Source organism: Falco biarmicus, chromosome 2 (genome assembly GCF_023638135.1).
Source record: "Falco biarmicus isolate bFalBia1 chromosome 2, bFalBia1.pri, whole genome shotgun sequence".
NCBI lineage: Eukaryota > Metazoa > Chordata > Aves > Falconiformes > Falconidae > Falco > Falco biarmicus.
In genome coordinates this window covers 121,632,401-121,690,501 of record NC_079289.1, presented here as the reverse complement: position 1 = coordinate 121,690,501, position 58,101 = coordinate 121,632,401, and the positions used below count along the sequence as shown (strand labels likewise).

General features: G+C 47.1%; 2 protein-coding genes across 4 annotated transcripts; both read left to right on the top strand.

The window, feature by feature from the left end:
* Positions 1–11,099: 11,099 nt before the first annotated feature.
* On the top strand, positions 11,100–34,282 carry TMEM45A (transmembrane protein 45A). 3 transcript variants are annotated; one of them, XM_056329618.1, is made up of 6 exons: positions 11,100–11,247; positions 23,244–23,453; positions 25,620–25,832; positions 26,547–26,731; positions 28,803–28,948; positions 33,993–34,282. In XM_056329618.1, coding segments are annotated over exons 2-6 (735 nt in total). In that variant the 5' UTR covers positions 11,100–11,247; positions 23,244–23,263; the 3' UTR covers positions 33,994–34,282. The 3 variants fall into 3 exon arrangements, with proteins under 3 accessions (XP_056185593.1, XP_056185591.1, XP_056185592.1); XM_056329616.1 differs by having other exon boundaries at positions 30,328–34,282; XM_056329617.1 differs by lacking the exon at positions 11,100–11,247 and having other exon boundaries at positions 23,242–23,453; positions 30,328–34,282.
* Positions 34,283–48,050: 13,768 nt separating this feature from the next.
* On the top strand, positions 48,051–55,417 carry ADGRG7 (adhesion G protein-coupled receptor G7). Its single transcript, XM_056329107.1, is given in 6 exon segments — positions 48,051–48,309; positions 49,781–49,912; positions 50,685–50,812; positions 54,211–54,359; positions 54,873–54,961; positions 55,245–55,417. Coding segments are annotated over 6 exon segments (876 nt in total). The 3' UTR covers positions 55,364–55,417.
* The last annotated feature ends 2,684 nt before the right edge of the window (positions 55,418–58,101 follow it).

Here is a 58,101-nt window from a genome sequence, read left to right as displayed (position 1 = left end):
CAAAATATTTATGCTCGTGTGCTTCTGAGGTGTTGTTTATTTGCAACATGGTTTTGAAGGTGCATTAAATTGTGGGTACTTGTTAACATGTCATGTATTAGTATATAAAATGCCAGACCCCACAAAGGCAAAACGAGGCAATAGTTATGTTTATGTGCATGCTTGCAACAAACCTTTCTGGGAAAAAAAGGGAAATAATTAAATGCCTAAGTAAACCAAAACAACTATGATGTATAACTGAACAAGAACATAATAGCCATTAAAAAAGAAACATAATATTAAATATGAAAAAATGAAAATGTTCATATGTGCTTTTTGTCCTTTAGCACAAAAAAAGGTATTTGGGTAAGCACAGCCCTGGCTGTGAATGCATTCAGTGTACATATGAATAGTATAAAATCACATAGTGATCTAATCAAACTTGATAACTAAAATTGTTCACAGAGATGAATCATAATCATGGGATGTTGAGTTTACACAGCCATCTGCCGAAACCATTAAAAACAACAGGTCTTGAAATACATCCAGAAAGATATTGCAGCCAAAATCTGGTCATTCAATGAATGAGTGAATACTGAAATCCAGCACACTTCCGAGATGATGCCCTGCCTGTGGCTGTTGTATGAACAAATGCTAAAATAAACCCACCCATCACAGAAATGATTTTCATATACTCTGTTGTTTTAGATGGGATTGACAGATGCTATTCCTCCTGTTAGGAGGATCCCTCTCTACTGTATTTTGGAAAACAGGTAACTCTCAGCTGTGTCTGAGGTCAGACAGAATAGGAGGAAGAAGTGATACAAGGAGCATCAAAGACTCATATTCTGCCATATTTGATGCATTCTTGTCCTTCTTATATGTTTGTGAAAATGCTCCAGTTCATGCAGTTTCTAAACTGATGGACAGGGTTCTGCTGTACAGAGAAGACCCACCAAAACTTGTGACAGTTGTATATGATTTTTCATCCAAAAGCTTATGGAGTCCTTACAGAGAGTCCTCAGCCTGGTGAGTTAGTCCTGTTCCTGACAGTGAACTATCAAAAAAGAGCCCTCTTTCTGCCTCAAAGTTTGAGCAGAAGGATTCATGGTCACTGTTCCCCTGGGCTTTGCTGCAGCCATTCCCCACTGTATGAGGCAGATGCCGCCGGCTTGGCCCTTTGGAAAGCTGCCCTTCCTGGACCTCTGTGCAGTGGACTTCGGCTGATATCTGCTCTTCCTATAAGCACAAAATACATCTTCAGTGTCTCTCTTCAGCATTTTAAATCTAGTGGGTCTACTCCCTGAGGACTCCTATACAGAGAATTCTGGCTGTCAGAAAGCAGCTAGAGTGATTTTAGGTTGGCCTTCCCAAAGCTGGCACAAAGTTATGCCCAGGAGAGAGGAACGGTCAGGGCATTCCTTTGTGCTGATGGTCCGAGCAGCAATAAAAGGTCCTCAGGAAGAACAGAGTAACTTTGGGCTGCTCTTAACCCTGCAGGAGCGGCAATCACAGGTTAGCCCAGAACTTGGTCTGCAAACAAAAAATTTCATTAACTTCTCCATTATGCCAGGTTCCACCCACCCACAGCTGGAGGTGAGGATACAACAGATTTTCCATTCCTTTAATGCCTTTTGCATGGAACAAATGTGGTTGCACAGTAGTATAATCCACATCTCAACTTTACAGTCAACAGACATCAACCGTAATGGTTGTCACTCATCCAGGGTACTCATTACAATTTTATTATCTATTCAGAAGTGATCCATTGTTGAGGTTGGGGTCATTTACTACTGATAAAACTTCCCTTTCACTTGAAGGAGGAAGATTTGGGTCCATATGTTATTTGTCACGATGACTTGGGGACTGGCAGCAGCATGGAACTTCATTGCACACAGTTTTCACAAAGACGTATGGTGACAACTCCCAGGGGCTTATTTTCTGTTACATTTTCTGTTAGAGAGTAGCGGAAAGGGTTTATATACCAAATTCTCCAGACCTTGACTAAACCTTGAATGCTGGTGACTGAAAGAGATACATTTGCATGTTGAAGCTGCTGCAGCAATCCGGCATTACCAGATGCTACCTGGGAGGTGGTGAATCCTCAGTGTCATCTTTAAGGGCTTTTAGCAAAGTTTTGCACTAATGGAAAGACCAAAAGCGAAGATGATGGGCAACACTGGAGCTGCTGCAGCTGGGATGTGTCAGTCTTTAATTAACAGTATTAGTGGGAAAGGGGAACGCCAGTGCTCTGAGGAGCTGGAAGCAGCCGGACGTTCCAATGGCTGCAGGTCAGAGCCGGCGCTGCAGAGAGGAGCAGCGTTCCCTAATTCCTGGCTAATCGATGCTGAAGGGTTGGGTCAGCCTGGCTCCTGTCACCCCACAAAGATGAGTGCTGGGGGGAGCTGGTGGCAAATGCTGGGGGGAGCTGGTGACAGATGCTGGGGGCAGCTGGTGGCGAATGCTGGGGGGAGCTGGTGACAGATGCTGGGGGGAGCTGGTGGTGAATGCTGGGGGGAGCTGGTGGTGAATGCTGGGGGGAGCTGGTGGCAAATGCTGGGGGGAGCTGGTGACAGATGCTGGGGGGAGCTGGTGGCGAATGCTGGGGGGAGCTGGTGGCGAATGCTGGGGGGAGCTGGTGGCGAATGCTGGGGGGAGCTGGTGACAGATGCTGGGGGGAGCTGGTGGTGAATGCTGGGGGGAGCTGGTGGTGAATGCTGGGGGGAGCTGGTGGCAAATGCTGGGGGGAGCTGGTGACAGATGCTGGGGGGAGCTGGTGGCGAATGCTGGGGGGAGCTGGTGGCGAATGCTGGGGGGAGCTGGTGGCGAATGCTGGGGGGAGCTGGTGACAGATGCTGGGGGGAGCTGGTGACAGATGCTGGGGGGAGCTGGTGGCGAATGCTGGGGGGAGCTGGTGGCGAATGCTGGGGGGAGCTGGTGACAGATGCTGGGGGGAGCTGGTGGCGAATGCTGGGGGGAGCTGGTGACAGATGCTGGGGGGAGCTGGTGGCGAATGCTGGGGGGAGCTGGTGGTGAATGCTGGGGGGAGCTGGTGGTGAATGCTGGGGCGAGCTGGTGACGAATGCTGGGGGGAGCTGGTGGCGAATGCTGGGGGGAGCTGGTGCCACAGGCAGAATCTCCGGCGGGGGACTGGGGACCCGCCACTGCTGCCTTGGGGTGGGTTTCTGTCGGTGGCATGTGGGACCCGGTGGGGGAGCGGCGGGAAAGGCAGGCACAGCTGCTGCACTGGCTGGGCATCCAGACACCAAACCCTGTCTCAGGACCATTTTTTCTGGTATCAAATGAGCAGAAACAAAAAGTGCTGGTTGCCACATTGTCCTGCAAAAAAAAAAAAAAAATAAAGCTATGCCTGCTTTGGGTCCTGCTGGAGTTATTCTGAGGATAACAACAGTATCTTCATTTCCTTACTATCATGGATTTGGTAAATGTTTTGGACCAAGGTCACCCCTCTCAACATTCCTGGGAAATGACAGGAATCCCTGTGTGGCAATCCTGTTTGCCAGCACTCCTTTCCCTTTGCTCTGACCAGCACACCGGGGCGGCAGCTGTGGGAGCTGAGTGGTGCCCCCCGTGCTAGGGGGCTTCTGCCCCGTGGTGGGGACTCGGGGCATGGGGGGGGGGACACAGCCCGTGTGGTCCCATCATGGAAGGAGGAAGCCGGGCTTTCCACAGCGGCTGAGGCATGCAGGGTCACGGCAGGCTGGCAGCCCTCCATGCCGCACAAACCCTGCCGTGCCCCAGAATTTCAGAGGAAACTGGGAGACAAAGCCATACTGAACCTCCTTCTTCAGATGCATACAATGTGTTCGTTGCAGGGGATCACTCACGGCTGTGAAATGAAGCACAAAGGGACAAACCGGCAGCACCAGTTCCTATGTTCCATCAAATAAAGAAATACAGAAACAAAAGGGGGGTAAGCCACCTGAATGTCTTAAAACAATCAAAGTCACAGGAATGTCAAAACAAAGCTGATAGTAGATTTTTTCTTTATTTCTTTTTCTTTTTCTTTTTCATTGGAAAGAGGGTGTTCTGGCTGGGAACTTCAGCAGGAGACCCAAGATGAGAAATCCTCCTCTTTCACTTTTATACCATTCACTGGCTTACTAAATTACGTGGCCATTTCCTTTTTATTGTGCCTGCTCACCAAAGTACCAAATAATATTTTATATATACATATATATATATACACAAAATACATATATATATTGACATGTGCTGACAATTAGACGTTTGTACCTCTGCATCTCCCGGGAGAAGTGCGCCGTCCTGTGGGTTTCTGTCCCACCGCTCCCCCTGCCTGGCCACAAACTACTACTTTTCAAGCTGCCTCTGGGGTTTTCTGCTTTCCCTCAAGTTTCTTGCTCAGAAACCACCTCCTCCCCGTCACTGCCCAGCTTCCCTACAATGGTCTTTTCCCACAAAGCTGCTTTGGGGGCTGCCTGTGCCCCCATCACATCCAACATCGCCCCGCCAGTGCACACCCGCGTCCAAGCGTGCCCCTGTTCACACAGCGCGTGCACCAACAGACACTGACTCGCTGGCTGATGGTGACAGTGGTGCTGTGGGGAACCTGGTGGAGGTTGGCCTGGGTGGGAGCACCCTGCCCGCCCTGGCAGCCCCGTGGGCTCTGGGGCTGGTGCACAGGGGGACAGCCAAAAGGGCGAATGCTGACACTCTGCTGAGCGGGGCTGGGGGTGAGGAGCTCAGGCCAGGCTGTTTCATGGGCGGAGTGTGATGGAGGGAGTGGGTCCCCCAGAGGAGTGTGATGGAGGGAGCTGGCTTGTGAGAGGTGTTTTGGGTTTGTGCCCAGGACCCAGGGTGGGGGTGCTGCAAATTCAGGTGCTTTGGGAGGGCAGAGGTTTGCTAAGTTGACAGCCAGGTCGGAGACTGAAGGATCCAGCTCCTGCTCCGAGGGGATGTGTGGTGCAAGGAGCTGGCTGGGAGGACAGTGGCTGAGCAAAAAGTGTTTGTCTCCAGGGGAATATTGCACCTTGACATGGAGACTTGTGTGGGGCTTGGCTGGGCTGCTCCCTTATTGCTGCTCTTTCTCTTTCATGTGTGTGATAGATGTGTGTATGGGGGGAACTGTTTTGTGTCAGGGATTTTCTGTCCCTGGTGCACCATGGGATAAAGAGCAGCACCACAACAGTGTGCCTCTGCTCTGTAGGGCAAGCAGGAGGGCATCACCCACCGTGCTGTGGGAGAGCTGAGGGGAGAGGGACCCAGGGGGCAATGCCCATGCAGTGACACCAGCTTTGCGACCTACCCATCCCTCCGTGCTCACCTCCGACAGCTGCGCTTCTGCTCTCGCTTTCCCTCTTCCCCAGAAAAGCAGTTTTCCCTTGTTCTCCCTAGGCTGGGCTGCAGCTGGTGCTTTTCATAGAACTGCTCAGCTGGCGGCTTTTCTCATCCTGCTCTTTCTGCCTTGCACCTCTGCCAATGGGGGTGTTCACCCCGATGTCCCCCTGCGGCTAGTGGCTAGCCCTCTGTCCTGACTCACCCGAGGTACTGCCGAGCACAGCGAGTGAGTCAGAGACAGAGAGAATAAAAAGTAACAAAACAAGGAGGAGGACAAAACTGCATCCTAAAAAAAGTTGAAAGCACACCATTAGGTTTACAAGAGTTAAACTCTCAAAAGCTGGACAAATCCAGACCGAGCGCTGCCCCTGGAAGCATAGCTCAGCTCCCTCTTCCCTTCCCCCATGCAACGTGCATTATGTGACATGATTTAATCATTTGCCTGCATACTATTTTTCCCACAGGCCTAGCGCCTCATTTAGTGCAAACATCAGGCAGCGCCTGGGAATGAAGCTGTCTCTGTGATTTCCGTGCAGGCTGTGTGACCAGGAGCCCCATTGGCCACCACACCACCCGGTGCACCAGATCACAGCTGCCAGCTTCCTCACGAGGTTTCTGGGGGTGGCTTTCCTGCAACCTTTGGATGTTTAGCAAATTAAAAAAAAATAAAAAATAAAGGTGAGGAGATACTATTTCCAGGGAACTGGGAACTTTTCATTATGGTTCACTGCACCTTTTTGAATATTCCATTGGCCCTGGTATCTGATAATTGTTCAGAATGCTTTATGATTTTACTAACTGCTCCAACAGACTCCGTCTGCTGTTCTGAGTGCTCAGTGATCCTATAAAACTATAACCTAGACGTCTTCCCCAAAGTAAGAAGCCATCAGCCAGAGACATGCAAGAAACACATCTAGAAATGGCCAAGGAACCTGATGGAGGCAGGGAGAGTTCCCAGTTCTTGCAGCTGCTGTTTCTTTCCTCAGCCAATGGATTATCCCATTTCCCCACAGCCCTCTGCCTTAGATTTCCATGTCCTGATTTCTGCAGCAGCTGATAAACTAGGACATGGCGTGGTACTTGACCCCAGGTGAGTGCACCAGCCCAGCTCTGCTGCCTGGCACTGCTGAGAAGTTAGGCGGCTGTAGGCTTGTCCCACTAATCTATTGCTGACCAGCCTCTACCAAAAAATGTCAAGGTAGTGCACATCCTTGTCTCCAGCATGAATTATCTCCTACTGTCTAATGCTAAACTTGCTTCACAAGATGAAGCGTAGTAAAAAGAAATGTAATTCCACATTCTCAGAGCTGATTTTCAGACTTCTGTGCGGGCATTTGCAGTATAAAGTCATTTTTGCTCTCATCCAGCTGGCAGATGACAAGACAAGAAAAAGCAAAAATCCTTACTCTCAGCGTGGGGACAGGGATCATCTTTTTTTATACGTGCTTGCACCAAAGATGACCCCACCTGCTCTTGGTGTCAAGGCATATATTCATTTCAAGTACTGATACTCCGAGAAAAAAAATATTCGGGATCTGCAAACCACTTTCTCCCAGTGCTTCTGCCTGCCCTAGGTTTCTCTGTTTTAAATCATCATTATATGGAAATGGAGAAGTCTGGAGACAATATTCTTGCCATTAATACGCTGAGCATTTCTGGCTTTATTACACTACTAGATTCCCCATGCCAAATTGCTAGATGATTTCAAGGGACTCTAACCAACTTGAAGTGCTGTCAGTTCCCGGTGAGTTACAGATTGTTTCAGGTACACACCTGCACTCGTCACAGTTCCTCTCCTAATGCAGAGTGGAGTGAGATGAGCTCTTCTGACTTTTTTTCTCCATAACTGTTTTTCTACATTCTTCTGGATGAAAGGCTTTCCCAAGAGGGCATACATTTTTATATGCTAGGAATCAGCTTATTATTAATTGCTGATGAATGCACAGAGGGGATAGAAACTTGAAAAGGACACTCTTCCTGAAAGTTTCTTGCAGAAGTCTTGCAGGCTACTTGTAAAAAAAAAAAAAAAAAAAAAAGTACTTCAAACAAAGCAACATACTTCATAATTTTTAAAATTACATGTTTCATGTAACCACATTGTTTTACTGATGGCAGGATCAGGCCTAGAAGGTTTTTTAAACTTTACGGATTTAAACCTGTATCTTCTAGATCCATGCAAGAGCCAATATCCCCAGTAGTGCTCCAAAACTGGGGCTATCATAAGATGGGTCTTTGTACTGAAATTAACTTTTTATTTATTTTGCTTGTTACAAGTTGTATTGAAAACAGAACATCAATGTTTGCTTTCCCTCAAGTCACAGACAGCGCACGCTTTTGCTCTTTATTCAACTCTTGTATAAGCTTTGCAAGGCCGGAATTATTTAGCTTTCTGGGTGCTCTGTCTGGAGATCACTTACTTTATCGGTGTCAGGTACACTTCTGTGCTACGTCTACTCAGCTATAAATTAGACGTGGTGCTACGAAGACACCTACAAACAGCAAATCTTGATGTTCCAGGGGAATGGATCAGCATTTCCCTGCAGGTTTCCCCCTGAAGCATGCCGTGCCTGTGTCCTGCAGGCCAGGCCAGGCCAGCAGCCCACTGCTTCCCTGCACCGGCGCCGGCTCCCGGGACGTGCCGGAGGCCGGGGTCTGGGCAGGCTGCTGGCGGTGGGCAGCAAGGGCCAAAGGCACAGAGCGTGGCTGCGAGCGCCCTGCGGAGACACTTGGAGAGCCAGGTTATGGGGTGTCTGCTCCTGCCGTTTGCTACGGTGCCGTCACCCCAGTGGCTGGGCTGAAACTGGCTCTCCTGCCTCCCGGCGCTGCCGCTCGTCTCTGGGGCCACACTGCGGGTCTCACAGTAACCCCAGAACACACACAACTCTGATTTGTCTCTAACACTCCTGAGTATTTGGCCCAAGGCACAGGTGTGTGGCTGCGGGCAAACAATGGAGTACGGAGACACGAGGGATGTGAGTGCCAGGTACTACAACAGCCCTGGTGAAGCAGAGCTGGGCGCTGCAGCCATGCGGTGGGATAGACCCTGGGGCTCGGCACCGCAGGCACCTGGCCTTGTGACGTTTCCTTCAGGAACTCCTGTGAAAAGCCAATCAAGCACTACTTGCAAAGTCACCTCGCAGAGTTTGAGCTTAGCCACGAAGAAATGTTTTTATGACTTGCTTCAGCTCCATGTCAGCGAACAGCCAAGTGCCTATAAAAAGCCTCCTTTGCAAGTGTCTTCGGGACTCAAGCCCAGTGGAGATTCATTTAAAGTGTGCGCTGTAATGATTTTTGTGGATGCTATTTACTTTGACCCCTTCAAGAATGGAGGGATTCCCAGTTATGAAGGAACTTCCCAGGTAAAACCAGGAGGACACAAGGGCACATGGAAATAAGTTTGTTTGTCGGATGAGCAGACATAAATGATGCATCTGGGCTGCATTGTTCAGAAAATCTTGCTTTTCTATTTCAGACACCACAGTGTTTAGCTGCAGTTACTTGATAGCTTGTTCTTACTGAGTTGGAGAGGATACACAAGTGTGATTACGTGGTCATTTTAACATAAAGCAAAAGCAATGTTAACCGTATCAAACCTTTCAAGTATGGAATGGTTGCCCAAAACCATTCATAGCACAGACCTAACGCTCACTACAGCATTAAGCACCTAAAGACAACTATTCTTTTGCTGAGGGACATGTTGAGCAGGAAGAAAAGTGGGATAGATCCAATATGTTACTATTTACAAACTGGTAAACTGGGCCTATTAGTAATTTTAATTGCCTTTTACAATTGCATTGTAAGGAGCAATCCTGAACAGGCAGGAAAACTGTTGTGATATAAGCAAGTCTTTTTCACTTATTTTTACGTATTTAGATTTTCTTTAAGGTATTTGCCCTTGTTTGTATGAATTCTCAGAATACGTTGTCCCAGGAAGCAAAACAAGTGTTTCATAAATTCTTCTCTTTTGTGACCAACCCGAGTTTGGGAAGCACGCGAAGCCCTTCCAGGGGGAGGTGGATGCTCTGTTCCTCCAGCTGGAGAAAGGGCTGGTTGCCTGCCTGTGTCTCAGGCACGCACCCTAAGCTGGGAACAGGCATGGTGATTTAATATCCTAACTTTGGAATAAGGTAAAAAGAATACAATGAAAATGAAGGAAGGTCCAGGCTTGACTGGATGTAGCAGCACTTTTGGCCTCTTGCTGACCACCGGTACAAAAGGTGCTTTGTTGTTTCTCTAGTCTCTGGCTGTTTTATAGAATATTCTGTGCATGCACTTCTCTGCGGTTACTTTAATGCACACTGCAGTGGTCCTCATAGAAGTGCAGAACCCTTTCAGGGCTTCCGGGATGCTAATTGGAATTTTTGACATTGGAGACACTAATCATTACTTAGAATCACTTTTAAGTCATCTTAAGTATGGACGGAAGTGAGGAATCCCAGGAAGTGATTTTTGCTCCACGGCCAAAACAAACTCATCAAAGCAGTGGTAAATATATGAGGTGATTACAATTATCAGTTTCATTGCTGATTTAGCTTAGTCTAACTGAAAACCCTTCTGCAACAGAATGATACCCATTAGGTAGGAATTAATGCCATTACATGAGATGCATTCTGCCATCCAAAAAAAAAATTGCAAAAGAAGTCACAGCCTGGGAAAGGGGAGCAGCTGCCATAGAGGCTGGATTTCTGGAACACTGCTTACAAAGAGGTGGTCCTTCTGGAAAATAGTGATTGCCTTTTTCTCTGTACTTATTACATCACCCAACCTGCAAAGACATCTGCTTGCCAGATGCGTAAGGGTATTGCTGGAGCACTATCTATCTGATAGTGAAAGTGTTGCTTTGTACGAGAAAGGAGGGATGGATGGAGCTGCCTGAGAAGATAACTGAGGGGGGGAAAGTGCCAAAGAGAAATGTACTGTGTACCTAAGTTTTGATCTTTACATGGAGTTAATTTCATCCAAAAAAGTTCCCAAAGCTTTTGCTTTGGGATCATGAAAAGCAGAAATCTTAAATTAGGGGCCCGGGGTGGGCTGGGTTTCTCTCAGAATGTAGCTCAGGTCCCAGCCAGCCGGTGGGGACAGTGGCACCTCGGCCCAGCAGCCGGGCTGGCAGCGCAAGAGCTTGGTGCTGGCTGGGGGAAGGGTCAGGGGGCTTCTGGTGCAGCTGAAACAGCTTCAGGTCCTGATTATCGCCACTTCCCGGCAAACGCCTCGAAGGAGGGTTCCTCCATGTGTCGGACTGGAGGATGTCACCGGTGCTCTCTGCGGTGCAGAATGCGGTGCCTTTCATTGCGCGGGGAATGGTGCAGTGATGTCCCTCACGCTGCCTGCTACAGCACGGCATTTGCAGACAAAACCGCGGCTTCACCCTTTCCGTTTTATTTTTAGCCTTCTCCTTTGGGATGCAGAGCTCTGCCGTGCACTCCCGCGACATTACAGCACCTACAGCCACGGGCGCCTGTCTGCGCGGGGGGCACCGGGTGGGAACAACGGGAAATGCCCCGGCGCTGCGGCGTGCCGCGCTCCCGGGAGGACTGTGTGTCAGGTCCGCCCGGGACAGCGGAGTCGCGGCCCCGCCGCCGAGCGACGCCCCGGGCCGAGCGAGCCCCGCCGCCGAGCGAGCCCCGCCGAGCCCCCAGGGCCGACCCCGGCCGCCGGCCCGGCTGCCTTCCCGGGGCAGCGAGGCGGGGGGCGGGCAGCGCCGGCCCGCCGGACCCCGCTTTCCCCAGCCCCTTTCATTGGGCTCTGCCCCGGGTCCTCCCCGGCCGGGCGGGGCCGAGACCGCCCGCCCCCCGCGGGGCCGCCCGGGGAACATCTGGGCGGCCGCGGCGCAAACATCTGGGCGGCCGCGGCGCATCCCCGGCGGGCGCGGCTGGAGGGTCCCGCGGGCGGGGGTCGCCCGGGCCAGCAGCGGAGCCCCGCGGCGGGGCGAGGGACGGCGGCGGCGCGGTAAGGGCAACGCGGCTCGGCAGCCCCGGCCGGAGGGGCGGGGGGGGGGTGGGGTGGTATCCCCGGGCGAAAGATCCGCAGCGGCCCCCGTGAGCCTTCCGCGGGTCCGGCCCCGCGCAGGGAGCGCGGCCGCGGCTCCCCCCGCGCAGCCCGGCTGTGGCACCGCGCAGCCTGCGCGCCCGCGCAGCGCCGACCCCGCCAACGGGGCTTTGGCGGCGGTTCTGTACCGTGGAGCGGAGCGGGATGAAGCGTCAGGGTGTGAGCGAAACGTTCGGTCTAGGTTTAAGTTTCTGGCGTGATTTCTCTTTCCCTCCCTCCTCCTCGGGTGTCCAGAAGGGGGGCGCACGTCGAGCTGGCATTTCCAGCAAAACCAAGGGAATTCAATGTGGCCATGGCCACCTACTGTATTGGGGGGAGCCCTGAGGGTGGGCTATCTCAGCCTCTCTGTTCTACTGCAAAACAGAATAACCCTTGGAAAAACACTTTCAAGCGCTGGCATATGTTACATTTTGTTTCAACTTCTCAGTTGTGAATTGTATTCTGCTCCCCTAAGAACACTAATACTGAACGTGGTATCCAACATTTCATTGTCTTTCTGACACGTGGCTTTCTGAAGTTTCAGAGCTTAGGAACCAAAGTACTTCAAACAAAGTATGCTTAATTTTTAAGCTGGATATTTGATGATTACATTACATACCTAGGAATTGCGATTTCTCCAGTCTGTGTAACTTTGCACCACCTTACATTACCGTTTCTGTAGACCTCTTTAAGTTACGGCATGTGTTCTACTGCAAGTCACCTTTTAATTGGTAAAAGGGAGCGATTCCAATAGCCATTTTAGATGCAAATTCACCACTGACTCTGGAGTTGCCTTTCTGAGGTTCGCTCAGATGCCTTTTGCCACTTTCCACGGTTGCTTATGTGGGCTTTCCCTGTATTCTTCGCTCTACAGATGGAGCTGGGTAAACCAAACAGATTTTTCTCAGTTGTGGAAAGTGTGGGTAGAAATAACTGCTGGGGAGGAAAAGTCAAACGAACCATGAGGAGTGGCTTGAATAATTATGCCTGTGTTTAGGCAGACTGCTCTCTGTTTACTCTTTCTTACATATCGAATCTGTCTGGAAATACCATTTTGGTCTGTACTGCTAACAGCCAGTGCAGCAGGACAAAAATGGGCCCCTTGTTTCCAGCCTGAAGACTATGCGAATCCAGGCTTCTCCCTGCGAGAACTCTTGTCAACTGGCTCCTACTGTATTTCTTAGATGTGACCAAACATACTCATGCTCACTTGCCGTTGGCAGCAGCAGTCATTTTGATCGTCTCTCCCTAGCTATGAGCAAGGCAAATTCCTAAACCTAAGGATTATAAATAATTAAACTTTTGTTTTTAAAATACCTTCTTTTTTAGTACAGTGCCAGTCTACTGCAGTACTCCTGTCTTACCACATAGCATGAGCCAGACCTTGAGTTCTGGCACTGCTTTTTGCTCCAGAAGATAAAAAAGAGACCCTTCTAATCATTTTACGTCTAAATCAGGGCCTGCTATAACATTTTAATGCTATCTGAGCAACATTCCTAATATTCTTGCTAAAGACCTTGCACTTGAGATATTTCTGAGGTACAGAGTGTAGCATCTGTAATGGCAGTGGGTTTGGAAGAGTATACAGCCCCTTGTTACAGCTGCTGCTCTGATTGAATTACAAAACTCCTACTCTGTTGCGTTACTCTTGCTCCCTACATTAGTTCTGTTGTCTGAGGGGCAGCAGGAACCAAAGCCGCTGCTACTGTAGCCCTGCGTTATGGAGGACTCTTCATTTTCTGCTAATCTTGCCTTAGCACTAGCCGATGCCCATTTAGTGAGTATGAGGTGGTACCGTGAGGAGGAACTGTACCTGTTTCTCTGATGCATTTTGATTTTTCTGGCTGGGTTAGCTCTCAGCCAGCCATTTCTCCCGGCTGTTATCAATGTTACAGACTGCTTTGCCAGGGCTTCCATTTGTTCATTAGTGTTTCTCTTTCATTTCCCCTCCACACAGCCTTCTGCTGTTGAGAATGTTTCCCCCAAGCGATAGTTGGTAGTGGCAGTGCATTTGGTCACCCTTGTGACAAGCACACCAAGCACCCTGGTCTTGACAGGCAAGACGGTAAAGAAAACTCCCAGGTACAAAGGCAAGTCAGCCAAGGCAAAGCTCTAGGTGCAAATCCCAGCTGTTATGTTGCATGGCTTTGTGGAAATCACAAAGCTTTTAATCTTTCTTTTTCTTCTTATCACAACACAATGTTGCAAGCCCCAAGCATTCATATCATTGGTTATGGCATCCAAATCCATGAGACTTAGACATTTATTCTGAATCACTTTGCCATCTAAGAGCCCGGAGGGCTCACACTACCTGACTGCACTCCTCCATAGACAGGCACAATGGCTGTCTTAATGCATCACTTAATTTCAGAAAGCCGAGGTTCCAGAACAAGTGCCTGGATCTCAGCAGGAACAGACAGCAGAATGCAGCACCATGTCCCAGTAGAACCCGATATTCTGGACACGTGCCCCTGGTTTCCAGTCTCCTCCCTAGCAGGGGACAGGAGAAGTTCAGCTCTTGCAAGTGTCGCCTGCTTGTTGCCCAGGTGTGAGCTGTTATGAGCATCGCATTGGGTAACTGAGCCTGTTGGCAATTTTTTGGTAAGAAAACTCAGTCCTTCCTATGAATGCCATCAAGGACTTATTGATGCTCTTGCATTTGTTGAGATGTGCTCCCTTCCTGTTTTTGTCATCTTGAGACTATGCTTAGGATGAAAGCTTAGTGGTATGCACAGCATAGCATGACACTTCTGCTTACCGTATTTTATTAGTGTTTGGTGGTTCTCTAAAGTAGTGTCTTCTTTGTAATATTCCAGGTTCTCATTCACAGGCTTTGGTCACCGCGATATCTGGTACTGCACATAACGATGAGAAATCTTAATGCCTTTTCTGCACAGTCACTGGTAGTTAGGGTAAGGGAGCAACCCTTGAGACCAAAGAATTATAAATCATGCTCAGGTCAGCAAGCCCTGTCCTTCATACCTGAAGATCTGTCCTCCAAGAACAGAATTCCTCACTTTTGTCTTTCAGACCTGGCTTCCTTGCAGGTGGAAAATACTATTTTAGACCACATAGCGTTTTCTCAGTAGACCCATCCCCTTTTTTTTTGATTGTGCCTTCTTGCCTTCAAGAAGCATTTGGAAATGTAAATAACGATGGCAGCAACTTCTAAGAGCCTGTAAGGAACTCTCTAAGTGTCAAATGCAGGTTCTGTCACAGCCCAGGTGGTCATCAGCATTTATTACAAATGTCTGTCGTAGTCTAGTGGTCCTGTGAACTTTGCTTCCCTATGACAGCCTTCCACTGAAGCCCTGACACTACTGTTGAGACACCATAGGAGGAGGTCCATAGAGGGGGTACCAACAGAAACTGAACCGTATTTCATTTTGTTTCCTCTCCAGAGCAGGGCTCTGATCTCAAAACCATCTGTAGGTATATCAGACTTTGGCTCCCTTGGCATTTTCCTGGCCTGTCGCTCAGGAAGCAGGGAATGTATAGGTAAGCACACCTGGGACTAGAAGGAGGAGCTAGGGATTATACCCCACAAAACCGGTTTTTGTAGGTTATCCAGGGAACAATCTTCTTACTGGCAGCGTGACCTCTGCTTGACCACGGACCTTCAGGAGCACCTTGTGTCCCTCGGGGGTTGTTCATTGAAGTGACTCCAACAGTGTTAAAGATGATAAAAGGAACTGACTTTATAAAGAGAGAGCGTATAGGAATTTCACCAGCTCGCCCAATTCAGGTTAAAATCAGGAAGCTGAGCCCAGCACCGGGTGGGCTGGAGTGGGGAGCTGGTGTGGGGTGAGAGCGAGGAGCTCCCGCAGCGCATCCTCCCACTGCCACGAATCCTCCCACCGCTGTGCATCCTCCCACTGTGCCGCGTCCTGCAGCGCTCAGCTGCTGCCGCACACAGCCAAACACCTGCCACAGCGTGCCAAACTGCCAGGAGCCCAGCATCGGCAGCACCGCACTGGGAAGGAAGTCCTGGGCTGTGGCCCTGTGCGGGGACAGGGCTGTGACCCTTTGGGGACAGAGGGCTGTGGCCCTCTGTGGGGATGGGCATGCTGGGCTGCGGGGGGACGGCAGGAGGCCACCCCACAGCAGGCTGTGGCTACTGCCGGCTGCAGTGGGCAGGGGCAGCTGCGGGGCCTGAAGCCAGGCGTGCTGGCGTGGCAGGCAGCGCTCGTACTGGCACTGGTTTACTCACGTTCCCGTGCTGTTTCACCCTTTAGTTCCGGCAGTGGTAGGAAATACCAGGGTTTATGACCAATAAAGAAACCATGAATCTTTTGCAGGAAAAAATGACTTTTATGTAGCCCATGCAGCTACAAGATTTAATTTTGTATGTGTATGTTCTTGAACTTGCAGTGATCTGATAAAAGGCTCCAAACTGGCAGTCCTGAAGACCAAAACTTCCATCTCCACACAGTGGCAGCTGCTCTGGTACTGGGAGCCAATGGTGCAGTTGTTGTGGAGTGTTTGTTGTCCCTGGACAATCCCTGGAGATACCCTGCTCGGCTCTGGGAGCAGAAACAGAGTCAGCAGATGCACGGAGAAAGGGGGAAGCAAGCCAGAAACTGAGGGTCATGAGAGATGAAAAAACACAGCAAGGAGCACTGTCATGGTTTAACCCGGCCAGCAACCAACCACGCAGCCACTTGCTCACTCCCCCTTAGTGATGGGGAGGAGAATTGGGAAGGAATGTAAAAGTCAAGGGTTGAGATAAGAACGATTTAATAATTTAAACAGAATAAAGGGGTAAGAACAACAATAATAACAATAATAATAATAACAACATGGGAAGGTGGGGATAAAAGAGTAAAGCAAAAGGTGTGCATGCAAGCAAAGCAAAGCAGAGCAAAGCAGAGCAAAGCAAAGCAAAGCAAAGCAAAGCAAAGCGAAGCAAAGCAAAGCAGGGAATTCATTCCCCACTCCCCACGGGCAGGCAGGTGTCCAGCCACCCCCGGGGCAGCAGAGCTCCATCACCTGTAACGGTTACTTGGGAAGACAAATGCCATAACGCCAAATGTCCCCCCACTTCCTTCTTCTTCCCCTAGTTTATATACTCGGCATGATGTCATCTGGTATGGAATAGCCCTTTGGCCAGCTTGGGGCAGCTGTCCTGGCTGTGTCCCCTCCCAGTGTCCTGTGTCCCCCCAGCCCTCTGGCTGGCAGGGTCCAAGGAACTGAAAAGTCCTTGATTTAGTATAAACATCACCCAGCAACAACTAAAACCATCAGTGTGCTGTCAACATTGTTCTCACATCAGAGCCAAAACACAGCACTGTACTAACTACTAAGAAGAAAAGTAACTCCATCCCAGCTGAAACTAGGACAAGCACTGGTTGTCAGAGGGCTGGGAAGGACAAGTACCTGGAAAGGAGGAGCTGCTGACAGATGCAAGGCACTGACAAACCAGAGCAGTTCAGGTTGTGGGCCCAGACTCAGCACTGGGAGGCTGTGCCTTTGAGTCCCTCCTTTTAACGCCACTATATAGATTTCTGGTCATTACCTCTTGGGGAGTTTTGGTTTTCATTCCTGTGTTGTAGGCCTGAAGATTTTATCAGGGGTTGAATTCTTCACTTACAGGCTTCAGAGCTGCCTGTTCATGACATTACCTGAAAATCCTTCTCTCTCACACCCTTAAGCCAAGAATATCGAGGCTGTACTCTCATTTTTTAGCATTTCAAGGAGTCTTGACTCCTGCTTTCATTAGTACACACAGCACTTCATTCCAGTTTCATTGTGGGGGAGCTATAGGTGCCGGCTGAGTATTTCCTTAACACCAGAGCAGTGATCTCATCTGGAAACATGGGGCTGTAGTTGCTGAAACACTTTCAGTCATGACATGAAATCGGTGCTGTATTTAGTGAACAAAGTAGTTACAGCAGACGTGGCTTTCCAGAGCAGCATGGCTCTCCGTGATGGGTACCATTTAATGGCTGCAGGATAAAGGGCATTTGCCTTGTGGATGCATCTTTAAGTGCAAGTAGGAAACTTTGGTTACTGAAGTGAACTTGTTGGTGATTTTCTTTGTCTTAGATGCATTCCAGTTTGCTGGATTCCAGTTTTTGGTAAAAGCTGTATGATCACAGCTTGTGCACTGATTAGAAAGCGTATACAAATGTGGTGTTTCCTCCTCTTATCTGGGTGCATTATTCTCACTGACATCATGATAGATTCTTGCAAAATAAACATTTTGTATCAAATATTAAACTCCACATCACTGTTGCCTAATCTAGCCTATGAGAGGAAAATAACACTTCGGTTTCACCATTGCAGTAAATTTGCTAATGTTTAATCTTTGGGTTAAACTTTTGTTACCATATGGTTCTGCAGCAGAAATGAAGGCACTCCAGCACGGTGAGTTTGTGGCCTTGTAACGTGTCATTTCTGGAAAACCCCCACATTTCTGGTTGACAGTTCTCTCAAGTGCAGGGCTTGATAAACACAGGAAATTGCAAGGCAGGCTGCTGGGAGAGGAGCGGGGAAGGGAGCTGTGCCGCAGGGCTGGCTGACTCGGTGGCTGCTGGCCCCACCGGTGCAGGGTGCGCTGCCTAGACCCTGCCATTTCTTAGAGGGAAAAGGGGAAAAGGGGAGACCGATCTGGTCCTGCAAGCAGCGATTGAGAACCTGTCTGAATAAGCAGCTGGTACAGCTAGTCTCTCCATACCACTCACCATCCTGCCTTAGTCCCCACATGGGTGGCCTTGAGAGATCAGGAGTCAAACTGGAAATGCTATGAAACATCCCTCCCAAAAAAGTCAGAGGATGTTTAAATCAACCATGTAAGTCTGTCTGTTGCCTGCCTTTCATGCTTCTGCTGGTGTAAGTAAGATAATTTTCAGGCTAAAAAGACAGCTTTCAGTCCTCACAAAAACACAGACCTTTTCTCGAATGCTCACTTAGAAACTGCCTTTCTCCACCGCCTCCTTTGCCAGCAGGTCCCTCTATTCCCTTCTGACCCTAAGAAGTAAGGTGCAGCCTGAACCGAGGGATGAACATCCCAGGCACACAAAGCATTACTGCTGCAGAGGGAACTTGCAGGCAACCATCAACAACCTATATTTGGTCAGCAAAGTTTGAGTGTAAAACACTTTTGCAATACTGTGCAGCTTTCTAATTGCTGGAAAAGCCCAAATCATGCAGGCAGAGCTTTCTGTGACTATCGCAAGGCAAACCGTGCCGGGAGTTTTCACGTGTGGAAAGAAAAAAGCATCTCCCATTCACAAGTAGCTGTAAATTATTCTCATTCCTTATTCCAATTGGCTGCAGAAACATTACGTGGTACTTAAAATTTATAAACTACTTCAATTATAGAGTTTATTGCCATAATTGTGCCCAATTACCTTTTTCTACAGTTCCCCTGTGACCATGGGCCCCTGGGCAGGGTTGCCAGGATGGGGGTCCAGGGTGAGGCTGGTTGGGGCAGTTAAAGCCTATGGGTGCCCTTGAACCCTGACAGAGCCTCCCCTCCTGGCATGCCCCACACCTCCCAAAAGTGGGGTTTCAAGGAGTACTTGCTGGGGAAAGCCCACGTCTGGGCTGGAGCATGCACCTCGTCTGGCTCCTGGGCACGCTCCTTGCGGGGGTGGTGGTGGGGAACTTCCCCTCAGCCAGAGTCCAAAATTCTCTTTGCCAGAGTCCAAAATTTGCTGGTGCCCTGCCTGCCGTGGCGCCATGGCTGGTGGTGGTGGGAGAGTCCTGGGTGGTGAGATGTGGAAAGCTGAGTGAGCCTGCCGGGGGTGCTGGGGCACGCACTGCTGGGAGCGGGGGCGACTCCGTCAGCAATGGGCAGGGGTCTGTGTGCACTTGCTGGAAAGCCAAACCCTGCAGGCACCAGCACCTTGGCTTTGCCTGGCAGCGTCAGGAGCAGGGTCTGGGCAGGGCTGAGGTTCGCAAGCAGGTCAGCGGCTGCAGGGACGCATGCGGCACCTGGTGTGGTGGCTTTGGGGGGCAGCGGAGGGAGCGTGGGCAGCCCTGGCATGGCTGAACCCAAACCTCATGGCACCAGCTGTGGGGCAGCCTCCAGGTTTTCTCTGCTTGCGTCTCTGGCAGATGATGTACTCTAGGGAAGGTGGTGGGCAGCAAGGAAGGTTTGCTGCTAAGAACATGGCTGCAGCTCTGCCAGCACCCCTGGCCCTGAAATCACTGAATAAAAGAGGGTCTGGGATTTGCAGGTCTTGCAACATCAGCCCTCTAGTGATTTGCTTACTAGCTTATGAAATAAAGCTTTGTAAAAAAACCCAAACTGTCAAATTTATTAAGTATTGTCGTAACATGCTGATGCCATCCTTTATCCAATAAATAGCACCTCGGCTACCGAAACTGGCTGGCTCCCAATCCGTGCAGGAGAGCTGGCAGGAGCCACACAGGGGGATGCCAAAGCACAGCACAGAAAGGCAGCAGCCTGCAGTCCTGCCCCCCTCTGCTCTCACCTCCTGTCGCACCCCTGCCTCACACCTCCTACAGCCACCCCCGATCCCGCAGGGCAGGCTCCGCTTACCCTCACACATCCTTATGTGGTACCAAGCCCCACCATGCGATGCCCCCTGCTTCGCTTGCAGGCAAAACTGTCACATCAAAACCGTAGGTGGTGGCAGTTGGCTTCTAGCCTGGTCGAAATAAACTCTTAAGCCTGATAAGAGAAAATTCATGAATTGGGAAGTTTAATCAGTTTAAGGTGAGCTCTGTCGTGACGTTTTCAAGTTTACTAAGGAGTTAAAGTATAATTCATACAACTCCTTTCTGAAGCCAACTGTATTGGGAGTGAGTGTTCTGAAGGTCTGCCACGACAGCTGGCTGGCGGACTGCACTGCCTCTTTCCAGAGAAATTCTGCAGATAACCCCCAACATCTTTGAATGAACTCAAACTGAAGTTTACACTCTGTAAAACTAATAATATGTGATTGTATTGTTTATAGCAAACCCCCCCCCAATTTTCCTGGTTGTGTTTGGTTTATATTTGACATGCAGCACTAGCTGCTGTGTCAGTCCTTTGCTTTTCTTCTTTTCCCTTGTGTTGAAAGGTAAAAAATAGTTTTAAGCAGAGTATCTCAATGGATTACTCCGATGTAGGGCAGAAAAGTCCTGCAGTGATTAGAGCTCTAGGTAACCCAGGTGTGATTTTACAGTAATTTGAGAATTGCCTTTGAAGTTTTGTGTACTGTGCACTACAAATGACATTAACACGCTGTTCTTCACCTGGCTCTTACTGCGGCTGTACTCTCACAGAGGGAGGCGTTTCATAGGGTTAATTCACCTTTTCAATCCAGTATCTTGCTTTGATATGGGGTGCAGGGTAAACCGTTCCATTTGGAGTGCTCTGTACCCACCATGAATGACGAGATATGTCATGAATATGTTTTTTCTAATGAATGGTGTTCAATGAGATCAGACACAGGGTGAGGAAAGGCTGCCCCCCACTCCTCCCCTCTTCCTTTCATTCAGAGGAGGGAAAAACCCAACGTGTCTGAAAAGACAGCAGTGCCTTTCAGGCCAGCAGGTTTTAGAAGAACCAGAAATCAAGGCTTTTAAAGCAAAAGAAGTGTTTCAAAGTTTAAAGCAAAGTTTAGGCGACTGCCTAAAACTTCAGTCTCTGTTAGTGCTGCCCTTTTCTGATGCAAACAAGGGTGCAGTGAGTACTGGCAGTGAGGCACGAGACTCTTTGAATTAAAGGTGTCCCAAAATGAGGTACCTCTTCTGTGAGATCGGGGGCTGGATCCGACCTGTGGGGCTGAGCTCTGCAACACACCACTGAAAGCCCAACTGCGCTGGAGGCTGCTGGAGAGCGAGCAGGGCTTTCCCCAGCTGCAGATAAAGCGCACAGGCATCGGCCCAGCAGGGTGTCATGGGTGGCGGGGGAGGCAGGGGAAGGGTCTCCCAGGCCTTGGACCCCTGGCTGCCACCTCCTCCTCCTGTGGTGCCTAGCCGGCCCCGGGCTGGGGGATGCTCAGCCCAGGAGCAGGATGATGGCACCACTAACTGTGCTGCACCCCAGGGGGGTCAGAGCTCAGTTCAGGTTGCTGGGGGGAGAGGTGGAGGTGCTCAGCACCATGCTGGTGGTGGGGTGCCTGTGCTGCCTGGCGGGCCTGCTGCTGCTCCCTGCTCTCGTGGCTTTTGCTGCTGTGACCCTGGCGGCCACCAGCCCCCAGGCAAGGCAAAGGCCCCCACGGCAGCGGGGCACGGCACCCCAGCTTTTCTTCCCAATGGGAGACAAGTGGCGTGCAGGAGCCCTTCTCCAGAGAGAAGATGCCCCAGATGGAGCCCTTCACGTGCCATGAGAGTGCACAAAGGCATCCCTGGCTGGCCCTGTGGCTGCCCCATGGCTGGTGGGTGCTGCTGCCCCACGGCACCCTCACACCCTCACGCTTGCCGCCAGGCCAGGTCTCCATGGGCAGGTGCAAGCCCCAGTGGCACCTGCAGGGATGCGCCAGGAGCCGGCTGGCTTGAGCAGCCAGCATCTCTGGTACTTCGGTAATCCTGCCCTAGAAACTAGCCAAGGGGAGCTTTATCCAGGCAAAGCTTTCAGAGCCCACTGCTGTCCTCCTGCAGCCCTTACACAGTGGGAAAGATCACCTCTGGGAGCAGAGGGGTGGTCAGCAGGGGCAGGATCCTCTTCAGCATCCCTGTTTCAATCACAGCCTGCCTCGTGCTACACATGAACTGTCTTTTTTTTTTTTTTTTTTTTCTCTCTCTCTTTTCTGGCTATGTAGGTCATCTCTCCTCATGCAGTTGGGTAATAGTCTTATGGCAGCTTCAGGACCTGTGCATGTGGAAAAGTTTCTCTTCCAAAAAAACAAATAAATTAATGCTTTCAGTGGAGTTTAGCCTCCAGAAATAGGAGAGGGTTCATGCTACATGACTAGACAGCATTACGTGAACTATCTGCAAGTACTCCATGGCCCACAAGCCACAGTTTAAAACTTCTTATGCAGAGCTGACCATAGGAAATACTTACTGACAAGAAAAATATACCAAAGCCTCCATGTTCTATTCATAACTGGATGGCTCCAGTGTAGTGCGGTGATAGGATTTTTAAGCCAGAAATGCCAGTAACAGAAAGTACAGGTTGCCAGCGCTTCTGAAGTGGTTCTTCTTGATTATTGCCTGTGCAAAGTTTTAGTGTGCCTTTGGGTCACGACGCAAAACAACTCAGTTTACAATAACCTAAAGAAAAATGGCAGTTTAACGTTAGAACTGTCATTTTAATGAAGAAGCTATCGGAGCTAAGTTAACTCTTCTAAAATCTGGGACAATGACCCAGAATTACTAGGCTTTATTAGTGGCACTGCTTCTAAATGACTGTATAACACTGTCCAACTAATTGCCTTATCACGCAGTGCACTTGATAATATGGGTCTAGTTGCGGGTACATAATTCACCTCAAGTATTGAGAATGACTTGATGTTTGTAAATCATAATGAGACATCTGGATTGAAATACAAAATACAATTTATTAGTGAATAGTCAGCCATGGGAACTGCATGCAATTAATTTTTCCTTCAGCTGGGTATTGACTTGATTTCTGTTTGTGGAGTAAAGAAACAAAAACCTGTCTAAAGGTGAATTGTGAATATTCATGTTCTCTCTTTTGCTAGTACCACTTCAGCAGCATGACGTAGTGCACTATGGCTTTTTTTCTCTCTACGTGCTGACAGCCAGCTCTGTGTTTCAGGCCAGCTGCTTTGCAGTTGGGTCTCTCACTCTTGTTCTGCAAAGCTGTGAAACTGGGGAAACTGGCTGGGTCTTTGGAACAACCAGGGGAGGTAAGCACCCAAATTTATTTTTAAATAAGGTGTGAGTACTTAATTCAGGGACGCCCTTTTGACCTGTGCAAGGAGATACTTTGAAATCATAACCCACAGAATTCCCCGACTATTTCCATAATCAATCTGCATTTGTTTCACCCTCAGGTATTGCCTAGCAGAAGACCATGGGCAATTTCAAAGGGCATGCCCTCCCTGGAAGCTTTTTCCTTCTTTTTGGCTTGTGGTGGTCAGTGAAGTATCCACTGAAGTATGCCTGTCGAAAAAACAAGAACATTTGCTACCTTGGTTCCAGGGCAGGATTTCAGCGCCTGGAGTTTGTTGAAGGGATCATCAAAGCTGTCTTTGCCCTCATTGGTAAGTAAGGTGGACTTGGGGCAGGCAGCAAAAAGTCTGTGCCTTTTAACACTTCTTTTTTAAAAAAAATATTTGTTCTCTGATGAAATATATCTCACAAAATATTGCATTTTGTTATTTTGTCCTTTAAACATGATGAATCTAAGAACTAGTGGTTTCCATCCATAGCGCTCTTCTGGAGCTTCTTTGATGCCTCCTGACTACTGCACAGCTGGTCCATCGGAGTGTCCATGTGATGTGCACTCCTTCAGGGAGAGAGATGAGGGGTTTGGGCAAGGGGCTCTCACCTGAAGCCTGGGAGCACCAGACTGCGGGGACACTGATCTGCTGTTTCAAATCCAGCTATCTCAGATATTGGCAGCCTCCACTGAGCTGCTGATAAAATATGTAAATGCAGATGCTTCTTCATTGCTGTCACTCAAAAGTGAAAATATGCACAAAGAAAGACTGAACTCCATCTTATTGCTGCAGGACTGTTGCAATGGGGTTGGGGATGTTGCTTCTCTGCTGCTGTAGACTGGCCTGAGCACAAGCCCACGGGGGTGGTTTAGGGAGCTGTGCAGCTGGCTGCAAGCGCCTAGTTCTTGTTCTCATTCCAGCATGCTGTATGTTAGCCCTTTACCTTTACAGGGTAAGTGAGCTAAATAACAGGGGACCCGGGGAGCTCAGCAGATGTGGCTCTCAAGTTGAAAAGGATCTTATTTTTAAGTATTTTTAGATTCTTAGATTCTATCTATCCACTCTTCCTCAGTTGCTCAGAGTTGCCTGGTTTCTAACCAAGGTGCAGGCTGTGCTGAAGTCTTGTTCTTGCTTTTCTTTCCTCTCCAGGATGTATCAGTTAGGATACATCAACGCTGAAGTGATGCTGTGCATACAGCTTACTCTTTGATGTGCCTTGAAGAATTATCAAACCCTGAATAAAGGTGTTCATTTTGAGGTGTGAGTGGGGACATCTTTCCTACAAATCTGTCGGTGTCTAGAAGTAGTTGGGCAGCTAAAACAGTCATCTGGTGTTTTTATTTTCACCTTGAAACAAAAAGCTATTATTTTAATGTATGGTCATTTCTTCCAGTCAAAAACATGGACCAGAAAGCCTGGCTAGGACAAACAATAAAAGCAGCAGCAGGAGTAAACTGTTCTGTTTCTGTGTTAGGAAAACTTGAAATTAAGATGGGAAAACACTGCATTTGCTCTGCAGCATGTCTACTTAGCAGGACACTGACCCACGTTTTATAAACAATATAATTAACTTTAATGTTTTGAAAGCATAATGTATTTTAAATCCTTCCCAAACTTCATTGATCATATAAAGTATCTAAAAGCAGCTTTCCCCTTGCTGGAGTACTGCAGCTAGCTAGCAAGACACCGAGGGGCCAAGGTAAGGGAGGTGGTGGAGCAGCAATCCAAATACTAACTTGATATACGCTCTCATGGGACCTTTAATAGATTGGCACAGGGGACGGATTGCTTTTTATGGCTTTGCAGGAAACGTCCCCTTTGAATTCAGAGTCTGAACTCTGCCATCTTGCACATCACAAGGGACTGAAATAGTAAATCTCTCTTTTGGGGACTTCAGCATGTGTTATACTCATGTTTGAACCACTGGGAAAGGCAGCTGAAAAATTCAGTCAGACAACTACAATAGCAATTGTTTTTTGGTTGGTTTTTTTTTTTTTAAAAAAAAACAAACCAGCATAGAATAGCTGTCTCCATTTTCATGGCTGGAAACTGCAAGATGCAAACAGTCCCACCAGGAGTGGAGCTGCAGCCTGGTTTCCTCTGGCTTTCTCCTCTCTGGACTGTATGAAGCTTAATACATGCTTGAGTTCACTCTGTGGTCTTTCCTTCAGCAAAGCAGCTTATTTCATCTCTCCACTGCCTATTTTCTTGGAAAAAAAATGTATTAAATTAATATCTTTGAGGCCTCCATGCATTTTCACTTGAGTTTGGACAAGATGTTAAAAACTTAGTTGGGAATGACTGAAATGGACAGGAGGGAGCAAAACATAGTGACCACCCAGAGCAATCCTCAGGCAGCCAGACTAAACCCCAAATTGCCTGGTGCTATGCTGCGTGGGGATATACCGTTGCCTTATGTAAAGACTTAACATCAGTCTGTACCTAAGGGACCAGGACAAATGGTTGCACTTCTCGTTTCATGCACAGGAATGGTGGCTGAGCAGTTTGCTCCTGATGGACCACATCTGAAGTTGTATAATTATGAGGAAAAACACTGGGATCACTTAATGAACTGGCAGCATGCCACCATGTACCTCTTCTACGGCATTTCGGGGTTGGTTGACATCGTGGCTCACGGGACCAGTGCACTGCCAGTGGCCATGGACAGGATGATGCTGTCCTTAGCAGTGTTTATTGAAGGTCAGTTTACCTCTCCCTGCAGAGGTGCGTGTGAAGCTTGCAGAGGGGTATCGGTCTTTGGTCTGGGAAGGTCAAATCAGCATTAGAGAATGAGCCTGTGGGAGCTGGTGTTTAGTGCCCTGAAATGTGTGGAAAAGGTCCGTCTTGGCCCTGCTTACACTGCTGAGGGCTCATCTGCACTGCAGCCCAGAGCACCATCACACATTGTAGAGGTGCACGTGTGCTCTCCTAGCTGGCTCAGACAGCAGCAGAGATGTTGTGTAAATAGCAGCACAGGCCGGTTTTGGGTAAGTGCTCAGTAGCTTCAACATACGCACTGACACGGGACATAGCTTGTTAGCTGAAGTGCCTTTACCTGCACAGCAGTGGCACCTTGGCACTGCACGGGGACATGCTCAGTTTATGGTTTCTGTACGCACAGTATATCTCATAGTATCCCTCTTGTTACATTGCAGAGACAGATGAATTAGACTTTTTGTTAACGTGTTTTAATCGAAAGGTGACAGAGCTGTGGCTTCCCGTGCAGTTTCCTGGTCTGAGCTCGAGAGTGGGAGTACAAAGTATGTAGGCATTGGTCTTACAGAACTACTCTCAGTTCAACTGAGAGGGTGATGTTGGCAGAGAAATGTCAAAGGCTCACTGTTTTCTAAAAGCAGATGCAGGGACATTACAAGGGAAGAAAATATCTTAAACCGATCACTTAATTTATTCCAGGTTTTCTCTTTTGCTACCATCTTCATGGGAGAGCCATGCTGGATGTTCATGTTCATCAGTTACTGCTGTTCGCTGTCTTTGGAGCTGCCGTCTGCGTATTTCTGGAAGTTTTCTTCCGTGGCAGTATCGTGCTAGAGATGCTCCGTACAAGCCTCTGCATATTACAAGGCAGCTGGTTCTGGCAGGTAGGTCACTCTTCTGCCTTAGGAATTTCTTCTTTCACCAAAAGTAAGTCATTTACCCCTCTGCAGAGGTTTCACAGGTGATAAAATACATCCTTTCAGCACAGACCTCAAAGGACTCATAGAAGACAATACACTCTTAATGTCCCTTTAAAGAGAGCGAAGTATTTCTCACATACATTTTACACAAGAAGCAGCAGCCATTTTACTTTTAATGCCTTTTATTTGAATCAGTACAAAAGCTAAGGTGGTTTTCTTGAGCTGCCCCTCGCTACAGTCACTGGCCATTCTCCAACCCCAGCCCGCTGGCAGGGGCTGGAGGCAGCCGTGTGTGCTGCCCTTTGCGGAGTCTCCCGAGTGCTGCCCGTGGGGTCCCTGGCAGGCGCGGCCGAGCCCTCATTGCCATTGCCGGGCTCAGAAGGTATTTAAGCTCCTGATCCGCGTTAAGAGGTTGAGGGATGTAAAGCCTCCTGCTTTTCCAGTGCTCTGGAAACTGAGCAGAGGTAGCAGCCAAAACTTTACTGTTTCAGGGATGTGGGTCCCCTCAGAACTTTTCAAAATGCAGCTTCCACACCCCCACTCACCTGTGATTCCATCCAGTTAATAGATGTTTGGCAGCGACACTTGCTCTGCTGTCAGACCAAGAGAGAACGTCTGAACCGCTGCGATCCTGTAACAAAGAAGCAGGAGTGCTAGTGCTGGTGTGTGTTTCATCTTATAGAGGAGAACTGAGGTCACTCAGTGATTTGTCTTTCCGGCATGTCTAGACTGGTTTCCCTTTTTTATATGCTGGCCAGACAGGATGAATAAAAACGTTTGCTGTTCCTTAGGAGAACTGGACACTCAGCACCAAATCAAATATTTAAATACTTGCTCTGGCAAGGTGACAGACCTCTGAAACGGCAGTGTTTTTCTATAAGTGAACCTGAGAACCTGGTGCTGCAACATTTGCTGTTTTATTTTCTTGTTTGTAAACTTTTCTTTGGTGATTCAAGAAGCTTTACATAAGAGGAATTAGATGCAACCATTTATTCTTTGTTGTCTGCCTAGTCTAATTTTAGAACAAGTTATTTCTTTAGCTCTGGAGACAATGTAGTTTCTGTTTCAAAGTAAGAAACTGAAGAACTAAAAATACAAGAGATTTAAGTGTGGCTTTTTTCACACCCACATCAGACTTCAACCGTATGTGGGACTGAAAACCACGTACTGGCTGCAGCATGACAGGCTTGTAAAAGGCAAAGGGACTTTCTTTCTGCATCATCAACACCCTCATTCATTGAATTCTCTGCATGGAAATGCAAAATGCACCCCTCCCCTCCTCCTTCCTCTCCTCTTCTTCCCAGCACCTAAATCCTCAGCTAAGCTGCTGAGTGACAGCTTTGGGCAGCACTGGGCAGCCAGAGGGACTGGTGCTTGTCACGCAGACCTTGGTGTAGCCACAGGGCTGCCAGTTTCCCAGCTTATGCATTAATACAAATTTGATCTTTCCCAGCTCTGAATAAACGAATCAGCTATGTATTTCACATGAGCCTATAGCCTGGGGAGAGAGAGCTCCATTTGTATGTGATTTCAAACCCTGACCTTTCTCTGGATGGCCCAGAAGAGACAGACTTATGGTTTGCCTTTATTTATTAATTTATTATTCATCTTCCGAACAGTGTAAGGCACTCCCAGGCGCCGTTGGGAAGAAGTGAGTCAGTGCAGATGGCCAGGCAGGTGTTCTGGTTGGCGACGCGGTCGTGGTGCAGATGGTGCAGGGCTGAGCACCAGCCCCTGCCCTTACAGGATGCAGCTGTGGCTGTGGCACTCCGGGCAGGGTCCTTAGTTCTCTGGGCATGAGCAGGGGGCTCTGGGACCGTCTCTGCATCTTCAAAGGCATTTCTGCAGAGAACCGTGTAAAATGATCCATCGCATCTGAGTGTGGCTGTAAAATTTGGTTTTAATAGTAACCACAGAAATAATCAGCACTAGAAGAAAATGAAACATCTGCCGTGTGATGGCGTAGCAGAACACACGCTACAGCATAGGATACGCATCAAATGGCATGCGCTAAATATCTTTTATTTTATTGTAGATCGGCTTTGTGCTTTATCCTCCAAATGGGAGCCCAGAGTGGAATCAGACGGATCATACTAATATGATGTTCCTGACCATGTGCTATTGCTGGCATTATGCCTTTGCTTTTCTTATACTTGCAGTGAATTACACAATCGTCAGCTGGTAAGTGACTTGAAACACTAAAATGTTGGAGATACTGTCTAACAGGAGCTTTATTTTAGAAGACTTTCACTGCCAAATCAAAGGGTTTGTAGAAAGTGATTGTCTTGCAAGGTAAAATTGAAATAGATGTGATCAATGAAGACAACATGACTCATTGCTTCAGTAGAATGGTGAAAAGCATTCATAATGTACAGTTCTGAGAGCATAATGCTTCTGACATAAAATGAGCTTTTTTTGATAGTCTTCCCCATTTGTAAGTGCCTATAAAGTTAGAAGCATGAGAGGCTTTTTTTTCCCTACAGCCTCTTCTCAGTGCTCATCTCTACTAATTCCAATGGCTTAGTCAGCAGGCTTCATGACTTATCTTTGGGGATTATGGGACAGGTTCTATTGCTAGCAATTTCCTGTGATCAGACAAAATTTCTTTTTCACTAGCCAGTTTCATCACCTAATTTCTAAAGTTAGCCCTTTTCCTTGCAGCCCCATGCTAATTCTGACAAAATTCCAACTGCGGTGTCAACTTGGCTGTAAAAATGGGCCTGATCCTGCCATGTGTGATCACCTTCTGCCTGCAGGACCCTACCAAGCCTTGGCCTGCACTGTCCTAAACATGCTTCTCACCCCTTGACTTTACCCCTACCATTCTAATTAGCCCTATCTAATCATGCTTCAGTCCTACGTGGTCCTTGCAGCCTTGCTTTGCACCAAGGTGCCAGTTCTGCGTGGCTCTCAGTCCGAAAGGCACCAACGCTCAGGGCTGGGTAGCTCTGCTGTGTAACGGATGGCAGCTGTAGGGAAGGTGACAGCAACCCTTACATCCCCTCTGATCTGGGGGCAGTGGCTGCAGCATCAGGCAAGGCTCCCAGGGTGAGCAGGGCACACTGCGCAGGTCCTCCGTGGGGAGGCTGGCCAGGCTCGCTCTTCTTCACAGCTTGACAGTACTCTTCTGAGCGAATGCAGCTGTTGGCCTTGTGCCTGCATAACACTGAACTTTCTAGATGGCACGCTGAGGTTTGCTTAGGGTGTACGCTCTTAGCTGTGTTCACAGGAGCAAGCTCCTACAAGCAGTATGTTCAGGCGGCATCGCCAAAGGCAGCACCTACGGGTGCCATGGCACAGGCTTGCCCTGCACAGCAGCCGCTCGAGCTAACACACAGGTATCTACCACCAAGGCCCATAGTTAAATTCTGCCCAGATTCTGCTTGAAGTCACTATGCCCTCTTTACGATGTCTTCCACAGTGGCCCACCACGAGCTTTCACAGATCAGTCATCCTAAGTCCCTGGTGAAACACAGGAGTTGAGCAGGTTTCTACCATGTGAAAATGGCCAGATGAGCTGTTGAGTTACTGTTGTCAACTCTCTTTTTTGTTGTTTCCAGGGCGGTTCGCTCAAAGGTTAAGCAGTCCCAGTCCATGGAAATGGGATTACTGAAAACATCTGAACGAGATCAGGAGTCAGAAGATGAAATTTAGTATGAATGTGGCTTGAGTAGTTTACCCACTCTACCATTAGGCTAACTGATACCTCATTTCTAGGTTTCTTTGCCATCTTACTCATTCTTTACTACAACTCGTTACGCAAATATCATCCCCTGTATACTGTCTACATCTACACAGTTACATCTTTATTTTGTGGAGGGCAAGCTTGGTACCAATTTGTGATGGCTGCACTAGTACCTTGCTTATCACAGGCTTCAAAGAAAACCAGGCTAATATTAGACAGATGTGGCTGGATGAGGTGGCATGCTGAAGGCTGTGTGTTTGCTGCATTAAAAGCTAAGCAAAACATTTTCCAGCTGCCGCTGAATGGACGACTTTCCATAATTAGGGTGTCCAAATAAGAGTGTTTGTTGCCCTGCAAGTAACTGTGCATAAGTAACTGTGCAGACCTGGAAAACAGTAGAATAAGATAAAAATTCAGAGTCTTATGGCTGTCGCGTAAAAACTTCAAGCCTTTGCTTGTGGCTTTATGTTAAATGGAAAGAACTACTCGGTGCAAACCTGTTCAGTGTTTCCCTGAAGAGCGTGTAGTGTGTTCACTCCCACAGAGCTATGAGCTTGGTGGGAGAGGCAAAGAGGTGAATGATGATGAAAAGCCACTGGAGTTACTCATGTCATGCCTAGACGGTCCTGCTCCTTGGACTGAAGGGCAGTGGCAGTGACTCTGCTTTCCCTCAGCACCTGGAGCAGCTTCTTTTCCAGAAAGGCTGAATGTTGTCCAGTGGGGCAGCACCCAGCCACAAAGCCAGCTTCTTTCCCAAAGTTATTTCCCTTCCTTTGTTGGAATTTGGTGGATTTCTGCAGGTTTTATAGCAGAGACGTGACTGGACCCTGCACCTGGGCCAGGAGTGGGCAGTGCTGGTCTGTGGGCAGGAAGGGATGGATTTGCATCCTTTTCCCTGTGCCACCCCTCAAGCGCCAGGAAGCCTGCACAGCACTGCACAGTGAGCTGTTGGAGGGCAGATGTTGCCTTCATGGTAGCTCCGTGCCCAGCTACCCACCAGTCAGTGAATTAAAAAATAATATTGTTTTTAATTGCATTTATTTTCTGCACCAAAGCTGGCGTCTTGATCTCATGAAAAGCAGGGTGCTCTCCCCAGTGCTTAGCATCACTTGGGATGCGTGCCAGCCTCAGCAAAAGGGAAATAACTGACACGTGACAAAAGACATCGGAAAACAATGCTGTTTATGAGGACACTGCCCCCAAAGGGCAGACTTTTGAAACATCACTCTGGGCATCACTGGCTCTAAAGGAGTCTTTCGAAAGACTGTTCCCGGCAGCTCGTGGCACAGCAGCACCTACGCTGTTTTCCAGAGGCCTGAGCATGGGCTGGTGCTGGGAGCATGGGCCGTGCTGCGTATCCACCACTGGTACGGTGGCATTTCTGGGCAAGAGCCCCTTCCCTTCAAGACTCCTCCTAAAAATGTTATTTTCTAAATATTTTCAGAAACAGGCTAGTGCAAGGCAACAAATTCTGTTTAAATAGTGCCAGATCATGAGGTTTGGTTCTGCAGAAGTGTGTTTCTTCTATTATTCAAATATTTCCAGATGCTCCCAAGGGAATGCAGAGCTGGACTCTGGTAGATGAATGAGAGTTGTAGAATCTGGTCCCTCCACTTTTGAGTTTCCTTTATATTTTTTCCGTGTGAACCAGAAAAATGAGTGGCATGAAATTGCTAACTGCAGTAAGAGGATTGCTTAAAAAGTTAGATAATAAAACTATAGCTCAAAGGGATCCCAGGACTCCAGGAAAAAAGAAAAAAAGGCTTTTTCTAAAGCTGTTTTATCTTTGATGAAATATAAACATTCCTTTCATTTTTAAGATCTACTTTTTATCTCCCTTTTGTCAAGGAGCACCTTCCTTAGCTGCATATGCTGTTAATGCTGAATTTTAGCCTGCCAGGTTTGGCAATGCCTTTCCAAAATCAGTGATGTCATTTATTCTGAAGGAGATCTTCAGAAAGTACTTTGCTTCTCATAGGCAGGAACAATGCATGTTTCTTCACTACTTTTCTTGACAAGTATATTTAATACTGTACAAATACTAAGGTGCTGTATGTCTAAAGTGACAACCTAAGCAGGAAGAAAAGCATGATGAACTGGCTTAGCTTTCATATGTCTTCTCAGAAGACTTCAGTTTGTCATTTCTTAAATTATTTTAGATCTTTGTCAACTATTGTGAAATGACACTTGTAATCGGGTGCCAGATTATCCAGATGAATTTACTTTGGAAAGCAGGAATAGTTGGCTCACATACATTTCTGTGTTTACAAACGTAAAATGGGAAACTGCAGATTGCTAGCCAAAGATCAGCACTTTTCTTAATAATTGTTTGCCCTTCTTCCATGCCTTTCTCTGAAGCATCTTGGAAATTTTGCAAACATTACTGAAGCCTGTCTCAGGACATTCTGTAAGCTAAGTATTGGTATGGCATTTTGGTAGCTTCGCATCTCAGCTTTACAGTTCTCTCACTGTAAATTCTGAATTAATTGATATTTACTCTGCTCTGCAAATCTAAGACTTGAGTTTCATTACTGTAGTTCCATTAAGATCATATTTTCTGCTGGCGTAAGCCAGAAAGAAGATCCACAGCTTTGCTGAGGAGCTTGCCCTGTTAACTGCAACAGGGACGCAGCGGCCAAATGCAGTATGTCACTACACCCGGCAACAATCCTGACTTCATTGCACCACATTACTCCTGTCTCTAAATGGCTGGGATTTTTTAAAGGGCATAGGTTTTTTCCTGTTAGAATGGCTGGGGTACAAAGCTTCTGCAGTGCTGGGCAGTGAAGATGGTGGTGAAGAAGGAGAACTTGGGGATTATATAAAAGTCTGCCGCAATAAGCCAAAATCAGTTAACGAAGTGAGCCTCAAGGGATTCGATAACCGGAGTGAGCTGTGAACATGGAGGGTGCTTAGCAAACTCTCCTTTTGAAGAAACTGCTTTTTCAGAAACCAGAAGTGCCAGTCCTCCAGTGCCATGGGCAGGAGAGTGGCTGCCTGCTGCGGTCCCTCCTGTGGCCACCCCAGCCTGGTGGCCCTGGCTCTGTCCTTACCTCCATCCAGCTGGGGACGCAGGTCTGCGCCTTTCCTTGGGAGAACACCTGGGCAGGACTGGCCTGCAGAGTGGTATCACCTGGATCTCCCTCTGCCTCCCTGCTGTGAATCTCCTGTACACCAGCAGAGAACTGGACAAGTAAGCCCATCAGGTGCACCTGCTGGTTTTTGGACAGCCACGTTTAGCACAGATACAGTGAAAGAAGCCTGGCCTGGGGGCTAACGCAGTTTGTGACCCAGAACTGTAGGGCAGGCTTCTTGCAAAAACTCTGTCTTTGCATAAGAGAAGGTGGCATTGCATTATTAAGCTCGAAGAAATGCAAGGAAAAAGAGGTCTTGAAGCCTCAAGGCAACAGCAGTCTCTTGGATTTAATGTTTAATACTTACAGTACACAAAGAGTGAGTGTCATAGTTTTGTGCCTGATGTGGTTTTGGTGCCACAAAGGAAAGAAACACCCTGTTTCAGAGTGGGGTTTTGCCTTGCAGAACACCTGACCCATTCTTCTCGAGCACTGTTCAAAAGAGACACCTGGGAACAGCAGCAGAAGGCACCTGTGATGATGACAAAGGTACAACCTTCAGCATTTAACTGGCAACAGATTTTTCTTGAGTTGAATGGGTCTGACAAGTTTACAAATGCCACTCAGAAAAAGGTAGCTGCTCTCAAGAAAATTTAACTTATTGTTAAATATCAGTGCCTTTGAACAACCATATGGTAGTTTATAATAGACAAGATATGCTTGTAATTTTATTTAAATAAAATGGATTTATTCATATGTCTGTCGTGTTTTCATGGGAAAAAATGTAGCAGTTTATGGGGCAGGATGGGTGGGACAGGTAGGTTACTCTCACAGCCCACCCAGCCATCTGAATGAGTGGGACTTGAATTCAGGAAAGGTCAGTGCTGCCTGTTGAATTCCCTTGATTCTACTGTTTAATTGTCATTTACAAAACAGGTGAAAACAAGTCTTTTTGAGGTCTGGGCAGTAGTTTCACAGATCCACGACAGCCAAATGTTATGGAAAAAGGAGGTCCCAGATTTGGATCTGGTCTCCTGTGTCATACGTGATGGACCAGCCAGCAAGCCAAGTAAACAGAACTGCATGAACAGAATCTGTTTGGCAAGCTTAATAATAAAAATATTTAGGATTTTGTTTGACTTTACTCCTTTTCTCCTTTAAAGAAAAGGAAACCCTTTTTCTGCTGTAAGATGAAAATGCGTTCTGAAAGAAAAACTGAGAGATCTGAAGAAATGCTAGCCAGTATAGATTTTGTCCTCTTCATATTTTTCACCAGTTTCTAACATTAAAACTAGGGGCTGTACCTGACAAAAAGGAGCTAATAATTTTGGCTACTCTCAGACTGCATTTTGGAGATAAATCGATTGTTCATTAAAGATTACAGTCCCATGGCTTGCTCTCATCATTCCATTTTGATACCATGTTGCTACATGTTTGACAGAGGTGGGGTGGGGGGGTTGTCAGCTATGGAGAACTGTGAGTGGGATGCACTCACTGGCATGTAAGAAAACTTCTGTATTTCTCCAGGTAAGGGAGAGAAAGTCAGTGCTTCCTAAATTCCCATTTCATCTGGTTGCTCACAAATCTGAAAGAGTTGCATAAGACTTCTGAAAATGACCAGTCCTAAACTTAAAAGAACCTAGAAGCAGCTTTACATAAACCAGTTGGGGAATCAACCAATTTGCATTAGAAAATCAAATGTACCAATGTCACTGTATCCCCTGGGGTTGTGGCAATCTCCAACCGCATTGCCAGCGTGAGTGCTTACTCCAGGGCTGACGCCAAGGGAAAGCTGGTGACAGGCTACCTGCCCTGTCTCAGTCAGTCAGTCACGTAAAATGCACGTTTTGGCGTTGGATCCATGTAAGACAGAGCAGCTCCCACATGTGGCAGAAGCCTGGCTCACCTGGGAAGGTGGGGGTGACTTGGGACTTCATGCTGCCTTGCTGTTGGAGTGAGGCACGGGGGGAGTCACTCATATGCACTATGGGCAGCCCAGTCTTGGGACAGTGTTGCCTGAAACCATGAGAGCTCACCCAGTGTGGTCAGTGGGCTATGGAGGAGTTGGTAGCACAGAGGAAAGGTAACAAGGGATCAAGATGTCCTGGGAAAAAGAGCATCTCTGAGCTGGGAGCTTAAAGGCAAGGCTGCTCCTGCAGTTCCTGGGTCCCTGACCACGCTGCCAGGAGTGTCCACACTAAATAGCACTTTAGTCTGGACCAAGAGGGAGTTTTGGACCTCACCTGCTTGTCCTAACTGAAGTGCCAAGGTTTGCATCATGGACAGGAGTCAGAGCACGGGAGCTGGAGCCCTGTTACATGAAATGAATTTTGGTGGTGCTCTCCAGCACTGCACCTCATGTGCTGCAAGCACTAACGGGCATCTGCATCCCTGAGACAAAACTAGAGCCCCGAGATGCCTGTGGCGTGGAACAGTTGTGCTGTGAGGTCTGCTCCTTCGGCAGAGGCACACACGGGCAGGGTAAGAACTGTCTGACAGGAGGGAAGGAGCCCATGGCAGTTTTATCATGAGGATAAATGGGTTAAATGTGGCTTTCTCTCATTTATGTTATCCGCATCTCTGTAAAGTTTATTAACTGTGGTATTTATTCTAAATTTTGGAAATAAATACTTTTTTCCCTTGTATCTAAATCTAGCTTGAACTAAGAGTAAATTTGGCAGCACAGCATTGTCACAGCACTAGCAAACTAGTAGGCTGCAACAAAGCTTTTACCATCCCATTGCAGGTTAACTTCAATAAATAGTTCCCATGCCTTGCTCTGGCATAGCCATCAATCCCCCACAAGGTTTCCTAAGGTTCATCTACTGTCCATACTGGTGCCTCATCCTCTTCAGGCCAGTCCCTCTGCTTCCTGCCTCTGCTACATCCTTCTCCTTGTCTCTCCTACCTCCAGGGCACTTGCTCTCCTACCTCTGCTTCTTCCAGGTCTCTCAGCATTAGCTATACCTCTTCCATATGGTCCTTAGAGCTATTTAACTATTTAGCAGGAACCAGCCACAGCTGCACCTTATCCACATCAGCCAACCCACCGCCCCTGAAGCCAGCCCACAGCTGTATATTGTTAATTAACCCAGCTTCATTCGTCTGCACAGCATTTCAATCCTACAGGTTTGTTCATCCTTAAGACCGTGGCACTAAAAAACTTTGGTGTATCCTGTACCTTAATGCCCTCCTCCCACACGGGTCAGTTCCTCTGAACTACAGCATCTGGGGTAGGAGTTACTGGTACAGAAGTTGGCGGAAGAAAACAGAATAGATTTTTATCCAAAAAGCCCTTCAGCATGTGCAGTAGTGGAAGCAAGCCTGACTCCTGAGGACTGCACAGCAGCACATATGTTCAAAGGGAGAAAGACAACTGGAAAACCGCAGGGCTCTTGCCTTTAAAATCTATTCTAGGTAAAATATGTGCTTGCTCAAAATATGTGGGAGTAACAGACATAATATTTGTCAAATAAGGCATAGCTTGTCCTCTGATGACTTTTTCAGAACAGTAGTTTAACCCTTTGCTATGTAATTGCTGTATTTCATGGATTTCTAGATTTGATGCACTTCTTAGAATGAAAATACATTTTAAAAGTTGCTGAAAAACATAATTATAAATACTACAGCATACTTTGTGATTTGATCCAGAAGGAATGCTCTCACATACAGACTGCTGCCATTTAATGACAAAATATTCTGCAGGGAATGATACCTAAGAGGGCAATGCCACAGCAAGGGCATGAAATCGGAGCAGGAATGGTTACGTCTGCTTGCTGTGGTTACCAGCAATTGCCTCCCTGAGGCGGAGGAAGAAGAAATGCAAAATAGAATGCAGATCTATACAGCTGAATAGCAAATAAGCAACTAGAAATCAGTCCCAGCACTGTAAGACTACGGGAGAGGAAGCTGCATTCACGGTATGTGGCATTCCAGTCTCCTCCAGCGTTATTTACCAGGGACAAGGATCTCAGACACACTCCGGGATTTTTATGGCTCCTGTGTGGCAGCCCCAGGAGCAGTGATGCCAATTTCCCACTCCCAATGGGAATGACAGCAGGAGTGAAAAGCTTGCACTGATTTGCTGGAATTTTACTGGTTTGTGACTCTGACAGCCAGATGCAGTTGACACATAAAAAAAAGTCAAAGATGGTGTTTACTGCTGGCACCATAAGTTTTTCAGGCTTGAAAACAAAAAAGAAAGGAAATAAGAAACATCTGGTTCTAATTAAGGCTTGAAAGAAATGGAAGAAAGCAGAAGAAACATATCTAGTCACTCAAGAATGGTTTTTTCCCCCTGCAGCTGCATCACATATACAAATTTGCAATAAGGTTTTATTTCAGTTTGATTATTCTATTATATAAACATGGTTTAACATTTTCATAAATAAAAGTATACTATCCTTTAGGCTGTACTTATTGATTTGTTTTTGTTTTGCCATCTGTTTCCTTATGCCATTTGTTTTTTCTTTAAGGTTTGTATGAAGTATTCATGTGAAGTTAGAAGTTCACAATCTTTTTTGCTCACAATCCTACTTCCATTTCCTAGCTGACAAACCGTCTTCCATGTGCAAAGCTGGGCTTGCAACCCAAGGTTTTGGACTCGGGGTGTTTTCTGTATCTAAACAACATGCTGCTCAAAGATGTCCATGATGTTGTTAGCTATGTAAAGGAATGAAGCAAGGATGTTTCCATTGAACAGAAAGGGCAACGTCAGCAACCACAAGAACGAATTCTTATTGCACTCCTACTTTGTTTTTTAAAAACCTCTGCAAGTATGTGAAGCCCCTGCTGTCATCTAGCAGCGTTTCCACTAGCAAAGGTCCCAGATCTGCGATTCAGAATCTGGGTATGCTTTTAATATGCTGTAAACCTCCGACTTGGTGCTATATTGGATATAGCTTAGCTTAAAGTTGCTAAACTATCCTGCAACTCAGTCGCCCCACCTGCAAGGTGCGGGCTGCCCAACGCGCGCCGGGCTCTGCTGTGCTCTGGGCAAGCCCCGCGCAGGGACGGGCACCTTCCCTGTGCCTCGGACCCAGCTTTGAACGCTTGGCCCTTCCAGCCCAGAAGAGCAAACGTTTCACTGCTTACGGCAAGGGTGCCAGGCATTCCCTGTGAGCAGCACCAGGAGATGTCTGGCTCCAGCCGAGCGCTGAGCTGGCTCACAGCCCCACAGCAGTGGGACAGCCGGCCACGCAGCCGCCAGGGCTAGTGGGCAACCCTGCCACTGCTTCCTCGCCCGCGGGGCGGCCGGCGGTGGGGCGATGGGGACAGCCCTGCAGCTGTGCCACCCGGCCCCCACACGGCTGCTCTGGCCAGGCGAGGGGGCACCTCTGCCGCTCGGCCCACACAGCCCCATTTCTGCTCCCCAGGTGCAGAAAGCCTACCAGCGCCCCTGCAGCGCCCATTTGGGGGGGGGGGGGCGGTGTTGCAGTTTGGCATTGTACTGAGTTAGGGGACTCGGACATCCCCTCTGTGCCAGGGAGACGGCTGTTTCCTCTCACCCTCGGACCCCCTCCTAGCCACGGGCTACGGGCTACGTGCCACAGCCCCCTGCGCCCCCATCATGTCCCAGCACTGCTCCCGGCGCTGAGCATCTCTTCCCTTCTCTGCTTTCTGTGCTAGTGACGGTAACCTAGAGAGGAAGGAGCTAGTACAAGAGACACGCCGGCGGGCAGGCTGACCTCTGGCCAGACAGAGCTGTGCCCAGGGGACAGCAAAAACCCCTTCTGTCCCAGCGCCAGCCCTGCTGGGTGGCACAGCCTGGCTGGGATGGAAACCCCCGTGAGCAGGCTGGTAAGACCTCTGGCTGTCTGAAGAAGCATATTAACAATTTTGGAATTCCCACTTGTAAACGTAATCTTAATTATTTCAGCATTTCCTCAGTCTTTCCTGTGTCCTTAGGCGCTTTCCTCAATAGTGTCTTGATCACTGAAAATCAGGTGTTTGATATTTTCCATATCAATTTTTTGACTATTTTTATGAATATTTTGCAGATTGCCACCAATGAGATTAAACATATACCTTATCCTACACATCTTTTTCCTTGACAAGAAGAAAAAGCATCTTAATGATCTATAAGGCATTAAAGAAAGAGCAGTATCTAGCAGTATCAGAGGCGTCTAGTGGCTAGACCATTGGGCCACATCCCAAGAGCCCTTTTTTTGACCGGATTTCTGTACACCCTTGGCATATCACATCAGGTTTTTGAACCCTGTTTCTACAACTGAGATGGAAGTGCTTTGATAATTAAAAAAGCCAAACAAACCTCCTTTCCCCACTAATGAAGAACACCATGTAAAAGCCAGGTACTGTTCCTACTGACATGCAGGGGATTCCTCCACTGATCACTAGTGATAAAAAAAGACAGTATTTATTCCTATTAGTTCTTTAAATAGCTCTATTTGTCTCTTCACTTTGACTGTAATATTAATTTCTTAGCTTTTAATTTGTCAGTGGGAGACATGCTAGCACACGGAAGAAGATGCTGGTTTTGGCAGTTCTGGTGGTGCAACTTTTCTTTCCGCTTCACTTTTTGCTTGTGCCTTTTACCTGTTCTCTTTTTCTTCCTGACTCCTTTCTGGATGAATCAGATGTCCTGGGAAACCCAGATTTTATTCCCAGCTGTGCCAGTACCTGCTGAGTGACTACATTTATTGGTGGGGGCGCATAGAGGGGATGCAACAAGGCTCTGCACTGCCTGTCCAAATCATGCGGTATGGAAATGCCATTTACTTTCCTGAAAACGCGTGCCGAGTGCTGATGTAGGCCAGCCCTAATACAGTCAGCATTTCTATCTCCTTTCAGCACAAGGGGAATGTTGCTGCAGAGGACAGACCTCCTCCTCATCTTGCATGGCTCTGGCCCATGCCAGCCAGCATCCCCCAAACCACCTGCAGGTCTAGCTTGAGGATCGGAATCAGTTCCCAGGACGCTATATATACATACACATATATAGATATATGGGGATGCCTTGCCTGGAGGGAAGAAAGGTTTGCTGGCATGGCTCTGAGCTGTGCAGAGCACTCAAATCACCGGCTCTAGCCCTTATCAGGTAAATGTATCTGGGTGTCTGAGCTGGGCCATTGCCCTAGAGCAAGTAGAAGACTTGTCATTTAACACCTTGATAACTGAAATGTTTTACTGGGTGGAAAATGATAGAAGTAATGGCGTGCTACTCCACCAAAACTTTTTTTTTTCCAAGTGGAACAGAAAATGTTGAAGTTCTAGCAGTAGACAAGTAGTTAATGATTTATTCATCACAAAGTTATGAATGTGTAATACCATTTTATAGCAGAGCAGACAGTCTGCACCACAACATGCCTTCACTCCACTGGGACAGAGTGTTGGTTGGAGTTGCCTGTTGTGTGGTAACCGTGACCCTTTGGGTGCTGTGTATTTGGCAGCTTGTTCTCAGGTTTAGAGCAGGTAAGAAATATAATTCTACTCCATTTGAGCCCTATTTGAGCTCTTTGGGTTCTTTTTCCTTTCCTTAAGTATTTAAACACAAATGCTGATAAACATTAATACATCCATGCTGTGCGCTTCTTAGGTGTAAACATTTTTCTTCTTACACTGATGTTTAAAGAAGCACCCCAAACTTTGTGTTCTGCTATAAAACAGAATAGGATGAGAAAGAGTGTCTGGAGTATTTCCTTAAAACGTGTTTACACTGTACATGATTCCTTTCAAAGCTTTGAGAAATGTCTTGAAATTTTCTTACTCTTCCAGTAGAAATCTGATTTCTTTTTCAAAAGACAACTCTAGCTAGTCTAGTAAATTATGTTTTAAAAAGGAAACATTCAGCTTTATATACATTTGTAAGTTTGCATGCATATAAGCAAAACATGCTGTACAGCACCTGTTCACGTTTTCGTTACAACCTGCATTATAGAAAAATTTATTGAAAGAATATTGCTTTGCATACTGGTAAAGAGATACTGGTTTACGTATTCTACACCTGCAAATCAGGTCAATGCACCCTTGTAAGACACTTCTGTGCACAAACTTGGAGCAGAAAACTGGTCAGTGTTTCCTCTGAGCAAAATACTCACTATATTGACATGATACAAAATCGTGCATGGACCTATATTCAAAATTTATAGAAAGAATCAGACCTTCCTGGCTGCTTGTCCAGCAGGAAGTCAGGTGTGACTGGATATGACTGGAGACCAGGAAGCCTAGGGAAAAGGTCACATGAGGACACATCAGTTTAGATTTTCTTCAAGAGATTTGTCAGATGTTTGTAAGCAGGGAACATACCTAAGGCCAAGAAATGGCACATAAGTAAACAGTAATTATTTAACACACTTCAGTAATAATCTACCTTTGCTAATATGTGTATGCCCAGCGCTTTGTTTGACTCGATGGAGCTAAACCCAGATGAGATGGGAGTTAACTCTCAGTGCAGCTTGGGGGTACCTCTGCTTATGCCTGGGATTTAGCAAACGAGCAAACGAGCTGCTAGGAACTGGATTTAAACTGCAGCTACTCAGGGGTGGAGAACACCTCCATGCCCACCCGAAGCATTGCCTGTTGTGCACAGTGGTAGTGTTTCTTCTTTATTTCAGCTTTAACCACGAGTATTAGCATTACCAGTTCCCATGATGTTTGATTAAAAAAACCCCAAGGGTTCATGACGACATAGTATTATGCAAAAACCTTCTAGTTTTAGTTTAAAAATATATATGGTCAAAATCAATGTGACTCTTGAGGTGATTAATGTCTGCAAAACTTAAAAGTCAAAGACAAATAAAAAGAAGATGTTTTCTGAATCTTAAAATAAAACCAGAACAACTCCATGATTTTAAGTCAATGCCACAATTACTGCAGCCTGATGAGTTTTACTGTGTGGGGGGTAGGCATGACTGCATTAGTCAGCTCAGGAATTCGTATTTGTGAAAGACAGATTTCCCTCTGAAAAAAGAAAAAAAACCAAAACCTGCTTTACAATGGTACATGAGACCTTGAACAGTAGGTTAAGAAAAGTTACCAGCAAGGACTAAATAGAGCCACAGTTTCGACCAGCATTAACAGATCCTGCGAGCATCATGTCCCTGTTACAGAGGGACTCTTTTGGGCTAGGCAAAGGTAAGGCTGATGCTCTGCTGCATGGGCAGCACGGCAGCTGTGTCTGCTGTGCCAGCTTCATGCTTTTCTGTTGTGTTGCTTTCAAAGGACTCCCAGCCCTGCCTTCCTTCTCACCTTTCCCTTTTCCTAACGCTCCTGCAGCTGAGAGGCAGTGCCCGCAGACACCCCACGCCAGCCCCACTGCGGAGCGTGCCCCAGCTGCCCCCTGACCCCCAGCAGGCAGCCCAGGCTCTGTGCATCCACACTAGTTCCACGGTCCCCTGTGCCAGATTATCCTGCTGGCACCGTCTGCCTGCCTGGCTGCTTCGAGCACGTGTCCACCAAGCAAGGCAGAGGCTCGGAGCTGTGCCACAGGTTCCCCAGAATTTTGTGGGTTCCCAATTCAAAGAAAGTGGGTGAGCCCCGGGGGCACTCCTCTGCCTCTTGGCCCCATGTGCCACACACCTGCCTGGCAGGCGAGCAAATGCTGCTGGGCAATGGGGCAACAGCTGCCCCCCAGACACCCACCTCCCCCAGACACAGCCTCCTCCGCAGCTGCTTAGCTTGGGCCACCCAGAGCTCAGTTGCTGGAGTAGTTTTCCTTTCCCTTCTGTAAGATTTCCAACTGAGAGACAACGTGTTTTGCAAAGCTGATGGCTAGTGGAGACGTTACCCAGTGACAGATAGATGTTATTCCACTATCATCATAGACATCCGGCTGTGATGTGGCTGAGACAGCCTGAAACACAAATGCTAAATAGCAACAACATGAGCAAAAGCCAAGTGATGCGTGCCAAAACCAGAATTACCCCTGCCACGTGGCACATCTCCTATAGTTTGCAATAATATTCCAGTTATATGAATCCCATTAAAAAGTAAGAAGTTGGGCAATCTTTTTAGTTTACAGTCAGAACATCAGAAATAGACAACAGCACATGTGTTCCTGACAGCCCTGTTTACTATTTAATTTTCTGGCTTTACTCTATTTGTCAGCACTGCAAAACACAGGCACCGGCATTTGCCAGGTCCAACGGCAGTCCTCATCTCCAGTTTTCTGCATGATTTCAATGTACACACTGTGCCCAGCGCTCAGGTGCACACTTTCCACCATGAACCTTATGGGAAGGGATCCCAGCTCCATCCTTCACCTGGGGACTGGGTGAAATTGACCGTGAGGAAGCCTTGGCCATGGACATCCCCCAGGTCTTAGGCTCATCTTTCAGAGCTTGAGGTCCATCAGCTCCTTCCCTGTTGAATTTTCTGCTGCAGAATACCCCTTAGCCACTCAAGATTTGCCAGTCTTTTTAAGAAAACTTAACATTTTCAGAGCTCACCAAATGCAGCAAATACCATGATGTATTCAGAAATTTCTAAGACTGCAATTTCTCTGCTATTGCTTATACTGTGCTTTTTTGTTCCCTGAAGCTGTGGCAGCCTACCTGGGACAAACCCGACAATTTCTGCCAAAAGACGGAATAAAAATGGGCTTTTATCCTGGAGTGTGTGTAGAGGCTATGGCTGAGATTGGGGCATGGGTTTTATCTGCTTTACCCTATAATGTCTGTCTTAAACGAGAGTCCTCTGCTGTAGAAGAATGGCTGCAGAAGCATGGCCTTAGAATCTCTGAAGATCTGCACAATCCAGGCCTGGTATCAGAATAGGCCTGTAATCAGAACTGTACTGAAGTTGCTGTGCTGAAGTTAACAAGAAAGGTAGCCTTGAGCTATTCTTGAATCCTGAGACCAAGTAATTATGTTGTGCCAACAGGCCGTGGCTGTAACAAGCTACAGCTGCTGGGAAAGCAGGTGCAGGGCCAAGAAAGATAGGGAGCGGTATGGGAAAATAAGGAGTAACAAACTACAAGGCTGAAGCATAGCAACACAATTAGCTACATGGATAGAATGCTTATTTTAGTCATGATAATTAGGGGTGTGAGAACCGCGCACGTTTAGAGACTACTAACCAATTATATTTCTGCTTTACGAATATGCATGTGTATCGGTTCTATATAAGTAGTGTTAGAAACTAATAAAGTTGAGCAAGATGCATAACTCATATTGAGCGTCTTCTTGACCCCGGTGAACCCTTCTTCCAACACGCTGCCTGATTCTTGGATGCGTGAGTACCCTTGTCTTGTTACCGTCCTGGATCCCTCAGCACCTGCAGTCTGGGGACTTCTTGCTCTTGTGAAGTCCTGCCAAAGTAATCTGGGCTTTCACAGGTTTCACAGGTTCAACTTCTGGACTTCTGGAGCTTCCCGCTTGCCCAGCAGCTGCACAAAACTGCGTCTACCCACAGTGTTGTGGGAATGCAAATTCATGTCCGAAAGCTTTGACCCCACATCCACGCCATCTTGCCCACTAGGGGCAAGGAGGGACTGGTGACTGAGTGTATGGGTGAGCCTGTGGCTCAGGTATTTTTTAGTTGAAGCTCCAAATAAATCAAGTTTCTTTCTTTCCTTCATCAAATTACATAGACACATGCTTTTACATATGTGTTAATGAATCTATATCTATATCTATATCTATATCTTGGTTCTTGATTTATACAGGCACGATGGAATCTATGGTACCTCTGTGCTTCTGCCTCAGCGGCGGTGTCCGTCAGGATGGAGCCCATGTGCGCCCAGAGGAGTGGCTGGGATGTCTTTGTGAGACAGGGCAGTACAAGCCAGGCAGCATGGGCAGCCGGTGTCATTTCTGGGACATCCCCTGGTTTGGGAGGCCCCTGATCTTTCTCCCCTGCCCAGACCTGCTCAGCAGGGTTGGATCTGCTGGCAGTGATGTGGCTTTTCTTGCCAGGTGAGGCCGTACCCCTCACCCTCTTCTGTTGCTCTTTCAAATGAGTTATATGTCTGGGGAAGACATTACAGGTTTCAACTGTCTGTGGCCTGTTTCTTGCCAATTTGGCCTTGGTTTGAATTCCTCTGTATGAAGATCACAGTGACTTGAAAACCTGATTCAGACCTCAGTGGCCAGTGTTGCTGTGTCTGGATCTGCTGGTATTTAGGGGACACTGCCCACCTCAGCAGCCTGCAAGCAATGCCTGTCCTCAGCTCCTGCTGCCACTGGCACTGGGTGTGGATGGGTCACATTCCCTGTGCCTGGCACAGCACTGGCTGACTGGTGTCAGCCCCCCCTCAGCCCTGCTCCGCCGTCACTGGCGGGTGCTCCCAGCTGATGCTCGCAGGGTGCTGGGCCACCACGCATCTCCAGAGCTGGTAGGATGCCCAGCTCATGCCTTCCAGGCCAGCAGCCCACACTGTGCCCAGTGTGGCACATAGATACGCCGACATGTGTCAGGTGCACCTGTGTCAAACGAGCTCACACGTTTGGTCAGAAGGATGTCAAAAGAGCTGCAGCTTATCCAGGAAAATTTTGTTGGTGAAGACCAGGTACATAGAAACTGCAGGTCTCCTGTGCCATTTCCCTTATGGCAGGGTGGGTAGCACATCCAACAAACAATGACAGATTGGATGGGTTCATGATGGATGGGAATGTTTGGGCAAATGTTTTGGAAAAGTTGGCTTAAATAAAATAATCACAGCTGGGATTTCAGCACTGGAAACAAACCATTGTGATGACTCTGTAATTCCCTATGTTCACTCCTCTGGTATTTTGTATGGGATTTACTGAGAATTGCCTTAAAGAATAGAATTTACTAACTGAAGCTACTAAAATACATGAAGTAAGAATGTTTGGACAGGCATCATTAACTTGAAAAAATAACAAATGTTATTGCATTTACAAAATCTGAATTTTAGTCTCTTTTCCTGAGGAATGTTTATACTGCCCACCTGTCCGTTGTTCCACCTTCCTGGCAACTTGCTGACCAGTTCCAACTAAATTCACTAGGTGGTTACAGGTCTTAAAGTTCTTGAGATCTTATGAGTTTTGCACATTTAACTAGCTGGGTACAGAAGATCAACCCTGTAAGTCCCTCACTAGAGAAAAAGGCAGGGAGCCTCACTGTGGCGATGAGGAGGCTGGGGCCACATGGCCAGCCAGCCCAGCTGAGCCACTAAGATACACAGCTCTAAACTACCCGTGGCATTTCTCCTCTCCACCAGCTAGCAAAGTAAATATGTATATTTTAGGTACTGGGAATCTAAAGGTGGATGTAGGACACAGAAGTGGGGGGAGTGAGGTGGGATGGGGCATGGAGTGTGGCAACGTAGTGCTGGAGGTGTTGGGGGAGCTGAAGGGAAGCGCAGCGGGCTGTTGGGGTACAGAGGAGGTGACCTACTTTACTGCCAGCAGGTGACAGCAGGGTATATAGGGTAGGCAACTTCTCTAAACCTATTATTTTTGTTCCAATGTTGATGGAAAATTTCCACTTGGCTCATATTTAATTCCTTTTGTATATGATGTCATGGCTACTTTCCTTCACAGACTATGACAAAGGGCCTGGGTTTCTTCCCACTTGTGGCTGCTTTGTTTGTGGCTGCTTTGTTTGTTTCTTTAACTCTGGAGCAATTCTACTGAGGTCAGAATATTTGCAATAGATTTGAGATTTGCATCAGCAGGGGAAAAGGTACCAAACAATTTTATTTCTTTTGACAGTTCGCATCCAAGTAGTATGGATATGCATATACACCATCCCAAAACACTTTAAGATCAAGGCTTGAATAACTAAAAAGATTAAAAAATAAAGCTTGAATAGATACTCATGTATGAATGCATATGTATTCATGCATGAATGTAGCAACTTATTCCTGGGTCTCATCCATAAGAAGGAAGGCAGGGTCACCACAAAAGTAGTCAAACCCATGAGTCTAGACAGGATTCATTCAAGACTGCTCAGTGACCTGGCCAGTGTCATGGTGGGGCTGCTTTCTGTCACCTCCGGTGATCATGGGAGGCCACAGAGAACGGAAAAAAGGCCAACATTATGCCCACCTTTCAGAAAGGCAAGGAAGGGGCCTGGGGGGACATAGGCCAGTCAGGCTTGCTTCAGGCCCCAGAAATATTGTGGAGCATGTACTCTTGCAGTCTGTTTCCATGCATGTGAAAGATGAGAAGAGGCTTGGGAACAGCATGGATTTACCAAGGGCAGATCTTGCCTGGCCAGCCTGGCTGCCTTCGGTATGAAGCAACTGGCCTGGCAGACAGCTGGAGGGCAGCAGGTGTAACGTACCTTGATTTTAGAGACACCTTTGACACCATCTCCCTTGGCATTCTTCTTTGGCCGGTGAAGATGTACAAGTTGGGTGAATGAACCATTAGCTGGGTTAAAAATTAACAGCCAAACTCAAAGGGTGGCAGTCAGTGACTTGTTTGGAACATTGTAAAAGTAGAGCAACCTGCTGGTCAATACCAGGGCCAATATCATGTAAGATCTTCAGCAAAGACCTGAATGATGACACAGCGTGCCCTCTCAGCAGATCTGCAGGTGATGCTAAATGTGGGGTGGGCAGAGGTATTGTTGACACAGTTAAAATGGCAGAGTTTCAATGCAGAAGAACCATGAGAAACCTGAGGATCGTGCCAATAGAAACCTCACAGTGTCCAACAAGGACAAGTGCCCATCTCCATGGTGCAGACCAGGAACTTGCTGGCTGAGGAGCAGCCCTGCTGGGAAGCACCTGGGAGTGGTGGTGGGTGCCAAGCTGGACATGAGCCAGCAGCATGTGTTCATTGCAAACAAGGCAGCTGTGCTCTGTGGAGCGAGACAGGTCGATGGACGCTGGTACCCTCCCCTTCCTGGCACTGGTGAGGAGGCACCACCAGGGAGTCTGTGCTCAGCTTTGCCCCCTGTGCCTGAAGCTAAAAAGCCTTGGGGAGGGTCCAGCAGGATGCAGTGAGGACGGTGTGGGGCTGAGGGCAGAAGATCCGCAGGGCGCATCGGAGGGAGCTGGGCTTGTTCGGTGCTGTGCAGAGGAAGCTGAGGGCAGAGCCCATAGCAGCCTCAGCGGAGTGGGAGTTGCAAAGACCATTGAATGTGAACTCTTCTGGGTAGCGGCAGGCGGCAGCAGTCATAAAGTGCAGTTTGGGAGGCTGAGACTGAGCACAGAGAGACATGTTTTTCTTAGAAAGGCAGTGTGTCACTGCAGCACATTTCCCAGTGAGGATGTGGAGCCTCTGCTTGGCCTTGATGCCCTCCAGACATTCCTGCCACCTCACACTTTGGAGACATCGTGCCCTACTGGTCACCTCCTGGCAAGTGAGGTTCAGGTATGGGGTGCTGTAAGGCAGACCTAACCTTTGCAGAGCCATGCATCCTTATTTGTTCATAACTATTTCTGCAGAAAGAAAGTATCATCATGTCATGGCAAACTGAACCCTACAGAAAACAAGACCCACAGAAAGTTAAGTGACTTGGCAAGGAAGCCTGTGCCAGAACACGGGGAACGCTCCAGGTCTCCTGAGCCCCCCCCAGAACCCCGACCATAAGCATGCTTCTTAGTCCCGCTAATGGGACACAGTCAGCTGAAATGTAGTCCACATTAGCAAAACCAGGATGTTGCAAATCCTAATACCAAGCACAAACTTTCTGCCTGTGTGCTGTAGTATTTTTTCCAAGTGTTTGCAGCACTGCAACGTAAATTTGTATTAAGTTATAGTGGTATGGCGTGACATGAGAATGCAACAGGCTGCCATACTGTGTCAGGCCATGGGTCCACCGTGCTCATCACCCTGCCTTCAGACACAGGCAGTACCAGGAGCTCAGACATGGCAGGGGCTGGGATGGCCACCCTGTCCCATTCCAGCAGGCAGCAGGGCAGCTGCTTCCTGCACCAGAAGCCACATCCAACCCATCATGGTTCAGAGTCAGCAAAGGACCATCCCCCACCAATTGTCCAAACCCCATTTGGAGCAAATGTGTATTTCCCCCCCTGCTGTATTCTGGGGCATTAGGTTACCAAACCTGATTTCTGTCTGGGTAACAAGACTCTGGAAGTGAAGCTTTATAACCTTTTACAAAATTTCTAGGAACGGGGCAGTGAAAATAAGATAGATGGGAAAAAATACGGGCTTTTAGGGTTTCAGTGACTTCATAAGTATCGCTTGTAGCAGCTCAGCAGCTTGGGTTTAGACAAGATTTACCCAACTGCTTTTATTTCATTATAGGGCAAAAGATTCAATGAGCTTCTGTTCTCTCAGTACTATTTTAATTTTGAAAATTGGTCCTTGTACTAGAAATATTTGATCTGATATATGGAGGTTTTTTCCTTCTGTGCAGTTTATTTCCGTGAAGCCAGTACTTGCGCAGTGAACACTTCTGAAAGCGTTATAAAACCCCTTACTTTTGAACAGATTATTGTTGGTAAATACAGTAACTCCAAAGAAAAATGCAAACCTGATACTGTGAATGGCATGTGGGTTTTCCTTCCATTTCTACTTCCCCAGAGGAAATGTAAGGTTTGTGAAAGTCGTCAGGTTACCAGAGCGGATGCGAGGTCAGTGTCTGAAGGCAGAACAGCACAGCTCAGGAGTGCAGATCTTCCCGCACAGCTTTCCACCTCAAATGCAGAGAATTTAAGGAACGCACACTGAGTTCTATCTGTGCCTGTCTGGGATGGGGCTCAGAGTCAGTATCTGCTCCTGAGCAGCGTTTTGACAGAAAATCTATTTATATACTACTATTTAGCATTAGGATTCAGGATGCTTTCCATCAGCTAGGGTTCCATGAACTGTCTCAGCTTTCAGAGACCTTGCAAAGGAGTAAGTGCTGCAGGGCTGCTCCATGAGCCCTTCGCATTTCTTTCAAGACATATAAACTGTTTTTCAGGGCATGATAAAAAGTCTTTCAGATAGCTCAGTGCTGATGCCTGTGCCTCCCGTTTAAGAGAGGTGTTTCTGCAGCTCTAGCGTAAATAAAGCTATCTGAATTTGACATGAATAATGTCAGCCACTCTAAGATTGTGTATACAAGTATAAAACATGTTCTAAAAAGAACAATAACTAGTTAAATAATTGATGAGCACTTGTAACACCGAAAGACAAATACGTTACATGCAAACGGAAAATAACACCTGATAGAGTGTCACACCCACAGTACAGTTTTAATTCCCAATGAGGGCATGTGTATGTGAGCGAGTGCTTCTGTACTAAATGCGTGTATTTCTGCTTTTACAAACTTACAGCTAACACTTCAATAGCAATCCAGATGTGTTCCAGAGAAGGAAGAACTCCTACTCTAGAGCCCCTGCCCCCTCCCCCCCCCCCCCCAATTCTGAATTGTAATAAAAATCTGGACTCCCTAGCCTCACAGGTAATCTTAAATTACTATTTAAACAGTGTCTGAGATTCTGCATCATCCTAAGGAAAAAAAAAAAAAGTGATAGGAAATTGAGGCAGGAAATATATTTGTGCTACATTTCTTAGTAGAAAGAAAACTGAAGAGCCAAAGTCTTTTTTCAGTGGCATTCTTGGCACATGTCTGCTTTGCCAATGGTCTGAATTTCTGGTGGTGATTATTTTATTTTGCTTGGGTTTGCCTGAAACAGCATCCTATTTCATACTTCAGTGGCCTGCAGTTTCCTCAGTCAGGTTCCCAGTTCCCAGCAAACACCTCTGAATGGAGGTGATTCCAGCCCCAGATCCCAAATCAGCGAGTGTTGGGAGAGTGGTCCACCGGAGTCAAGAAATTACTCAATATGAGTTATGCATCTTGCTCATCTTTATTAGCTTCTATATATAGCTTCTTATATAGCCTCAATACACAAGCATGTTCCCAAAGCAAATATATTATTGGTTATTAGCCCCTAAGCACGCGCTGCTCTCACACCACTAATTATCATGATTAGAACAAGCATTCTGTCCATGCAGCTATTTGCGTTAGCTATGTTTTAGCCTTGCGGTTTGCTACTCCCTTTATTCCCATTCCGCTCCCTATCTCCCTTGGCCTTGCACCTGTCTTCCCTAACAGCTGCAGCTTGTTACAGCCACGGCCTGTTAGTACAACAAAGTTACTTGGTCTCAGGATTCAAGAATAGATCAAGGCCACTTTCTTGTTAACTTCAGCACAACAACTTCAGCACAATTCTAATTCCAGTACACTTCTAATTTCAGGCCTATTCTAATTCCAGGCCTGGATTGTGCAAACCCTCAGGGGTTCCGTGGCCACGCTTCTGCAGCCATTCTTCTACAAGCAAGAACATGGAAGGGCTGCGGAGCAGCCTGGTGTGAGGGAACATGCTGTTATGCTGATGTGAAGCAGGTGACGTGAAGTGATGCTGGCACTGACACATTAGGAAGTCAGGAAAGAGTAAGAGTGAAGCCTTTCAATTCACTCCTGTGATCAGCTGGCCATGGACAGAACACTTCTGTCCCTCAAGAATGCAAATTCCAACACTCTTGTATGAGTGACAAACTTTTCTCCATAAAATCCACAAACACCTAAGCCTTGCTTTAAGGCTTAGCTCTGCCACATCTACAAAGCATAGAGAGCTGAATGGGACTAAGCACATTGTAGGCAGTGACAGCTTCTCTTCTGCTTCTGTGCTTCGTTTCTTTATCACTAGTCCCAATGGAAAAAAAAGCAAAAAAAAAAAAAAGCAGCAGCTCCAGTCCCTTCAAATATGAGAGGAGCCTTTCACCGTGCATTTCTGCCCCAGGATGGCACCTTCACCGGCCTGGATCACCCGCTGGGAAACCCTCGAGCTCAGCGTTGTGCCTCCCACACGCAGCCTTCGCCAAAGGGCTCAGATGTCCCATCCCCCCTGAAGTGCAGTCTTTACCGATACAATACTGATGGATACCGTCAGCAGCAGCTATTCTCATGCTACCAGGACACACCGCCAGGTGGCGACACAGGCTCACGCTGCCGCCGTCTCAGCGGGGTCTCGTCTCCCGCCGCGCGGCCACGGCGCCACCCAGCGAGTGCCCGGGCTGGGGGACACGGGGGTGTCCCGACAGTGACTGGGCTGGGGGACACGGGGGTGCCCTGGCAGTGCCCGGGCTGGGGGACACGCTGCCACTGACGGGGCTGGGGGACACGGGCAGGGGTACCCTGCCAGTGACCAGGCTGGGGGACGCAGGTGGGGGTGCCCTGCCAGTGACCGGGCTCGGGGACATGGGTGGGGTGCCCTGCTAGTGACCAGGCTGGGGGTGCGGGGACACAGGCGGCGGTGCCCTGCTAGTGACCCCAGCCGGGGCTTGGAAGGACTGTATTCCTTCTGAATCCTAACCCTCCCTTTGAAGCCAAGGTCATGATGAGAGTCGGAAGCCAGAACAGTGGAACTCGGTGTTCACCATGTGCTGTCCATTCGTGGCACACATGCAGATGTTCTTAAGTCAAATAGTATCATCCCCAGTAATTATAAATGCAAATTTCCTTCATCCCCGCGCAACACGTTCACCTTTCTTTCCTACCATTCTGAGCTTTATAAACACTTCAAAGCTGCATGGTTGAATTAGCCTTGATTTGATAGCTTCCCAGCATAAACAATTTGAGAACAATTTCGTAATTGAAGCCATCCATTTAAGCTATTCATTGACTGGATCAGAAAAGGGATGATTTGATACTGTCTGGTTGGTCTTCATAGCCTACAAAGGAAATTCTCCTGATATTTAGCAGATTTTCCACCTCTTTACGTCCTATTGTTACCTAGCTATACCTTCATGTAACACAAGGGTCCTCAAACTTTTTAACCAGGGGGCCGGCACGCGGATGAAGTGGCAGGACGTCATCTGCGGCTGCTTGGTTTCCCCCCCTCAACCCCCGGCGGGGGCGGGGCAGGGGGGGTCTGTAAATACCGGGGGGGTGGATTTGGGATCCTGGGGGGCCGTATCCGGCCCATGGGCCGTAGTTTGAGGACCCCTGATATAACATATAGCTAGTGCATAGCTTTTTTTGTGTTTAGTCTTTTAGGATACTATAGATGTTTATGTTCTACCCATCAAGCACTAACTGACTCAAACTGGACCCAACCAGTGCTTCTTGCAATTCCTATTGGTATCTCCAGCACCAGAACATTCCTTCTGTTTTTCTACATTTATTCCAAGCTCATGCTATAACGTACTGAAGTGCGGATAATGTTCTCGGCGCAGGTGCTGAGCACTGTGTTGAGAAGCATGATTATTGCAGATGATACTTCTCGAGTTCCTTTGACGGCTTTTCAAAAAATCCCGTTCTGGTTATTTAAGCTACAGGGGAAGGTGCACAGAAGTTTATTAACTCAGAAGCCCAATGACCTCAAGCCAAAAGGGAGGTCCTGCTGCTGTCTGCAGCTCCCTCATGGCAGGTGTGGAGAACGATGGGGCCAGGCTCTTCAAGGTGTGCAGCTTTAGGGGGAGCGGCAACAAACAGCAACATGGGAAATGCCAATTAGCCATGAGAAAGTGTTTCCGCCTGACACTGGTGAAATACAAGCAGATTTCTGAGAGAGGCTGTGAATACCCCGGGTGAGACTCGAGCAGCCTGGTCTCAGCCAGCCTTGCTGGGCTAGGGGACCTCCAGGGCTCCCTTGCAACCCAAGCTGCTCTGGGAGCCCATGACATCATTCCCTGGGAGAAGATCCAAATACTGTGCATTTGACATGAACAGAAACAATTGAGACCACCAATTATTTGTACATTTTGATTTTATGTGAGAATGTTATAAAAGTGATGTCTCTTTTTCCTTGTCTCATTTTCTTTCTGTCTAATGGCACTTTCCCAACCGTGAAGCTGCAGATTTCAGCAACTTCTCGGCTAATTGCAAGCAGCACACAAACCCTCATCCCCACGCCAGAGCAGCTGCCCACACAGAACATCTCGGCTGCTGCCAGCGGCGCGGGGCAGATTCCAAACAAGCCAAATGTTTCAGGAGACTCTCAGGTGGGACTCACTAAAACTGAAGAATTTTGTGGCTTAGTATTTGGGATATCAGTTCTGCCTGCCTCTATCAGCAGAAGGAGCACCCTCCTTCCTCTGAACTGGACACACCACCACAACCAGATGCATTCATTTTGCCTTTTAGCAGTTATTTAAGCAGCCTTGAGTGCATGCTTGTAGAATCACTGCTGGGTCAGTTCTCAGACCCGAGTGTAGATTTGTTTCTTATCAGTTGTTTAGACTTGCACATATCTGAAATTCTAATACGAGCATCATTTGATGTTTAAGTTAATAATTTAATCCTTACTGCCTAAATTAATAAGTGTGGTATTTATGAGCTCATTAGCACAAAGCTTGTGTTAGCTCGGATGGCAGCCTGTACTTCATTTGCTCTGCTGTGTGCACTTTCAAGTGATGCCTATTAAGTGTTTCTTACTTTGCCCATCCACTATGTAGCACACAGGGCATTTTATTTCAATTGCATTTGAATATTGTGCTTTTTCCTGCTTGTCTTGGGCATCTGTGGCAGTGATGGCTGCAGTGAGTTAACTCTTGGATGCCAACGAAACAGAATTCAAGCACAATAATCTTGTCAATGTTACAACAATTTATTTTTAGATGTAGTCAACTGCATTTTCCCTTCTGTTTCAGGATGAAAGTGGTTCATGGACAAGTCAGAACATTTTTCATGTTAAACTCCAATATACAACTTCATTGATGCAGTAGATTTATACCAATATAAACAATTTTGGCTGGATTCTTCTTCTTTGGAGAAATGATGAGGATAGAGAATCTGGAGAACCAAATCAGAGAGGAAGCTCGGAAGTGGAACGTGTAGCCGTATATTAACAAATAATGGTAGCTTTCATCCCACTCATTATTTCAATGCAGCCTCATGAAAACAATGGAGTAATTTTCTTTGAGTGGCACCATTTCACAGCCAAACATTGCAATCCAGTCTGCTCCACTGAAATTAAGCTCCTCTACAATTCTGTTTTTGGCATAGCGAAGTAAGTCTGTGTGTGTTGTTGGATTTACCTGGACAAGGCGGTATGTACCATAAATCCTAATGCATCCACTGCTGATTTCTGCAGACACAGCACTGGGATATTATCAGTCAACCAAAGTAGAAAAACAGGATTGGTGACCTCAGTACTGAAGTTCAGATACTGTTCAACATTATGAATATCAGAAAGTTCTTTCACCTACAGAAAACTGCAGCTGGGAAAATTTTGGAAGAATACTCACTAAAAATTTTCTTTGGAAGAAAGAACCCCTTATCCAATATTAACAATTACATTTTTTTTTATGCATGCTGGTGCTGTGCTGTGGTACAAGAAATGCACACATCAAATGAGCTGGATAATCTTATTTATAGATTAATGCACATGTACATGTAATGGCCAGAATGCTTTTGGTGTTTGGGACTTTTAAATTTGTTTTCTAAAACTGAGAATGCAATGAATCTTTGACCACACCTCCAGAGACATCAAGATCAAGAGCTAGTACATATGTACCCTGCCTGAAATCCAAAGACATCAACCATTTCAACTCAAATTACTACTACTGTCAGGTGTCAACCAGTACATATCCTCACACCTGCATACTGGGATAGTCTTTAATGGCATGGTCACATGGGATTTTTCCAGATGTCCATTACTTACACTCTGCAGTGCTCAAAGGATAAATTGGCCAGGAGGGAAAAAAAACCCACCAAAAGCTTATAGCTCCTCTGCTTCTTTTGCTGCAGAAGCTAGCGGGTGTGGGGGAGCTGAGCTTGGAACGTGTGCCTTTCTATGACATGATAAAAACCACAAGAGTTTCAGACTAGGCATCTGAAACCAGCTGACTCGTCCTCGGTCTCTCTGTATAGTGACAGTAGCATGAAGACATCACAGCAGGAGAGTATAGCAAAGGTGAAGTTTGTGGAGCGCTTGGGCATCATAACATTGAACATCACTGGTATACAGGCCCACAGGGAAATGAATAATTCAGTCCTCTCACCAGGGTTAGAGAAGACTCGAAGAGATAAATCGGGCCATCTCACACACCTAGCAAGGACAATAAACCCCCACACTGAATAGCTCTTTAACTGGTCACTGTCCTTTCTGTTCACAGTTTCAGACAACAATCCTGTGGGAAAACAGTGTGATAATGTGATTAAAGCCTTTATCATAGCGCCTGTATAGCATAACACTTCCCTCAAGAGAGCTAGATTGAATACAAAGCTTGTCTTAAAAAAAAAAAAAGATTTCGTCAATATTAAGTGCACAATTGTGACATTTTGTAGATATGAAGTTACATTAGTCTCTCTTGATGATCAACTCAGAGAGATATCAAGTAAGTCTCTCTTGACTGTAAATAAAAAGTATAAAATCAAGAACAAGATCCATTATATAAACTAGGATTTTTGCTTCCTCATTTAAGTAACAATTAAGACCAGTGATTTAAATCACTTAGATAAATCTCCCTAATTTGGTAGAAGAGTGCAAAAGAAATAAGAGTCCAAAAGTTGGATCTGAAGGCAAAAGTCCAGCCAACCTCTTTCATCCTCTGACTTCCTAGAAACTGTCAATGTTCCTGGTGTTACTGTTTCTTATTTAATGTTACTAAAAACATGGCCATCTGGTGTGTGCGTACATATTGGGATTCAGTATATTACTTTCCTTACTACCAGTATTTTTCCCCATAAACGACATTAAGAGAGGGTTAATAATTGTTTTCATGCTCTACCTTAGCAAAAATTGAAGATGACTCTCTTGAGATTCATGCAGAGTAGCTCTTCTTTACTTCTTAAACAGATTCTAAACCAATATCCAAATGAAAATCTTCTGTAAATAATGGATGTGTGAAATAGCATAGGCTTCTTCAAAGGCTCCAGTTTCTCTGGTATCTGCTGTCTGTAGCTACTTTTCTGTTTGCCTCTCCAAGGTTCATCAGACAATGGAAGAGTCATCTTTGTCCTGTATCAAAATGACAAACCCTTCCAGTCAAGGATCCACCAGAGTTGCCGTAGTTTCTTTACATAAATCACCTCTGGACACACTGGTGGGGGAAGAACAAGCATGTTGAACCAGCCTATGGTCCCAAGGTGAGCCTCCGTAAGAAATTCTATGTCCTGTTTGAACCGGCGCTGCCTTTGCCCACTGCCTGTCCTCAGGGCTTAGGGACCAAAGAGACACAAGCAGAGAGTGGGGGGTTTTGGCACACTGCCGTGATTTCTAGAAATAAGCAGTTGAAAGAGTTTGTGGGATATATAGGTGACATAAGTGAAGAGTATTTAGATAATGCGGCACAGAAAACATTTTTCAAATTTTGTATTTAACACCTGATGTTACTGATTCAGTACTGCTACGCTGGGATATTTGTCAAGACCAAGTGTGTTCATAAAAGCTTACAGGTATGCCAGAGTGGATTTGTCCTAGCACAGATTAGTCCTAAATCAAGAATGACAAAAGCCAAGTCCCTGGAGGACAATTTTTCTTTCTAGAAGACTAGCAAAATTTTTGAAAACAAAAAGTCAACATGACTGGCAGAGCCCAATACACCTACCAAGGAGAGTCCGTCCATTTTTCATGCTATCTTCTCGCTCCTGCTTCCAGTAAACATCATTGTGTGTTTTGTTTTGACTTCCTCCCCCAGGAACTGATTCCTGCTGTTACTGGTCTTTTGCAGGAAATGCTCTATGTGAATGCCCATTTCCCAAATAAATGAATTCTTAGATAATATTTGCTCATGTTTAGC

Excerpts from the sequence above, each read along its gene's own strand:
- TMEM45A (XM_056329616.1), top strand. The coding sequence starts at position 23,264 with ATGGGCAATTTCAAAGGGCATGCCCTCCCTGGAAGCTTTTTCCTTCTT. Across the intron at positions 23,454-25,619 it reads AGCTGTCTTTGCCCTCATTG|GAATGGTGGCTGAGCAGTTT; the intron begins GTAAGTAAGGTG and ends TTTCATGCACAG. Across the intron at positions 28,949-30,327 it reads AATTACACAATCGTCAGCTG|GGCGGTTCGCTCAAAGGTTA; the intron begins GTAAGTGACTTG and ends TGTTGTTTCCAG.